The sequence below is a fragment of the Nelumbo lutea genome, chromosome 2 (genome assembly GCF_056320005.1).
Source record: "Nelumbo lutea isolate HS-2025 chromosome 2, American lotus-T2T, whole genome shotgun sequence".
Taxonomy (NCBI): Eukaryota; Viridiplantae; Streptophyta; class Magnoliopsida; order Proteales; family Nelumbonaceae; genus Nelumbo; species Nelumbo lutea.
This window is the reverse complement of record NC_142685.1, coordinates 52,529,263-52,601,351: the sequence shown is the minus strand read 5'-3', so window position 1 is coordinate 52,601,351 and position 72,089 is coordinate 52,529,263. Positions and strand designations below refer to the sequence as shown.

The 72,089-nt window shown below is 40.8% G+C and overlaps 3 protein-coding genes across 6 annotated transcripts; 2 read left to right on the top strand and 1 right to left on the bottom strand.

Moving 5' to 3' along the window:
* The first annotated feature begins 3,208 nt into the window (after positions 1-3,208).
* EMB1513 (copper ion transmembrane transporter) lies at positions 3,209-12,460 on the top strand. Of its 4 annotated transcripts, none has more exons than XM_088973540.1 (2): positions 3,209-4,707; positions 11,078-11,311. In XM_088973540.1, the coding sequence occupies exon 1, from the start codon at positions 3,426-3,428 to the stop codon at positions 4,614-4,616; it is 1,191 nt and encodes a 396-aa protein (XP_088829666.1). In that variant the 5' UTR covers positions 3,209-3,425; the 3' UTR covers positions 4,617-4,707; positions 11,078-11,311. The 4 variants fall into 4 exon arrangements, with proteins under 4 accessions (XP_088829666.1, XP_088829665.1, XP_088829663.1 ...); XM_088973539.1 differs by lacking the exon at positions 11,078-11,311 and adding an exon at positions 12,243-12,460 and having other exon boundaries at positions 3,213-4,707; XM_088973537.1 differs by lacking the exon at positions 11,078-11,311 and adding an exon at positions 12,243-12,460 and having other exon boundaries at positions 3,222-4,685.
* A 9,282-nt stretch (positions 12,461-21,742) lies between these two features.
* LOC148870683 (protein NRT1/ PTR FAMILY 5.6-like) lies at positions 21,743-25,794 on the top strand. Its single transcript, XM_088968484.1, has 4 exons — positions 21,743-21,978; positions 23,350-23,567; positions 23,979-24,523; positions 24,614-25,794. Exons 1-4 carry the CDS (start codon positions 21,843-21,845, stop codon positions 25,482-25,484), a joined length of 1,770 nt encoding a protein of 589 aa, XP_088824610.1. The 5' UTR covers positions 21,743-21,842; the 3' UTR covers positions 25,485-25,794.
* Positions 25,795-52,439: 26,645 nt separating this feature from the next.
* Positions 52,440-55,586, bottom strand: LOC148870682 (glyoxal oxidase-related protein). The gene has a single exon (XM_088969545.1). It carries the CDS (start codon positions 54,237-54,239, stop codon positions 52,629-52,631), a length of 1,611 nt encoding a protein of 536 aa, XP_088825671.1. The 5' UTR covers positions 54,240-55,586; the 3' UTR covers positions 52,440-52,628.
* Between the last annotated feature and the right edge of the window lie 16,503 nt (positions 55,587-72,089).

Genomic DNA, 72,089 nt, shown 5'->3' with positions numbered 1-72,089 from the left:
AAATTTACCACACACTTGACAAGTAACAGATGGTCTGTTGAAACCACCTCTGCTTGATCTTCCTCCTCGCCTACTAGAGTTCATACCTCCTTTGGCACCTCGAATATTCATACCTCCTCTTCCTGCAAATGGAGGTCTGCTGCTAGGATTATTTGAATTATTCTTGACTTGCAATTGTGCAACATTAGCTATGAGAGTTTCCATTGATTTGTGTTTCTCAATTCTGAATTCTTGTGCAAGAAGAATTGATTCAATATCACTTATAGTATATGGATCCAGCCAAGATGTAACTGATGTTATGAAAGGATCAAAATACTTTGAGAATCCATCAAATATAGTTTCAATATGATCACTCGAAGAGATCGGATTCCCGATCGCAGCCAAAGCATCAACAATACCTTTAATTTTCAACAAGTACTCATTAACAGACAACAAACCTTTCTTTGTATTCCATAATTGCGTCTTCAATTGCTTGATTTCAGCGCGAGTCTGAGGCGCAAAGAAGATTTCAATTTGCTCCCAAGCTTCCCAAGATGTCTCACAACCAACAACTCTAGTCAACATATTCTTGGACATTGACGAAAGCATCCAAGACAACAGCAATTGATTTTGTTGATCCCATTCTATAAACTCTTCACTGATTCTACCTTGATCTTCATCTTCTTGCGTCTGAAACTTTTTTGGAACTGAAGAACTATCCAAGAACTATCCAAGTAAAGGTCTTCATCTCAACCTTTTGATTGCTCGGTGTTAAAGCAAGCATGGTGCTCGACGACACCATATCTCCACTAACAGAAGGAGAGTGGCTCTGATACCATGAAAAACATAAAGAACATTCAAGATAGAAGGAATGAGCAGAGAGTTCTAAACAAACATATGACGGGAGAATTCATTTCATTACATTTATGAGAGAGAGGTCACTATATTTATAGATACAAATACAATTGGATGCAACTAACTTATGGAGGGAATCTTGTAACTAACTCTTAACAGACTTCTATCTAACTAATTCTGTTAACACCATCTAATTTAAAATTTTAAATAATAGGCAGAGAGGATGAAATCGGGAAAGAAAGAAGAAATGTCAAACATTAACGTGTGCAGATTAATTTGCCAGGCTTGTTGGTTGGTTTACTAATACTAAGAGAAGATAGAAACCAGATAACCTCTAAATAATGGATCCTCACAGTTATGCCATGGAACCATTCTTATCGTTTGAGAATTCACATCTACTGTGTTAGACCCAATTGGCCATGGCAAGCCCATTTAAATTGTTTCTGAAGACTTTATCAATTTACTATAAGACAAGTGTAGGATGTTTGTAAATATGAGATAAGAGTAGTGTCAATTTAGTATCCAAACTTTCAAATGTGTCATTGCAGTACCCAAACTTTTAAAACGTGTCAAGTTGGTCCCTACTGTAATGACATGTGCAACCTAAATTTTTTTTTAAATGTCAAAACTAACTTTCAAAAGAAGACATTGTTCATTTTCTTCTACCTTGAGACTGAATCGGTTGAGGTGTTCGAGATTCTAGAGTAATGAAGACAATGTTCATTGTCTACTACCTTTAGGCCAAACGTCACTCTTTTCATTCCCCACCTCACTCTTGTTTCCTATTACAGTGGTTTTTGGTTTCAGTTCATAACAAGATCATGGACAGCCAACGTAGCTCTCCTCTTGGTCGAGATCCCATTACAGTTGCAAAGTAGCAGAAACCATGAAACACCCGTTACAAAAGAAAAAGGGAGAAACAAGAAGGAAACTATCTAGCTAGTTTTGATAGAATCAAGTCAGGAAAGGAACAGATGAAGGAAATGCAACTGGAACTTGCCCAAAAAAAGCTAATGGGTTATTGACATTTCTCTCTCTAGATTGATTTACAATAGGGTTCTTCTCTTTTCTATATATTGCGGAATCTGATTCTGTTAAAGGGTGTGGGGAAGAAGACATTGCTAGCTAATTGGCAATGTTTTGCTCAATGCCTTAGTTTCTAGCCCATTTGATTTTTCTTGGAAATTGGAACTGCAAAGGGGAAAGCATCTTTTTCTTGTCTATACGTTACTGTTCTAGCCGAAGGCAAGGCATATGTGACGTATCTCCCTTCGTATGAGATAAATTCTCTAACAGGAAGCGACACTCTCCTCCCTTCCAAGTCCCATGAGAACTATGCCCACGTTTATTGCAGCCAGAACATCTCATCCTCTGCATATTATTATGCAGGGAGAGATGTTTCCAATTCATGGGAGATAGTGTATTGTGGGTAGGTGTGGGCAGAGTTCTCGTGGGCAGGAGATCCGGAGTCTCTCCTTCCCCTCCTCTGCTTGACCATTCCTTCACCACCTCCATTACCCCACCTGCTCTCCTGCACCACCAGGATTATCAATGCCATCTGTGATTTCTATCTTGAATGAATGAGATTTTCTTCATGGTTGCCAATAAAAACAATATTTGTTCATTTTTGTATTTCTATCGTCGACATGAATATCTGAATCCATAACGAATTTGATACCTGAATCCATAACGAACTTGATACCGGAGGTGGTTATCGTTGACGTGAATACCTGTTTTAGATGATAGATGAGGGACATTTTTGTCCTTTAAAGTGATACTTGACGTTCATTAATGATTTTGGATCAATTTAACTCTTTTTGAAAGTTGGGATACTGCAATGACACGTTTGAAAGTTCGGATACTGAATTAATGCTATTCCCAATGTTCATGTACTAGAGTTAAAATTTCCCTAAGCATAGAATAAAATATTAAGTAGTATCATGGTAGTAGGTTTGATTGAGCTTGGTCTGAGCTCAGAGTACACAAAATGGAGATATTCAGGTTGTGCTTGGTCTGGATCTGAATCTTACAACTTCGGCTTGACTTAAATTCAGGTTGTGCTTGGGTGGAAGCATTTTGTGGAATTGGGATATGCTCGCCTCACACCACTTTACAGACACATCCCACTATGTATTGAGAACGTCCAATTCCATGTGAGGCGCCCTTGTGTGGAGCATATCCAATTCCACAAAAAGATTCCATCCAAGCGCAACCTGAATTTAAGTCAAGCCGAAGTTATCAGATTCAGATCCAGATCCAGGCCCAGCCCAGAGCCTGAAAATCGAAGGCTTAACTCGTTCGAATAACTTCGAATTGGGCTTTGGCTCGGTGGGCTGCATTTTAGACATAATGCTCGGAGATAATTGTCAGGCCCGAGAGAAATCCTTCCCACTTCCCACAATTGTCACTTCTCTTCAACTTGTGTTAGCGATCTTGCGCGCGATTTGCTCCTCTCGTTGCAGACTTCGTTTGTGGCTGTATTTGAGTCTTTAAGGTTTTGATCTCCGGCAGACTGCAGACATTTAGGGCTTAAAATTTTCATTGGTCTTGCCTCATCCAGTGAGACCGACTACTCGAGTAGGGCAAAGAAAATGTTGATTATTCAAATGTCTCCACCGGTTGCAGCACCTCCTCGAAACCACCTGTCGTCTCTTAGGGTTTTAACTGGTTCAGATCAACAATGTCTTCTTTTGAGGATTTCTCAGCTTTCAATTCACACGGTTGCCTTTCCCCCGAGACAGACAATTATCCGAATGGGTGGCGGTCCTCGAACGTACCCCGGTGGGGTATCGAAATGGCAGTGGAAACGAATGCAAGCGAAAAAGGCGAAGCAACTCCTGAAGGCTCGACTCTGCCGGGAGCGCCAGATATACGAAATGCGTAAGCGGGCGGAGTTGAGAGCGGCAGTTTCGGAGCTCGAGCGGCCGTGGGAAGTCGTCGAGAGGGCTCCAACGTTATTCTCTGTTAGTGCCGACGAACAATTGAAGGTTTTAGCTGATAGGTTCCAGAAGCCCGGTGGGTTCGACCTGTGGACGGAGAAGGATGGACCGCAGCTGTTTCAGACTCCTGATGGACTCCCTTCTGCGAGATTTTTCCCCAAGGGTGTTGTTCACAGCATCAAACCATATGGGAGCATTGCGGGTTCGTCTGGTTCTAGAAGTTTGTATGCTGCGGAGGATGAAAAGGACTCGAATTTGTCGGGTTCTGTTGTAGAAGCTCGAACTGGAGGGTTTACAGTGAGAGGAGGAAATGGGTCCAGGAAATCAAAGAGGTTATCTAAACAGAGAGGCCGAGGTGGTCTTGACAGTGAAGGGGCGGTCCGTAGCAAAGATTTAGCTTCAAGGAAAGATGATAGTTTAGTGGATAATTTTTCGTACGTGAAGCATTCAGTGCTTCAAATTAGTTCGGAAGCAAGGGAGGTAATTAGAGAAGCATCAAGTAATGGAGATGGAAGGCAGCAGTCAGGGAATATCAATGGAGGCAGAGCTGGAAAGGGTTCTTCTCATGGAATCTTGAGTAAGGGAAATAGACAAAATATTGGTTATAGGGACTTTTATAGGTCGAATTCAGGAGAAACTGCATTCTGCACCGACAGAAGAGGAAGGATTCCTTTAGCAAGCAGTGGCAGATATAAGATAGGTGGTCAGCAGTTTAGTTCTGAAAAGACTTCAAGAAAATCTAAAGCTTCTTATACTGAAGAAGTCTACAATATGAGTTTACAACAAGATGGAAGTTATGGATTGCAAACCAACAGCCAGAGAATCAATGATAATGAGAAATGAAGAAATTATTTAGTTGACAGTAGCTGGTTCAGTAGCAGTTAAGCTAGTTACATATCTGGAGACTGCCAGGTGAGCCTCAAATGCCATATAGGTAATGAATTCGAACTTAATCTTGTAAAGTTTTAATCAAATATATTTATCATGATGATCCTTGGCAACTGATCTTTAATGATCAGGGAGAGGAGTAATGTGCATAAATAAGAAATTAGCTGATTTATTCATTAAAAAAGAATTAGCTAATTTTGTATGAAATCACCCAATGATCGTGAGATTTTTATAACTAAGGTATGTGGGAGATTAATTCCATTCAAAGATATTTCAACTCTTCATTGCCCATAATACAAGGTGTATGATTGTAACTTAAATTTCAAACTGGGAGTGGAAGAAACCAATTTAATATATAAATTGATTTTGAAGCCATCATGTGTTGTAGTTGAGTTGTGTTAACTTTTTTTTTTTTGTGTTTTCATTGCAATAAAAACAGGAATGTATGCATGTATCAACTGTTTTAAGAACTAGGACTGTCAAGTCTCAATTAATTGGACACTGGAATCTATCTGATTTTGGATTCAGTTTTCCAGATATGGATCTACATAATCAGATTAATCCAGATCCATCCCAATCCGAGCTGATTATATTTTTATGAGTATATAGATTTTTTTTTTTTTTTTATAATAAAGTAGAAAAATCATTAAAGAAAGATGGATCAAGTACAGATTCAGGTAATAAGAAATCACCAAAATAAGAAAGCAAAAGAACTGAATCACCACCTGCTGAAAAAAGCAAATCCAACTGCACTTACTCTATGTCTCCCTCCCCAAGGCATCATCTTTATACTCCACATTCAAGCTCCTTGATAAAGTAGACATTATAATGATGAAACAAGCTAACTTGTTCATTTTCTGGGCTCAAAGTGAATTTGGGGAAGAGTGTTCTATTTCCAGTGGGCCAAGTTGACTGTTTGGACGAGTTGGCTGAGGTTCTTGCCTGCCAAGTGGATCATCTCCCTTGGAAATACCTAGGGCTCCCTCTTGGGGCCAAGTGTACCTCGAGTGCTATCTGGGAGCCAGTGATAGAAAGGATGGAAAGGAAACTAGCCTCCTGGAAAGATAAGTATCTTTCCTCGGGGGGGGGGGGTAGAGTTACTCCTAAAAAGTACTCTCTCAAGCCTACCCACCTATTTATTATTGCTCTTTCCCATATCCCTTCCAAAATAGCAAAGAAGCTGGAGTCCCTTCAGAGAACTTTTCTGTGGAGAGATTGGGAGGAAGAAAGAAAAGTCCATCTTGTTAAGTGGGATCAGGTTTGCCTCCCTGTGGAGGATGGAGGCTTGGAAATAAGGAAGTTGAAGGTTTTTAACTCCTCTTCACAGCAAATGGCTTTGGAGGTTTGGTGTTGCTTGGTGGAAGACCCTTATTGCATCTAAATATGGGGTGGACTGGGGTAATTGGAAATCTTTGGATCCTTTTCAGAGCTGGGGGTGCTCCCTTTGGAAAGGAATTATGAAATTCTTTTCAGCTTTCTCTGATGGCCTAGCTCTCAAGTTTGGTAGGGGAGATAGGTTGAAGTTTTGGAAGGACTCCTGGTGTTTAGATTTCCCCCTGGCTGAAGCCTTTCCTCTGCTCTTTCAATGTGCCTTCTGTCCTGAGGCACAGTGGCTGATTCCTATGATGTGGTTGGGGACTCAATCTCCTGGTGCCCCCTCTTAAGACAAAAGCTTTTTGATTGGGAGATGGATCAGCTGTTGGACCTTCTGCAACTGTTACAGAGGCAATGTTGTTTTTTTCTTCTAAATCCTTGGCCTCAAAATTGAGTAGAACAAATATTTCTGATTTCCCAAGTAAGCAGGTGTGGAATCTTGTAAGCCCATCTAAACATAATTTTCTTGTTTGGGTGCATTCATAAAAAAAAAATTCTTGTTTGGGTGATGGCACTAAATAAGTGCTTGTTGAGAACGAACTTGGTTAGGAGAGGGGTTCAGATTTCAGATCTTAACTGTGGCCTTTGTGGGCTCTTGCCAGAGACAGTTGATCACCTTGGCATCCATTGTTTGATCTCTGCAAGAGTTTGGGTGCACTTTCTCAAGGCGGCTGGGGTTTGCTGGGTCATGCATGGTTCTGTCAAGGACCTTTTATACTGCTGGAGATTACCCTGGCCTGAAGAAAAACGGTAATCTGATCTGGAGAACCATTCCTGTGGCTGTTTTAGTGACTTTATGGACTTAAAGAAACAACAGGGTTTTCTGCAACAAAGTGACAAATCTGGAGGACTTAATTCAGACTGCAGTGTCTAAACTTGCTTCTGGGATGTCTGTTTCCCCTGAGTTTAAATCTCAGAATCTGTTTCAGCTGCTTTGTAGTCAATCTATTTGGAGTTTGTAATATGTCTTCTTCCTGTTTGTGGGGCTCTAGGAAGTTGTTGTAACATTTTCATCTTTCACCGATAAAACTTTTGTACCTTACCCTCTCAAAAAAAAAAAAACATATTAGCTTCTTTATTATCACTTTCTTATCTGTTAGGGTTTAGTCAACACATTTAAACCCTCAAAATCTGACCAATAAGTAAGGAAGACCTTGAAATTTTGTCCAATCAACACACTTTTATTCTTCCATCGTTTCTTTTCTTCTTTTTCTATGATAGTGATGATGCACCTTTCGGCAGCTCCCGGCCGGTAGGTGACTCGGATGCCTGGCTGAATGGTGACGAGCTGGAGAGGTGGCTCTGATGCAACCTGCAAGGACATAGTGTCAGAGTGCCTGGGTCGCTTTACCCTGGGTGGGCACTCCGATGCTTAAGTTAGCAAATAAGAGATTTTAAGATAGCTAAATGTGAGAGAGCTGGAGAGCTGCGAGAACTAAATTGCACATCTCTTCCCTAGAGTTGGAGGTAAGGCCTTTATATAGACATTGTTTGGCGCGAGCATCACGCAACACGTCCGGGATCTCCAGGAGGACGTGCCTAACTGCTTCGAAATCCTCGGAGGTAGTCATGCACGTAGGCCAATCTTTGCGCCTTACCCGGTTTCTCCCAAAACATTTGGTGTGAGAGTTGACTTCCAAGAGACCCGTGAGTGATGGGATATGCATGCAGAAATCGACGGCGAGCACGTCGCGTAGGTCGCCACCTGGACCTCAATCAGGTCAGCAAGCCCTTGAGGGAGGTCGCTCCCCACGTCGAGGTCGTTTCAGCCGATACTGACGAGGTACCACAGGTCGGCCCTGGACGAGGTGCCGCTAGCCGTCTTGAGTCATGGACGAGGTCGCTGGCTAGGATTCTACTAGGTTAGGGGTGGAGGCAGGTCGCCAGGTCGGCGCTAGAGGCAGGTTGCCAAGTCGGCGGTGGAGGCAGGTCGCTAGGTTGGCAACAGTGGCAAGTCGCCAGGTCGGCGACAGTGCCGGGTCGCTAGCTGGGACTCCATCATTTTGGCTAAGGCAAATTGTCGCCTAGGTGGTTTTGGGTGTCACCCAGTTGTTCAGAGATGCCATGTGTCATGATGTTAGTGGAGGGCCAAATCTGCCCTCATCAATTCCCCCCCACTCCCGAGCTGAGATCAGCTTAGCGAAGGGAGTAGATTTGTGCTTCGTTGTAGGTCCTTAGGCCTGTTGCTAACATATTTTGAGGTCGGCTTAGGAGTCCTTGATGCTGAAGGCAGTTTGGCTTCCCCTTGTGATATGTGCGTCGATGTTGAAATTTAAATAGCGGGTTGGTGCCATGACTGTGCTATATCAGTCCTTTAAGGTGCTGGTCGTCTACTCCTATGATAAGCCACACGGAGCTCAACCTGCGGGGGTAGCTTTACAAACTGCAAGTTGCCAGCTTGCATGGGAACCTTGAAAGGCTTAACCCACAAGGGTGATTGTAGTCTGTTGGCCGCCGACTCTTGCGGGAGCCACAAAGGGCTCAACCTGTAGGGGCGACCTCGCAAACAGGGTTGACAAGGCTCGTCTAGGCTGATTACGTGTGTCACCAGGTCGGCGGAAGCAGGTCGCCAATTCGGAGGCAAGTCTCTGGGTCGCCAGGTCGTCAGAATTTTGATAGTCTAGTTTTGCTCTGAGCACTTCAGCCTACAAACACCTCGTCACCACGGTAGGACTGACCTACGAGGGCGGCTCCACAACCTGCAAGCCATCAACTCCCACGTAAAGCATGGAGAGCTCGATCTGCGATGCAACGTCACAGTTTGTTGGCTATCAACTCCCACGGGAACCACAGAGGGCTCAACCTGTGGGGTGGCCTCACATTCTATTGGTCGTCAACTCTCGCAAAGAGCACGTAGAGCTCGACATATGGGGGTGGTCTCACAGTTAGGGAGATTCTGTCAGGGCAAGACTGCGAGAACTCATATGGGCTAATCATTTTGCTTCTGCCCCCTCTAGGGGGTTCTTTCAATCAAGTGTTGTTGTTGTTGCTTAAAGATGTTATTACTTGAGGCTTAGAGAATCAGGTGAGAAAATAGCCTTTTGTAGCGTTTCCCACAAACAACGCCAATTGATGATGCGCCTTTCGGCAGCTCCCGGCTGGCAGGTGACTCGGATGCTTGGCTGAATGGTGACGAGCTGGAGAGGTGGCTCTGATGTCTAGCTAAGTGGTGACGAGCTCGAGAGGTGGCTCTGATGCGACCTGCAAGGACACAGTGTTAGAGTGCCTGGGTCGCTTTACCCGGAGCGGGCACTCCGATGCTTAAGTTAGCGAATCGGCGATTTTAAGATATCTAAATGTGAGAGAGTTGGAGAGTTGCGTGAACTAAATTGTGCATCTCTTCCCTGTTTTGGAGGTAAGGCCTTTATATAGGCATTGTTTGGCGTGAGCATCACACAACACGTTCAGGATCTCCGGGAGGACGTGCCTAACTGCTCCGAAGTCCTCGGAGGTAGTCGTGCACGTAGGCCAATCTTTGCGCCTTACTCGGTTTCTCCCAAAACATTCGGTGTGAGAGTTGACTTTCGAGAGACCCGAGAATGATGGGATGCATGCAAAAATCGATGGTGAGCACGTCTCGTAGGTTGCCACTTGGACCTTAATCAGGTCGGCAAGCCCTCGAGGGAGGTCGCTCCCTACGTCGAGGTCGCTTAAGCCGATACTGACGAGGTACCACAGATCGGCCCTGGACGAGGTGCTGTTAGCCGCCTTGAGTCGTGGACGAGGTTGCTGGCTAGGTTTCTACTAGGTTGGGGGTGGAGGCAGGTGGCCAGGTTGGCGCTAGAGGCAGGTCGCCAAGTCAGCGGTAGAGGCAGGTCGCCAGGTCGGCACCAGAGGCAGGTCGCCACCAGAGGCAGGTCGCCAGGTCGGCGCGTGCCAGGTCGCTAGCTGGGACTCCATCATTTTGGCTGAGGCAAGTTATCGCCTAGGTGGTTCTAGGTCTCACCCAGTTGTTCCGAGATGCCATGTGTCATGATGTTAGTGGAGGATCAAATCTGCCCTCATTAGATAGAAATAGGGGCTCAGCCCCTATTTTTTTTCCCTAAATTTTCTTTTCTTTCTTGCTTGTCTTCTCACGAACATGTTGTTTGTTATGTTTTAATATAAAGTTTATACTTTTTAATGAAGATTATAGATAATTACTAGTGAAAGATGGTTGCCGATTGCTATGGAATCTAGGGTATTACCCTAGGAATCATGGTTTTTATTTAGAAAACTCCAACACCTAAGCAATTAGGCGACAAGGCACCCCCTGTCACCTAGTTGGTGTCTTGAAAACTATGCTGTTGAAGTTCCCCTAATTACTCTATTGACCAATGGACTTTCCAACCCAAGAGGTTCCCATCCACCTCCAAAGATGAGAGCCCTGCATATTTACCGCATACCATCAGAATCTACTCCCCTCCCTTACCTTCATAACCATTCTCTTTTCTTTTTCCAATGTAATCTCCCAACTAAACTTTCTTCATACTGCATGTTATACTCTCTATATTGGATTTTGGAACTTCTACTTCTTTCTCTTCTAATACCAAGAACATTTTCTGGGAAATTCTTCACCTCCTAGGAAGAACAAACCAATTTTTTTTTTGCTAATCTTTACTTCTTTATGGTCGAATTGGTTCAAGTTATATTTTGATGGTTTAAGTCTCATGAAAATAATTTTTAATTGGTTTATCAAGACTGCGAATATCTGAATGTGTTTGGGCTCTGATTATTCAGATTCAAATCATATCTGAGTAGAGCCAGGATCTTTTAAGTCAAATTAACACTACTGGCAATGGTGCCCCATCAAAAATTATGTAAATTTAGAGCTTCTTTCTTTTTTTTTCGTTGATGGAAATCAATTTCCTGGATATAGCTTGGCATGGCATCAAGTATGAAATTTGCACTAGAAATCGAAGTATTTGACATGCACCCTTGTACAGATAAGTGGGTATCATAGTTGGAAATGGTATATCATGCTGTGCAGTGAATACTTCTAATTGGAGATGCAATTTATCCTTTACTTTCTCAATTTCTTGGTATACTTCCAAACTTGTCAGGTAAAAGAAAGAGGTGCATTGGTGTCATCCCAAAGAGGGAGAGATGCACTATCCTTAGATCAGAGTTGCAGAAACTTTTTTTCTTTGGTGATGATCTGGGAGTTAGCAACTCTTTATTGATCCAAGGAATGTAAAAGTAGCTTTTATTGAAGATAGAACTGTACTAAAATGTAATGGTAGAGACATGTACAATGAGAATCTATACAATAGTGAAATTCAAGCAGTCCTAGAAAAGAAGTTAAAAATATGTAAAAATAGTAATGTTTTTGCACAGAGAGTCATAAGAAAAAAAGGATCAGGGTTCTACGTCCCTGTAACCCTTTAGGATAGAGAGTTGTCAATGCACAAGACCATCTTTCTATGTACTAGATTGGTGAGGCTGCTTTTATTGTTGAAAATCTGGGCACTTCTCTTTGCCCATATTGACTACATGATAGCAAGGTATAATCTTTAAGCCTACTAGACTCGCCATTGCTGCAACATGTCCTTGATAGGTAGTTAGGTACACCAAGTCACCCCAAATAAGCCTAGTAAATGGGCCCAAGGGAGTGTGTTGGACTTGCAGTTAATAAACCAATGGCTAATTGATTCATCTATATTATCATTAGAGAAGAGACGGCTTGAAGCTATTACTATTCCTATTTTCACTGGCTTCTTTTACCCTAGATTACTACCCATAACTACAATCTTGGATCAGAGTAGAATGCTAAATCAATTCACGAGGAAAATTCTAGTGCATGTTTGTAAAAAGATGGTTAGGATAAGTAGAACAAGAGGAGATTGTGAGATAGTGCCGGTTGCAGGTAGAAGCAGAATTGTGGAAAATTGTTAACTAAGGGTAAGCTCATCTGCTTTTATTTTATGATGTGGTCCTAACCCTTGAAGCATAGTGAATTGTAGACTAATTAGTTTGATAGAGTTGGCAAAACAGGGTTTGTGGTGGCTCATATCCTTAGGCATGTGCATAATTTAAGGGAGCTCAAATTTGTCAATCTTCTTATAGAACTTTGACTTTGAATGGTGAACAGAGGAGGTTCTGGATACGAAATGAAAGATAATATGGTTTCCCCCATCCATCTCATTTTTCAGTTTAGTTTTAATTGTCTTCCATGTGGACCTTGTTTAGTTATTTCGGCCCTCGGCCGTTTACAGCCTTCTCTTTCAGTTTCAGGAGTGGATCATGTTTTAAAATTGCAGAAACCCTGAATGATCCTATCATTGCTTTTGCACCGGGATTTTTAGACAATATCTTTGGCTATCCAAGGTTTTAAGTAGATACATATTCGACATTATTTTAAGTATCAAGATTTTTAGACATTATTTTTTGTACCATTACAGTATTGATATACGCAATTTTATTCTTTGGCTATCCAATGTTACTGATATGTGGCACAAGTGGAATTGTTAAAACTTTAACTTCGTTTCACTCAAGGATTAAGGCATTGATATCGGGTATCGACAGATTTGATGCAAATATGAATACAGATACGTTTTGGAAACACATGGATATGGACGAAAGATATGAAAACATATAGATATGCTAGAAAAATAATACAAATTTCATAAATACATCAATTACAGTAACTTTAAAAAGTCCAAATAACCACAAATAAAACATAAATGCATAAAAATGTATATTTTAATGATAATGAAATATATTACTAATATAACAAGATAACATAAATATCATACAATTTTGTTGATAATGTATTAATCGAAAGTCCAAGACTCATTATATAGTTTTTACAAAATTAAACATGCACAAAATCATAATTATGTTAAATTTTATTTATAAGTCCAAGACACAAAATATATGCAATTATTATATTTTAATTACTATAGCAATTATTTTTTAATTTTACTTTTTAACATTAATTAAAAAAGTCAAATAAATATTAAAATTTAAAATGTTTGATAATATCAAAATTATTTCATATGAAATTTATAATTTTCCTAAGATACATATATTACTACTATTTTTACTTTAATCTTAATTAAAAATAAATCAAAATTATTAAAATTTCTAAGATACATATCATATGAAATTGATAATTTTTAATTACTAAAGTAACGATTCTATTATTAACATTTTTATTTCTATAATTTTTTTAAAATAACAAGTAATTTTTTATATAAATTTAAATTAGTGGATTTGACAAATTTAATTTAATATTATATTCTTGAATATTTTGTAATTTTTTATTTTATAAATAATAAATATGCTATATTTTAGTCTATCAATGAATAATTTATAAAAAAAATATGTTAAAATTTTAAGATACATATAATGTACAAATTTATGAATTTTAAGTACTAAAATAATTATTCAATTATTAATATTTTTATTTGTCCCACATTGTAGGTTAAAGTGTCCTATCTACGCTCTAACCCCTCTACGACTATACCTACCCTATTCTCTTGGTGGAGAAACCAGACATTCCTGAGGCCCGAAGGCATCCAAACTACACATTACATTAGTGTTTTAATAGTGTAGGCAGCCAAGCCCTGAAACTACTTTTAATCTCCATTACCTAACCCATTAGAGCAAGTGGGCTTCGGTGGACATTAGCGAGCTGGTGGATATTTCTTTGATTCACTCTTCGAAGGTTTATTACACCATAAAAGAGAGGACCAATAATTAAGTGGTATTAATCAAAATTCGGGGGAGGGGGGGGGGAGGTGCTTTGATTTCTCCCTTTATGGACGACTGGGCCTTAACTTTACTATGAAGGTAAATGATTTTCTCGTAAATGGGTAAGAATGAATAATATTAGTGTTTGGTTTTAAAATTTTCGTCATGAGTCTCATTCTTTTTAGAACAAAGAATTAGCTTATAGCACAAAAATTGAAGTACCCTGTAGCATGAAAAATAATCATGCCCCATTTTGCTCATTTTCATTCTTTAGAGAAATTCTATATTGGCAATTGTAAACTGCCGGCTTAGGTCTATAAAACTGTTATAGATGTTTATTGGCAGGCTGCCATGGAAACTTATGCCGATAAACATTGACCATCAGCCATCCACTAGTAAACATGTACGCTGACGGTTTTGGAATCCTAGGCTGACAGTTTGACTGAGGGCACAGTTTTTTTGTAGAACGAAAATGAGCAACATATGACACTTGTCAGTCTGAAAAAAAAAATTCATATTTAAAGAAAAAAGTGTTTGGTTCATAGCAATATTTTTTCATTCTACGCCCCACATGTACATCTCAGTGTGCATTGGGAACATCTCCCAAAGTTGCCAGTGGGAGATGTTTCCAATACATGGTTAGGATATGCTGTGGGGTGCAGATGTGAATTCCATTTTGACCCAATCTCGTTCATTTTAAAATTTCATCTTGATTAAGAATGAATGAAAAAAGAATGAAAATTGAACCGAACATGACTTAAGCGACTCATTGGTGCTCTTCCATATTCGGCCCTCATAGATTGAGGCTGGGGTGAGGATCAAGGCTTTGGTTGTTTTATATGCCCTGCTTTCGTACTGGCTGCATTCAAAGTTTGACCAGGTTTGCAACAGAAGTTTTTTTACCTACATCATGGTTTGCAACACGATGCATACAGAAAACAGGCGTTTCAATTCATGATAGGTTACCAACCCACTGTGTATGATTTGATTGTCTTCAGCCAATCCCGACTCAAGATGGAATCCATCTACACTATGGTTTTGGGTGAGAAATTCAAACCCAATTGGCATGGTTTCAGTATTCTCATTGGTTCCTGGACTCATTTCCACAATTTGGACATTAGATTAAGACCCAAATCGCATGGAGAATAGTCAAAACCATGATCCACACCCAGTTCAACTATGTTCGTACCTATTAAAATTAGATGCCATAAAAGTCAGCGTGGACCAGAAGAATTTAGCCCATGTGATTTTAATGAGTTTAATTAGATGGTTCCAACTTCCAAAGCTACAGAGAAGCCCATTTGATGGTGGGTCCTTATCCTCTGAAGATGAGAGACATCGAAAGTTATGAAGGCCCCACCATGAACCAGCTAAAATCATGAGGGAAAAAGATTGTTAGTTGAAGTAGTAAAAAGGTAACAACATTGAAGAGTAGTAGTAACAACACTCAACACATTTTCTGTTCTTGGACCTTTCCTTTGATATTCTTACTTAATGCCTGATAACAAAAGCATGGAACCATATAAGATTGCTACTTATTAATTTACTAGTAATATTTCTGTCAGTTAATTAATTGTAGATTTTATCATCTGAAAATTGGGTTCGTCATTTGCCAATGGGCCTTCAGACCCATGCAGCAGGGTGTTCAATTAAGATGCTTACTGGGTTGGGCTTTGGATATTGTCAATTGATCAATTCCCCTCTCTGATTTTGTAAACTTGCAACCCACCGTGGACATGGTTCATCCAGAAACGTTCATTATCCACCCGAAACTCCCCTTGCCCTTGGTTCGCAAATCAAATTGATTCAAGTCCCAGCATGTGTTCATCCAAATCACCAATTAAGTCGATTGGAATGGTGCTACATACGTAACGATCCACTGAAGATAATGGCCCACAAATCCACCCATTTGTTGGCTTAATTAAAAATGAATTACATGTGATCAAAGTCTAAAACATGTACAAGAAGCAAAATATGAAGGGTAGGAGGAGAGGGAGGATTTGGGGAAACGTAAGATTCCAAAGCGAAAAAATCTTAACGAAATATATTGGCCACTTGGGCACGGCAGTCGGCAGCGGCTAACAAAAACGGAGTCCAAAGTCCAAATTGGAGAATGAAAGCTCACCTAACAACTAACTAGTTCAAGTCGTAATCCTATTAAAGTTGTTTAAAGCATATTATGTGACATGCGATTTACATGATACCCTCCTTTCCTTCACTACTTTTGAATACATGCTCTCACTGGAAGCCTTACAATATTAATATTACCAACTTTAATATGCAAAACACAGTTTATTTACATTTCGCACATAATAAGGCAGTGGAAAAGGAGAAGTAACATATTTCATGATGAACAAAGGATTTTGCCATCACAAATCTCGTGGTAAATCTTATAGGATGATTCCTTGCTACAAGTCAATAAAAGTAAAAAACTAATAAAATTAACAAGGAGGCACGACACGTCCATTACCATAATAAGTTCTTTCTTTTTATGGAAAGAAGTCCATTACCATAAGATGCATGGTTATTCACATTGGCAACCACACATTCAATTTGCTTTCTTTTTGGTTGAAGAAAACACTTTTTTTTTTTTTTTTTTTTTTCTGTTGCCAAGATATACAAATAACCAAACAACCAAACAAAACCCATATGGTATTGTTCACATTTTCTTGGACATATTTATGATGGCGTAATGAAGAGTGCTCAGGCCACCATGAAAAGTTGTGGCTTCCATTAGTCACAGCCATTACAGCCTCTATTGATAGGTCCTATCTCTCCAAAACTACATGAGGCTAGGAACTGAGCTTACATTGTTATCAAATTGTAGTTTATGATTAAGGTTTGAAGTCAATACTTGGAGATTTTCTTTCACGGCGTTTGGGTTGAATTTTGCTGCATCTATTTCCATCTATTCTTTATATTCCCCACCCAAAAAACAAAATAAAATACTCTATCTATTTAAAGCACAGTTGTCCTCGTCAGCTTACTTCATATTTCTTTCTAACCCGGCCCCTTAGGAATTTGTTATGTTTTGAATAAAAAAAAAAATCAAAATGGGTCTATTTAAATTCACTGACAATCAGAGAGACCCATTTGATGCACATGCTGATGTTAGAAAGATGTCCAAGTTTAACTCTAGGAACTGAATTCATTGAGGAAAATAAACGTACCTAGTCCCATTTCCCATGTCTGATTTTATTAAATAGCTACATGCTTGAGTACACTCAGTTTCCTAGTAAAAGGAAAATGAATTAATTGTGGTTGAATTTAAATAATTCCTCTTAAAAAAATCAAAATGCCCCATGTTCGATTTTTTAATATTTAATTCAAATAATCCAAAAAAAATCTAAGGGCATTGAAAAACTGTGAAGCAGGTTGAGGCGGACAACTGTATTTTAATTTAGGGAAAAGTATACTACAGCGTACTTGTGGAATTCTGAAATTACAGTCCCTATAGTCTATTGTATCAATCCACTGTCAGAATTCATCCCACTGTACAGTATAATAGACTAAGAATTCTAAAGTGGCTGAATCCCTTTAATTTATGATTAAGGAAATGGTTGACCAAGGAATTAAACACGTGGATTAATTAGCTCCGGTATCAAAAAATGGCCCACTAACCATAGCAATGAGTGTCGCTTTTTTTTTTCTGATTTAATTTTCAAAGAAATCAAGTTGGAATGGACCTGTGACCCATTATCAAATGAGTGCTTAAAAAACAACATTATCACAGTTAATAATATATAGTTTCCACCTATTCTCACCTCAAGTACCTAGATACCACATGTATAGTACTTACATGCACCGCGCTTAAATTAATTATGGTAAGTATGAATCGTACTGAGAGAATGTTGGATCTAGATTGACAGCTCCAGATCGATACCCTTTTTCACTGAATCAAGTGAAAATGTTGATGAATTTGTGCCAAGTATAAACGATAATGCGTCACTGAGAAAGAGAGACAGAATAGATAAAAGTTGTGGAATAAGCACTTACTTAATTGGAGATACCAACTTCCTTTACAACAATCAAAGCAAAGGAACAAGCATTTGGGTGCTTGTAATGCTCGGGAACCGGGATTCCTCTGGCCTTATAGCTAGGGTTCGATTTGCCTGCTTAATGGTGATTCAGCCCTTAGCTTAGGCCTCCCAATTCCCACACCATTTTAGGTGGGAATGGCCGGCGTCAAACCATCAATCAATGGCGATCATAATTACGATTGGACACACCATGCACCCTTGATCTTTTCCGATAAATGATGTAGAATCAAGTTTATGGGTTTGGTGCAGCTCAGCTTGCCACTTTTCAATCTTTCAGCTCAGCTGTACCTTATTAATTCCTCATCAGTTTCCTCACATGTAATAATAAAGATCATATAAAACGCAGCTTCACTCTTTATTTTTGGGATCCAAAGTTTCAGCAGTGACGACCCAGATTCATACGGGATTCAAAAGCAAAAGATGGACGCTCTATACTCCCTTGCCTTGTTTTAGCAAGGTCGATCGCCACATGGATAGACTGTTCCTAAAATTATAATTATTCAGGGTGTTGATCTAGGCACTCCCAACTGTGATACAAATTAAAGGGAAAAAAAAAAAAAATCTTCTGCTTTAAAAGATAATAACACCTCTTTTTAACAATAAATAAATAATACAAAAGGGAATCTTCTAACATTCTTTTATATATAAAATAAACTAGATTACAAAGAGAATGAACCAACAAGTCTGATGGAGAGAAACACCAAATTAGCAATAACAAACATCATCGGAAGATTTTTCTTTTTGAGCCAAAGTAAGCACGTTAGAGTAACTTTTGTGTTGCATTTCCATTTAGCCCCCATCTAAGTGAGATATAGGCGTTATTTAATTGGATTTATTAAAGTATAAACAACATTATCGCCCTATGGAGCAAAAAAATATATACATATATAACTATTTATACCACCATTCACCTCCGGTTACATGAAAATTACTTTTAGAAACACCTTTTAAATGTTTTTTCTACAACCACCACTACAAATATCTTATTATCTGGTGCTTAATGGCATCTTATGTATATAATAAAGGTAAATTAATTACAGACTAGTATTCTATACTTTGGGATTAATCTCACTTTAGTACTCAAACTTCAAAATATGTCATTGGAGTATCTAAGCTGTTGGAAATTGCCAATTTAATATCTATCGTTAGCAATTCATTAGCTATCTGTATACATAACGACATGTACAACTTAAATTTGAAAATACAAGAACTACCCTTTTTAGTATTTTTTAAACCCTTTTACCTTGATCTTCTTCCCTGAAGAAATGTTAGGGCATAAAATGATCAAATAATAATTCTCAATCATAGTGAAAAAGGGATTTAAACACGGCTATTTTGGCCATTTCAAAATTATACTTCTGTTACCTATTCAAAACTCGAAGGTATTTATGCTATTTCCCATGCCATCTAAAATAGATTAATGATTTTGAACTAAATGGATAATTTTTAAGAGTTTCAAGTGTCATAATAGCAGGTTTTGAAAAGCTGGTAGTATAGTAAAAATAGTCTCAAAATACAAGATATTAATCTGCAATTTAACTATATAATAAAAAAAAATAAAAAATATGCATTTTATTCTGTGCAAGAGGACCGCCCTAGACATTTTAAAATTTCAAAGCTCTAAAACAAATGGAAAGGATGCAACCTAGTACCGAGCACTGTCTGCAATTACAGGTGACGTGGGATGAAGGCTGGGAGCAACCTTTTCGCAAGAACCAAGGCGTCTTTAATGGTTTTCATTCATAGCTGATGGTGGTGGTAGTGGATAGGTTATAGTCAATAGTGAAGTTCAATTTATGCTTTAAGAAGCATTACATATTTGCATATTGGCCGGCATAGCTGGTCTATCATGTGTCCACTATGATCAACTTATCCTGCCTAAAACAAAGTCCAACTTAATCATCCACGCAAAAATTTACAACATAAAAACATGTGCACCCTCTCACTGACTAAGCACTAACTCCACTGCATACATATAGCTAGAAAGAAAATAGTAAATGCAAGCATTAAACTCGTGATCGAAACATAACTCTTTGATTGACACAAAGTGTTGCCACCCACCACCCACCACCACCGGTAAATTAATGGATCCCAAATAAGAGATCACCATGGCCAGAACTCACCATATATATATATATTTTCCGATTATTTCAGCCATGCATTTCCTCATGCATGTTTATCTCAAAGCAAGGTTTACAAGACAACCATTAACGCCAAGTCCAAAATAAAAGGATCAAATACATACAAATCATCTAATCATCCTTTAATCAACTTGATGTTTGGTATGTGGACATCGTCCTACTTGAGGCACCCTTATAAGGAGACATATGGCCCAAAAGGGTTTGTGCATTTGAGTCATCTTATGCACAGCCAGCGCAGCTATTGATAATTCAAACAGCTTTTTCTGGGACCCTTATACATGAGCCACATGGGTGGTTTGTAGGTGACAGTGTTTAGACCATATATACATATCACAAGAGAGAAATACTACTATTATCAAGGTTTAAAGTATTGGCTTGTATCGGTATATTTTTTTAAGTTTTATTTGTTTTTTTTAATCGGTTCAGAGGGGTCGGTTTAAGGCCTGGCTACCCTCTGAACCATGGCCTAACTCAATACAATCCTTGGAAGGGTGTATCAAAAAGCCATTAGCACAATACATATCCATAGATATGAACCGATACGTATCAATACTTTGAACCTTCCTACTATTACTATTACTCATACACCTTTATACAAAACACATGCCACAGTATCTCCTGCAACTAAAATCTCTGTACATTCTTTGAAAGTATATGCGTCTAATTGCGCATTGATAACATCTCCCTGTGAATTTAACAAACATATATTAAAGTTTTTTACTTGCGGGACATCCAGGCTAACAATACACAGTATCACCAAGTATCAACAACATTATCATCGAAGAATTATCAAAATTACATGCTGCGTGCTTTGATAAATAACAATTAATGATTCCCCCTCAAGCACCCGAGAAGAAAAATAAAGAAAAGAACTTTTGATAAATTACAAAGCGTCACCCTGTACTTTGAGCGTAGTGATACTTATTTATAGAATTTTCATTTGTGATAAAGACCCACCATGAACTTATAGATTCCAACACTTTGCCGCACCATTAGCATTCTATCCAATAATTTCAAAAAATATTTTTATACGATTGTTATGTATGCATTTAAACATTTCTAATACCCCAAATTGTCCTTGTATCATTTCATGAGACAATTTTGTTGAAAATTGATAAAATACAACAAAAAATGTAAAATAAAACAAAAGTAGGAAATTGTATAAAATATAGGAAATACAACAAAAACAAAGAAAATTAAAAGAGGAAAATACAATAGAAAAACATAAAATTACAGAAAATACAATAAAGTAAAAAACGAAAATACAAAGAAAAACACTAGATTTGCAATAATAAAACAAAACTAAAAATACAGCAAAAGATACAATGCTTCGACATGCTCGTTTTTGTTATTTTGATATTTTCTTTGCTCATCCTGTGGAATTTTGAATGAACATTTTAGTAAGTGTGGCAATCTGTAATTTATCCAAGAACTTTTTTTTTTTTCCGTGATATTCACGGAAGGTTTTAGCCTGTATGAAGTATGAACGCACAAAGAGGGAAACACGCACATTGTGTGTTGTTGCTGTCAGTTACACCATTTTCACTTATTTCAAATGCTTCAAGCTGATTATGTAGTAATGTCTAAATATGGATACGATCATCTTTTGACCTTGGACCATGAAAAGAACCCCCTATCACCCAAGTTGGCAAAGAATACAATTCCTCACTACCCTGAATGGTGACTGACATCTGGCCTAAGTGGAAGAAAACAAAGTTTTCTCTGTCACAATCATGGCCGAGCCAATTTTCTCTCAGTACTCTAAACTAAAATTCCACCCTGATACAAAGGGAAACTTGCATTGACCAAATAAAGGTATTCCTCCTATATAAGCAGTACGAATCCATCCCCCATCTAGCCATCCTCTTAATACGGTCTCTGCCTTTCCCTTTCAGCTTAGGTTAGTGAGAATACTGTCTCTGTTACCTGGGTCGTAAGAGATAGATAATAGAATGGAGAAAAGAAGAGCAGGAGAGTCTGAAGAAGTCGATGAGGAGAAATGGGTTTACGATTCGTCTGTGGATCACAAGGGAAGAATTCCTCTCCGAGCTTCAACTGGTGTTTGGAAAGCTTCTCTGTTTATTATAGGTAAGGGTTGGTATAATCAACAACTCATCATCATATGGAAATGGATTCACCCACTAACATTTGGTTGAATATGCTTTCAGTTTCACTGCTTACTTAAACTATTCTAACCAGAATAGTTGGACTAATAAGCAGCCACTAGCCTTTCTTCTTCTCTGCAGAATAGTTGGACTAAGCAGCCATGAATATATGTCTTCATTAAGATTTCTTTTTTTTTTGTCCTTAGTTGAACTCATAGTAAGCAGCCATTAATGGAATGCTTTTAAGATTTTCATTGCATTTGGACCCATACCTCATCATCCAAAATCGAGGGCAATTACATAAAAGAGATTCAAATTTTATTTTTTGTTAACATTCCTAGAATAGATCTGATTTATATGTTAAATTTCTGAACTCAGTTGCAATGGAAACCAAATGAGCTCTCTCCATTTTTTACTTTTTGAATTCCAGATGCTCCATTTGCGTTACTGTTACTGCTATAACTTAGGGGTACAAGGTGTAAACACCTGAAAGTAGGGTCGGGATTTGTACTAAAAATTGATGTCTACAAAACCTAGGCTGAGCGATGCGATAGAAAAAGCTTTTGTAGCTTAACCCAAAATTGTCGGAACTCACAACCCTTTGCTGGCCAAGGTACTGGTAATGATGAACTACTTAGTTATATGAGTACAGATCTAGTACTAAAGGCTTTATAGCGAAAGACTGAAAATTTTGTTGTAGTCCTATTTATTTCAAACCCATCTCTAACTATTTCCTGAATCGATGCTTGTTCCGTAGGTTAGCTCCTTTGATCTCATTGTTCTCTAGACTTCTGAGAGAGAGAGAGAGAGGTTTCCACCACCAACCCCACCACGAAAACCTACTATCGTTTCCAAGATCTTATTCGGTTATTCCCCACATTGTAGGTATCTCCTCTTCTTTCGAAAGGGAGGAATGTTAATTTTATATACAACCACAAGTGGGCAAGGAAAAGCACTGATTCTGTCTGATGGATCAGTGGGCCATCCTAAAGAATGGCAAACCTTAGTCCTACACTACTTTTAGAATTAAAAGGCCTAAATAACCATGTTTACTGCTCGGACTCTGGTAATTGGATTACATCATTTTCCGCTAACTCAGTTTGGAAGGAGTACAAATACAAATATGTAGAGTGTATTTTTGTATGTATTTAGTATTTGTACTCCTTCCAAACTAAGCATAATAGAACTGATACTGAACGAGTTCCTGAATGAGATGTATCTAATTCGTTTGGCCAACACTGTCAACATAATCCTTGGCTTCTTTTTTGTCTAAATCAAGTTTTGCAATCTGTAACTATTTCTAAATCTAAATATTAAACTTTGTTAATTGGTCCTTTTTATTTTTCTGGGCTAGCCATTGAGTTCAGTGAGAGGTTGAGCTACTTTGGAATTGCTACAAATCTCATCATATACCTCACCAAGGTGCTTCATCAAGATCTCGAAACGGCAGCAAAGAACGTAAATTACTGGTCGGGTGTGACAACCCTGATGCCTTTGATAGGAGGATTCATCGCAGATGCGTACATGGGGAGATTCTCCACTGTATTGGTTTCATCCTTCATATATCTCTTTGTAAGTTCATCTCCTTTACTCCTTCACATGCCGTATTAATTAACTGCCTAGAGATCAAAGCAGCATTTCCAAGAGAGAATTGGGATTGGAGCGAGGTTGACCCGGTTGGTTGATCGCCCAGTTGGTTCAAGCCAGTCCAACTGGCAGACTGACTAGGCAACCTAGGTGATGAAAGTTGACCTTTAATTTAAACGCACAAAAAAGAAGAACAAAAGTTAGGGGAGGGAGATCCCCTTCATTGTCAATTGGTTCTCTTTGACTTAGTTGGTCGGTTCAAATCGGACTTTTTCATGGTTTACCCTTTCTGGTGATTAGTAAAGTTGGGCTTATTTGGGTGTTCCGGCCATGGTGTTTATTTTATGACTCTAGTCTATTTCAGTGGTTTAAAGTGTCTATCGATGCTGGAAACAGGGCCTGATCCTTTTGACAATGTCGGAGCTCATACCGAGCTTGAAGGCCTGCAACGCAGATCCATGTGGTAATCCGAAAAGGCTTCATGAAGTGATCTTTTTCATCTCCATGTACATGATCTCTGTGGGAACTGGAGGTCACAAGCCTTCACTCGAGAGCTTTGGAGCTGACCAGTTTGATGATGATCATTCAGAAGAAAGAAAAAAGAAGATGTCCTACTTCAATTGGTGGAACTCTGCTCTTTGCTTCGGTCTCGTTCTCGGTGTAACTCTGATCGTTTACGTACAAGACAACGTTAGCTGGGCTAGTGCAGATATTATTCTCACTGTGATCATGGCGATTACAATTGTAGTCTTCTACGTTGGAAGGCCGTTTTACCGATATAGGGTGCCCGAAGGGAGCCCCTTAACACCCATGTTGCAGGTACTTGTAGCAGCCATAAGCAAGAGAAGTCTTCCTTATCCTTCCAATCCTTCTGAATTGTACGAGATTCCGAAGTCGGAGAAAACTCAAGAAAGGCTTCTTTTCCATACCGATAAGCTTAGGTAAGTAAATGGATTTCCATCAACAGCAGTCTGTGTTATCCAGAAAGCAAGCATCTCTGCTGATTGCATCTCTGTTATTTGGATTCACAGATTTCTTGACAAAGCTGCAATCGTTGAAGATGGTAACAGGACCACATTAACTCAGAACCAGCAACCTAATTCATGGAAACTATCCACAGTTACCAAAGTAGAGGAAGTGAAGTTAGTGGTCAACATGATCCCAATTTGGTTGGCCACCTTGACATTCGGAATAGGCGTGGCACAGGCCTCAACATTTTTCATTAAACAAGCAAGTAGCATGAACAGAAAGATTGGTCATGGCTTTGAGATCCCTCCAGCTTCAATCTACTCTCTGGCTGCTATAGGAATGATCGTTTCTGTGACTGTCTATGACAAGATACTGGAACCTGCACTGAGAAAGGCTACAGGCAACGAGAGAGGGATTAAGATACTACAGAGGATCGGCATCGGAATGGCGTTTTCGTGTGTAGCCATGGTTGCTGCCGCCTTGGTTGAGAGGAGGAGGCTAGAAATTGTACAAGGAGGAACCGGTGGTGGGATGTCAATGAGCGTCTTCTGGCTAACCCCGCAGTTCGTGATTATTGGCATAGGAGATGGGTTTACTCTGGTTGGCTTGCAAGAGTACTTCTATGACCAAGTTCCTGATTCTATGCGAAGTCTTGGAATAGCATTCTACCTGAGTGTGATCGGAGCTGGAAACTTCCTCAGTAGTCTACTGATAACTGTGGTTGATATTTTGACGGAAAAGAAGGGAAGAAGTTGGTTTGCTAAGGATTTAAACCACAGCCGCTTGGACAATTTTTACTGGTTGCTTGTAGTCATGCAAGCAGTGAACTTGTGCGTCTATGTCTTCATAGCTAGAAGGTATTCTTACAAAAACGTAAAGAGAAGGGTGGCTGTCGTTGATTGTTACGAGGGTGATGTGTCAGTTTCAGTTTAGACTATGCATGAGATGAGATGAAATTTATTACTACTAATTGGTGTAGCCGATCGATGCATGGTTACGTTGTCTCTTGCCACTCTCATCATCATCCTACATGTGTTGGTTATTGCTAGCTAGGGATCGAAAACTAGTATATATATATATATATATGTATTGCTTGTCTTTTTTAATTAGTAGATAATTAAATAATATAGCTAATTGTACGTAGGTAGCTCTTGAAAGAACAGTTAGTTAGAAGCATTAATTGTAATCGTATTCCATTAGATCGATGTACCAGAAATTAAAGCAATACAAGTTTCTTCTCTTCTGATCGGCGATCTCTTCTGGAATTCTTGGCCTCCTGGGTGTAGTTGATATTTTTCTCTTATGGGATCTCTGTTTGTGTTTGTTATCCCATAAATAATAAAGGCGAAGAGGGGAGTAACCCTCTTGCCCTCTTGGGCCGGGCCTTCTAATTAATTAAGTTCTGGTCATGCATTATGCTACTACGTACACGTGGAAGATATGGAGGGGTTAGGGGGGTAGTTAACTTAAGATATCCAACCCATACCCATTAGATTAAAGTAATAAATTAACCAGGTCATTTTACTTGGTGGGCCGGGGGTGCAGTGGATTCAAATTCGAAGATGTACTTTTTCCGATCGAGATCCATATCTGATTCGATTATTGGGATATCTGGATGATGAGTGATGACCCAAGATAACGACATCCCTAAAGCCATTAATAATTGGGTTGGGATGAATTGATTAGCTAGCTGAAGCCTGAAGCTAACTGCCGACGAAATTTAATTAAGCCCAAAACCCAAAACAAAGAGCAGGTTCACCGGGGATTCAGATGTTAGCAGTCAAAGAATTAATCGTCATCCTAATCTCCACCAAGTACATGCATCATCTTAAAGTACAGAAAAATAGAAGGAATTTCTTTATTGCTTTTCTCCCTTTAACTTTGGTGCTGCCAAGTTTGCAACAGGAGATTGCTTCAAAAGGCGCAAAAGTAATATAAAGTAGTGGTTCTCCGTTAGCAGTGGAGAAGACTAGTACTTGTGATGATCCCATGCACAACAGCGTTACTCCAATTAACTGAAATTTATTGGATTGCGTGCACGGATATCCTTAATTTTGGGATTCATCTTGTACCATTATTGTTGCTCAACCCTTTCATTATTCCTAACGTTTCGATTCTTCTGCAGACCTTTTCTCGCTCTCCAGTCAGCATATATAGGACTTTGATTCAACGATGAGCTAGCTACTCATTTGAAATGAAGGGATACCATAAAATTTTGAGGGATCGCACGTACTACAGTACCCCATAGCTCAGCCGTGTTGACACTAATTCCATTATAGACTAAAGTATTCCTTCAAAAAGAGGGTCCCCTTACTGCTTACTGCTTAGCCAAAATAAACAAATAATTATGAACATAAGAATCATCCAAAGTCATTATACCTGAACTATATATATATATATATATATATATATATATATGGATCCAACGTAATTGACACGCACCATGGAACATCTACGGCAAATATAGGTACCTCCTTCGACCATTAAGCCAAGGTTTAATTGTACCAAGGACCAGGAGAAATGTTTTGGTTTCAGTTGTATTCGAAGAAAAATGTTACAGAGACTACCCTTCCTTTAAAGGTCAGTCTCTTCATCAGCACTGTTCTTCAAAGACAAATTAAATGGCTTTCCTCTAAAATCTTGAGTGCTAAATTAGATTTGAGCTTAGGGTGAAAAAAGCAAAATTTGGGCTTAAGAAGCAAACAAAGCTCGTGGCTTTGCACCTCGACTTCCTTTTTTATGCTTTCTATTCCAGCTCAAAGCCAGGAATCTTCACAGTACTAATTAATTGTTGGAGAGGAACTCTGCAAATAGGATATCTGTTAGTAAAATGTCAAGGTGGTTGATAAACTGTGATAAAATTCTGTTTTGGATTCATAATTGGATGACAACAAATGCAGAAGTGAGCTAGCTCTCTCCCTCTCATTTGTGTATGTGTTAGCTAGAGGCAACAGAACTGATCATCAGGATATGGCCAGCCCATCATATTCTCACAGATATTGTAGAAAAGGTTGGAGCTGATAAGTTACTAATTGCCAATCAAGAGCATATGCTTTGGAAGGTAAAAGGTTCTCCATATATATGGTAAATTTACAATGAAATAAGCAAAATGACTAAACTCGGAAACAAAACTAGCTAGGTTAATTTCCAGTGGTTTCAGAAAGAATTAAGGGGAAAAAATTAAAAAGAAAGAAAGAAAGATTCCAAATCCAATAGGCTTTTCAGTAAAGATATGTATTCGAATTAAAACTTTGTTGAATTAATATCGGTTTGATGTTTAGAACTTGTGGAGAGCATATGTAAAGAGGATAAGGCTGGTATTGCAGAGTGCAGTTCATCTGGACTCTGAAAAAAGAAAGATGAGACTTTCTTATCTGGACCATGTGGACCTAAGACCGTATATGATATGTTTCCCAAACAAGGAACCAAGGAATATAGTTGAAATTCATTGAAAGGTTTGGAATAGCTACCTACTGTTGAAATTGAAAGTAAAGCAAATGACCGGCCACTACTACTTAAAGTAGTGAACAGTTTAACACATCAATCAATCAGGACTCAGGAGCATCATGGGAGTGAGTATGGAGTCAGCAGATTCCGAACTCATCATCACTGACTGACTGGTGTGCACGACTGCATCCGGGAGCTGAGGGGAGGCGGAGGCCCCATTTAACATTAAACATGGATTCCCCCCTTATCATCTAGAAACATCATCATTGATGTCAACTGTGCCACAAGTTCAGTATCCGAGATACGGAAACCAAGCTCAAGCCCAAGCCCAACCACAAGTTCAGTATCCCACAAATTCAATGGGATGGGATATGGAATGCCTCCTACTCTCTACCTAAAATCGCCCGAGCAATCTTATCGGAAGATTTATCATTTATGGGGTCGCACTAGCACTACCCCCAGCCCCCAGTCCAGACAAATATAGCTAGTGCTCTGTGTCCTTCCTCCCCTGTTGGCTGTTGTACCGAGAAGCACCAAATTGCATTTCGTGCGCCGTGTTGGACTGGACATGACTCCCACACAAGTCAGAACGTCGAGCGAGGGCCGAGGGGCTTCTCTGTGCAACTGCAACCCAAGAAAGCGAGGTTGGCGCTTTGTAGGGTTCTCATGAAAAACCGGAAAACCGAAAAATTGAATTGAACTGCAAAATGTGATTAACCGAACCAGTTGGTTTGGTTTCGGTTTGGAATTTTTAAAAAACCAAATCGGTTCGATTTTCGGTTAACCTATAAAAAAATCGACGATTAACTGAATCGACCGGTATATATATTTATATGTATATTTTATATATATTTTTAATATATGTCACATATTTCTTATGTATTTTATATAAATATATATTCATTATATAGAAATATATACTTATATTATATTTATAATGATCTATTTACAAATATATTATATATTTTTAAAATATTTATAATATATTATATATCATTTATTATTTATAATATAATATTATAAATATATTTATATAATATATATATATATTATAAATATAAAAACCAAAAAATTGAAGAATCGAAGAACCAAACCGATCAAAAACCAAAACCGACAAACCGATTAACTAGTGATACCTGTTCGATTTTGATTTAACAAAATGAAAAAACCGATACCACCGATTCGATTTACAAAAATGGGCTATGGTTCCATTAACGAACCGTAGACACCCCTAGGCCTTGCTAGGATGATAGGAATAAGGAAATTTTGGGCGGAGAGGGGAATAAGCCGTAAGCTTGACTACCCAGTTCCGTGGTTGTGCTTGAACAAGTTCCTGACTTTGTGGATGCATGGAGACATGGAGTAGGCCCCTCCCCAATCCCCAATCCCCATCTGGTCACGAATCTACATGCACGAATTCTTGCTCCAGCTCATTCCGCCATGGAGACCTAGAACAAGCCTATACCAGGAGCTCAGAACCTAGCCCCAACCTGCTCCGCATTCTTGTCTGAGCCAGAGCTAGCATTTTCATTTGGGTTGGACTATCTTGGTTTGAATAATTTTACCAATTAGCTCCAATTGGCCTGCCTAACCCAATAATCCCTTTTTGGAAAATGTCAATTTGAACTGGAATTATATTAGAACCTTGAGTTGGTGATTGACATGGTTTTAAACAAAACCAATGGGTGGACTTGTTTCACACAAAATTCCGTCCAGAATTTTATGTATAATATTAAAAATAAAAAATTAAACTATAACGAAAAAAAAAAACAAACCAAGAATCCAAAATACCAAAAATTCCCTACTTTAAAACATCGAGCGAGATCACAAAAAACAAAGGTGGTTATCAATTATCAGGACTCTATGATACTTGCTAAGTCAAAATATGGCCTATTGACGCAGCGTGGAAGCAATGGAAACCGGAGTTAGCTATGCAAACACCGAGCGATCGCTAGCTTCTAGTGAAAAACACCAAATTCTCTAGGAGAGAGAAAAGGTGGCGAAAACTCAAAGAAGACAACTTGAAGAAATTCTGAAAATATGAAGTATGAATTGATGAATAATTCTGAGAAAATAACAGTATTTATAATACATTTGGAAATTGTAAAAGAATTAGGATATAACAACTAGGATTGATCCAAATAGCTAATCTGATATGATCGAACTCTTCTTGGTTTGATCCAAATAGCTAATCTGATATGATCGAACTCTTCTTGGTTTGATCTCCATCGTCCGATGCATGCATCTAGGAAGTCTTTGGAAATCTTGATAAATCTAGGAGTCTTGCTGGAACTTGATGATCTTGATAAAGTCTTGATAATTCTTGGAATCTTGAGTTCTTGCTTATCTTGAATTCTTGGATCCCTTGCTTATCTTGAATTCTTGGATCTGAGTTAGACTTATCCTTATCCTAGGAGTTGCCGCCCCTAGGGTTGAGACGGGCCTTGTGATGGGCCTCCATCATTCTCCCCCACTTGTAGAGAACACAACCCCGATTCGTGACTAGGATAGGCAAGTGTTATTTCTGGCAGGTACCGGTGAAGGTCAGCAACGTTGAAGGTCTTGGATATACCCATATGATCTGGTAGGTCCACTACATAGTTATTATCATTAATCTTCTTCACGATCTTATATGGGCCATACTTCCGATGCTTCAACTTGTTGTAAGTACCTACGGGAATTCTTTCCTTCCTTAAAAAGACCATGACCTCATCACCTACATCAAACACTTGAGGTCGGTGGTGCTTGTCTGCAGCCATCTTGTACTTGACGTTGGATTGCTCAAGCTTCTGCTTCACGGCCTCTTGGACGAACTGGATTTGTTCTGCCATCTGTTCTGCCGAGATATTGGCACTAGGTACTCTGGGTAGCTTCACTAAATCTAGTGCATGGTTAGGGACCTTCATGTATACGGTGGAGAAAGGGGATCTGCCTATAAAACTGTGCACTGCATTGTTATAGGCGAACTCGGCCTGGGCTATGGTGAAGTCCCACTGTTTTGGCCTCTCCTGACATATGCTGCGAATTAAATTCCCTAAGGTTTGGTTTACTACTTCTATCTGTCCATCTGCGGATGGGCTGTGTTGCTGAAATTAAGTTATGAATCAAACAACCTCTACAGGGTCATCCAAAAGTGACTGAGGAACCGTGTGTCACGATTTGGTGTGATGGTCTTGGGTACCCCATGCAAGCGGACAATCTCCCTGAAAAACAATTTGGCTGTAGCGGATGCATCTGCTGTTTTCTTGCATGGGAGGAAGTGAGCAATTTTTGAGAATCTATCAACCACCACGAAGACGGAGTCCATGTTCCTCTGGGTCTTTGGCAAGCCTAGCACAAAATCCATGGACAAATCTTCCCATATAGCAGTAGGAACGAGTAGGGGCATGTAGAGACCTGTGTTCTGGGTCTGTCCCTTAGCTGTCTGACAAATATAACACCTGCTTACAATGGTGGACACGTCCTATCTTAACTTCGGCCAGTAATATCGACCCTTAACTGCTTCTACTATTTTATCCCTTCCCAGGTGTCCTGCTAATCCACCCCATGCAAATCCCTGATGATCTTTTCGTGGAGGGAGGTGCAAGGGATACACAGTTGTTCCCCTTTCATAAGGAACCCATCATAAATAAAGAAGTCCTCTGCTGACTGCTTATTCACACATTTCTCTCATACTTGTTGGAAGTCTTCATCCTGGGTATATAAGTCTTTTAGGCACTCAAAACCCACAATCTCAACACTGAGGGTCTTGATGAGAGCTACACTCCTATTAAGTGCATCAGCCACTTTATTTTGCTGTCATGTCTTATACACAATTTTATATGGGAATTTGTCTAGGAAGGCAGATCATCTAGCATGCAAATAACTTCTTAATTGTTTTTGCCCACTAAGATATTTTAGGGTCTGATGGTTAGTGTAGAGAACAAATTCTTTTGTAATTAAATAATGTTCCCAAGTCTTCAGGGCTCTAACCACAACATAAAATTCATTGTCATAAGTAGACAACTTTCTCCTGGTTTCACATAATTTTTCACTGAAGAAAGCAATGGGTCTCTTTTTTGGGGACAATACAGCCTGTACGCCAACTCCACTAGCATCACATTCAACTTCAAATAATTTATTAAAATCTGGTAAGGCAAGAACAGGAGCAGTACATAGCTTTTCTTTTATGAGAGCAAAACTCTGTTATTGTTCTTCTCCCCATTGAAATTTTCCTTTTTTCAAACATTCAGTAATGGGAGCCATGATACTACTAAAATTCTTAATAAAGCACCTATAGAAGGTTGTTAACCCATGAAAACGCCTAACATCTGTGACAGTGGATGGGGTCGGCCACTCCCTAATGGCTTTCACCTTTTCTAAATCTACTTTTATACCATCATTGCTTATAATAAATCCCATGAATAATAAATTATCACTCATAAAGATGCATTTCTTCAAATTAGCATATAATTTATTTTCCCTCAATGTTTTCAGGACCTCCCTAATTTGTTCCACATGCTCAGTGATAGATTTGCTGTATATTAAAATATCATCAAAATAGACTACCACAAATTTACCAATAAAGGGGCGCAATACCTGGTTCATCAGCCTCATGAATGTGCTGGGTGCATTGGTTAGTCCAAAGGGCATGACTAACAACTCGAACAAGCCACGTGAACAAGCCATCTCTAGTCTTGACGACAGTCTTCCATTCATCTCTGGGACGGATCCTGATCTAATGGTATCCACTCCTAAGATCAATCTTTGAGAAAACTATAGCTCCATTAAGCTGGTCCAGCATGTCGTCCAACCTGGGAATAGGAAATTTGTACCCAATGGTGATCTTGTTAATGGCCCTGCTGTCGACACACATTCTCCAACTGCCATCCTTCTTAGGTGTTAATAAGGCAGGTACTATGCAAGGACTCATGCTGATTTGAATGTGTCCATTTTTCAATAATTCTTCTACCTTTTCCCTTAATATTTCATTCTCCTTAGGACTCATCCTATAATGTGGGAGGTTAGGTAAACTAGCACTAGAACAAAATCAATATGGTGTTGTATATCCCTCAAGGGAGGGAGTTCATTTGGTAACTCCTCTGGAACTACATCATTGAATTCATCCAGTAGTTTTCTACTAGAATTTTATTTTCATCATTAATATCTTCTCTTTTTACTACTAACAAATGGATTTCATGAGTATCCTTACATTCTTTAACAAATTCAGCATGATGATGGGTGACAGTAAGGAAATTCTTCTCATGTGCCTTTGGAGCACTTGTAATATATATATTTTTTTTGCTATGGGTAACAAAGTATAACGTGTACCATCTTTTTCAAGTTGATAGGTATTCTTCCTACCCATGTGCCTTGCATCTGTATCAAACTGCCAAAGCCTCCTTAGCAAAATATGGCAAGCATCCGTATCAACAATATCACAATATACTTCGTCATGGTACTTACCAATTGAAAAAGGTACCTTGTAGCGCTCTTCCACCCATATGCCACCTCCTTCCTTGATCCACCCAATTGTGTATATGTGGGGATGTTTTTCAGGAATCAGTTGTAATTGTTGAATGATATCCCTACAAATAATGTTTTCTTAACTACCACTATCAATAATTAAATTAAATAATTTTCCCTTGACAGTTCATCTGGTACGAAATAATCTATGCCTTTGAGAAGTATCTTTATTTTTCTGGGACAACATTAATTTTCTTACAACACAAGTATACTCCTCATATTCATATGGACCCTCTTCATCCTCCCTATTACGTCCACAGTATACATCCTCCTCAATATCTTCCTCCTCCTCCTTTTCTACCATATTAACTGTCTTCCTCCTGGGACAGTCATTGGATCTATATCCAACCTCATTACATTTAAAACATTTAATAGGAGTAGTCTTTGCATAAGGGTTACTGGGTTTAGGAGGGTTGGATGGATTACCTCGAGTATGTCCTCCTGTAGTAGCTTTACTGGCGTTACTTGTGCTTGCCGGGTGAGAGGGTTGTACATCTAGGACTGATTTGTTCTTGTCAACAGTGACTGGTATGTTGTCGCTCCCGCTGTACCGGCGGTAATTATCACTACATGCTTGTCTTGGAACATTAATTTTGCTTTCAAGGCCAAGTTTCTTGCTTCCTGCACACTAAGAACCATTTGTACACCAATTTTGTCCCTGATGGACAGTCTTAACCCGCTCAGATAACGGGTTGCCTGCTGGTTATCACTTTCAGACAACTGGTTTCTTTCTGCTAATCTTAAAAATTCTGATGTGTACTCATTAACACTACGTGAACCCTGCGTACACCGCTGCGAAGATTCAAACATATATTGTTCATAGTCAGGAGGTAAAAATCTACCTCTGGTTAATTGTTTCATGCACCTCCAGATTCGAACAGAACCCATTCCTTCTCTAATCCGGGTTTCTCTCTGGCATTCCCACCAAACAAATGCGCCTCTCTTTAATCGGAAAGCCACCAGTTTTACCCTTCGTTCCTCTGGTATCTCCATGTGCTCAAAGAATCTATCAACTTCTGTGATCCAATTTAGAAGTCCCTCTATGCCAAGATCTCCACTAAAAGTAGGAATATCTACCTTAAGTTTAAATTCATCATTATTCCTATGGGGATTGAAATTACCTTGATTATGCTAATTTCTGTCATTTCTGTCATTGACGGGAAGAACTGGAGCACCACCAAATTCGAAATAATCATCACTGTCGTCGTCAAGAACTGGACATCGGGACACAATAGCGATGGGTGGTCTGTCGTGGTCGTCTCCTTCGATCTGTTGTGGATTTTCCCGGTTCTGTGGACAACCTCCCATAAAAAGGTTCGTAGTTGCTTAGTCACCTCTGCCAACTGCTGTTCGATGTTACGTGTGGCCGTGCACTGTTCTTCAATCACTCTCCAAACAGCTGGGAACCCCTTATCTCCGTCACGGGGTGGGTTGCGACTACTACCGTCTTGGTTGGCTATCTGACTGGGCGAACTCCCTGCTCTGATACCACCTGACACAGCATGGAAGCAATGGAAATCGGAGCTGGCTATGCAAGCACCTGGTGATCGCTAGCTTCTAACAAAGAACACTGAATTCTCTAGGAGAGAGAAAAGGTGGCGAAAACTCAAAGAAGACAACTTGAAGAAATTCTGAAAATATGAAGTATGAATTGATGAATAATTCTGGGAAAATAGCAGTACTTATAATACATTTGGAAATTGTAAAAGAATTAGGAAATAACAACTAGGATTGATCCAAATAGCTAATCTGATATGATCGAACTCTTCTTGGTTTGATCCAAATAGCTAATCTGATATGATCGAACTCTTCTTGGTTTGATCCAAATAGTTAATCTGATATGATCGAACTTTTCTTGGTTTGATCTCCACCATCCGATGCATGCATCTAGGAAGTCTTTGAAAATCTTGATAAATCTAGGAGTCTTGCTGGAACTTGATGATCTTGATAAAGTCTTGTTAATTCTTGGAATCTTGAGTTCTTGAATTCTTGGATCCCTTGCTTATCTTGAATTCTTGGATCTGAGTTAGACTTATCCTTATCTTAGGAGCTGCTGCCCCTAGGGTTGAGATGGGCCTTGTGATGGGCCTCCATCACCTATCCAAGTTAGGCCTACCATAGAGAATTAGCAGTGCAAAATGGATTTCATCTCCATCAACAAATCCTTGAACATAGCTCGAACTGAGCAGTGGGTAGCTTTTTTTCTTTTCTTTTTTCCTTTTTTGTTTTGTATCTATTACCTTTGTTTAGCATTGGATTTTGTTTTTGAGTATCATAAATAAAATAAATATAAAAAAAAAGCAGAGCCTTTATCCAAGTTTGTTTGGCTAAATGAGTTTGACAGAGCATAGGATGAGCTTGGCCTGGCTTGAATTCATTTGAGTTAGATATTATGAAGTATTTTATACAAATAGTAGGTAATAATGATATGGTTTTTTTTTTACTTTTTATTTTATTTTTTAGGATAAATTTCTTAAACTATCCTCATTGTTTAGTTAATTAACTAATTATATCCTTACTGTCTTGCACTACCTTATTGTTTCTGACAATTGGCTAAAATCTTCAATTCCGTTAACCTTCTGTCATAAACCATTCACGTGTGATATCAGTAACCATTATATTTTTCAAAAATCTTGAACCTACCCTTTTATAATGAAAAATGCCCTTATCGGTTTGAACAACCATTCTGTTAGAAATCTCCTAGAATATTCCTGGTTAAGAATGTAGAACAAAATGAGAGATCAGAGGTCGAACATGCCCTGTATCTGGTTATCACCCTATATTTTCCGATCGCCCTTTCAGACCTGCAAGGATTCAATACCGTAGAATATCAAACCTTTAGCTACGATTCTGAAACCATTGGTGGAACCCGATTTCACACCCAGAACAGCTGTGAGTACAATAGCGAGAAAATGAAATCTGCCTCAGAAGAAGCACGAATTCACAAACTTATTCTATTGGGAATTTAGAATTAAGTAAATAAATTTTCAAGTTCAATACTTACATTTTATAAAAGAAAAAGAGGAAAAAGGGGCGAAGCCCTCTGTTTTCTACTTTTTTACCCTGGAGAATAAAGGAGGAGGCCGCCTCCCATTTTCTTCAACGCAGAAGAAGCACGAATTCACACCAAGACACTCTTTGGAGCCTTGGACTCTCTCTCTCTCTCTCTCTCGGGTCCTAGTTGGCCAACTTCGGAGTTAGGCGAAATGAATATCTAGAAAGAAAATGCATGCCAAGACAGACGAGTCTCGCCCCATCTTCTCCGACTAGATCCCCTCGGAGGCCTGTCTACTACGTGCAAAGCCTATCACGAGATTCCCATGATGGCGAGAAGACAACATCTTTCCATTCTACGTCGGTACCCAGCCCCATGGGTTCATCCCCTCACTCCCACTCCTTTGTCCTTTGTCGGTTGCCATTCTCATGAGTCCTCCAGCAGCCGTTCAGGTGAAATCCCAGCTTACCTTTCGGGTGAAATCCCAACTACCTCGCAGCCCCATGGGCTCATCCCCTCACTCCCACTCCTTTGTCCTTTGTCGGTTGCCATTCTCACGAGTCTTCCAGCAGCCGTTCAGGTAAAATCCCAGCTTACCTTTCGGGTGAAATCCCAACTACCTCACAGCTGCTATTTTCGAGGAGCACACTATATAGTTTTTCTTTGTCTTTTTAGAGGTATTATTTAAAATCAAAAAGTTGTATGATTGCACATTAAGAGATAAGAGGAAATGAACAACCATTTTTTTTCTTAGTGTTAAAGGATTCCTCTTAATAGATAAGAGTTAAGAAGAATTGTTCGCATCTTGGCAAAGCTTATGACAAACAACCAAAGTTGATAGGAAAAGTGTGCAAAGTGTAACCTTGTTCGTGGGAGTCTAAAAATATACAAGTGAGACAAGACAAATAAAATAAGGGCTAAAGAAAGGAAAGCACCCCAGTGAGAGTCGGATTTGTAGCAGCATGGGTGTGATTTATGGTGAAATAAGAGGACACAGGAAATTTTTCAACTTGCTCCAATCGGGTTTCTTCTCAAATGGAGCTACTATTAGAGAAGGAATCAGATTTGCAAAATTTTTTAGATGCAAGAAGCTGCCCCTTTTAATTTGTCAAGAACATGAAAGCAATCTTAGGTGTGAGACCGTAAGGGAATAATGGGATCCACAAAACCATGGATGCCCTCCAAAAGAGCTCCAGTACTCTCATCTTTCTTTTCTGTTGGTCGGTGTCATTCTAACAAAAATCTCCTAGAGTATTCATGATTAAGAAGAGGGGTAATATAAAGAAACCCTAGAAATCGGAAACCGTAGACAGTGATGCTTTCTCGAATAGAGGACTTTGCAAATCGTAATGAGTCAGAAAGATATCATAGAGGTGCTCTTAATGAGCAAATAAAGCACACACACATGAACTATCAGAGGCGGAGACCGAGATGGAGATGAAAACGGGAGCAACAATTTGCTTAATATCTCCTTGGTTGAGTTTAGTTTTAAAAAATTTAGGAAAAGTGGAAGGCAAATTTGACATTTTTTTTCCGTTAGCACTAGGTGCCGATGTCAATTAGCAAAAAAAAAAAAATAGGGACAGTGCAAGACAAAGTTAAATTGTAAAGGTAGTTTAAGAAATTTGCCTTTCATTTTATTGAACTAGTAAATATGCATGTGGTAATCAACAACAACAACAACAACAACAAAAAATAATAATAATAATAAAATGAACTAGTGCTTGCTTAGTCCCACAGAGCACGATGAACACTAGACTGATACTACACAAACGCTTGCGATCAGCCTATAGTCAATCTTCCCTCTACGAAGGACCAACAGCGCATCGCAGGTCTGCGATGAACCTATAGTACATTGCAGATCTACGTTGAAGCCACAATCCATCGCACACTCGCAATAAACTCTCAAGCGTTATGACATCCCAATTCATTAAAGACTGAACCCAAGTGTCTCCCACATGTGCAACTTCGAAGGAACAAATGCGACAAGACGCCACGTAAGCCTAATAAGGCTTTGCTCATCAGTCGGTGGCATCACTAGCGCCACATCAATTAAGTGAGGCGCACAAAGGGAAGTAGCACACGTGGACCATGGGGATCTCCACGTTAAAGGAAAGCAAACCCTTGGAGAGATTCCCATAGGAACACGTGGCGAAACCCTAGCAGCGCCCTTAATGATTGGCATCAAATCCAATACTCCCTTTCCTAGCAGAAAACAAACACCTTTAACTCATTCCTTTCAGGACCTCGGGATCTCTCCCATAAATAGAGATCCTTCTCATAATGAAAATCACTTAGTCAACGAGCATCTTTATCATTGATTCCCAACTCTATCATTCTTGCTTGACGCCCTAGCATCAAATTCAATCCCCTTTGCACACGCTCTTTCTCTGTCTTTCAAAGGGACTGCCTCCTTAATTTAGCCACCACATCACCTACAATAATAAGTTCAATGTTTTTATATTACCCTTTGTAACAAAGATAGGTAATTAAAGCATGGAGTATTGATGTATTTATTGTCTTTCAACCTTATGAACCTATCTCCAAATCTTTTTATTTGTAGTTTATATAAATGTTTTCAACTTGTTGTTGAATGGGTCAATAAGATTGATTGACCTATCATTAGCACAAATGTTTTAATATGTTTCAATTCAAACCATATTGTTGCAAAAAAAAAAGTAAAAAATGTTAATTCGGTCAACAACCAAATGAACCTTATTGGTTGAATTATTGACTTATTTGACCAAGTGGATAGGCCACGGACAAGATATTAATTTTTTTCTTTCTATTTTGCATTTTATCTATTTCCATCATTAATGATAATTTTCATGACTAGGGATGCAAACGGATTGGATAGGACTCGAATCAGGGTATATTCGAATCAAATCCAATATTGTTCATGTTGGATACGATCCAATCCAAAGATCCAATCACATCTGCTAGGACTCGATCTGAATTCGAATCCTATCGAATCTTTGGATCTGATTTGATTTGACTTATTTTCTTTAAAAATTAATAAATTATTAAAAGAAAATAAAATATACCAATTTAAAAATAATATATTTAGAAGTAAACTGTCCACCACCACGAATCTATTGGATGGGATTTGTTGTTGAGTAGACTGTCTCCTTTCCAGTATCTTTGCTTGAGTTGGTAGGCCCATAGTGAATCCTCTGAATTTATTAACTTCCAGATTTGTTGGAGAATAAAGCTTTATTAAAGGGCTCCATGAGCTTTAGGCCGAGTCCCCCCTCCTTGGGTTTGTAGATTTGGCTCCATTTTATGTTGTGGCCTTCATTTTTTTCTGTGCTGCCATGCCACCAGAAATTTCTTTGCATTCGGTCTAGTTTTTTGTAGACTATTGAGGGTAGGAGAGTCTGTAGCATGGTGTACATGGATAGGCTTTGAGAGACTACTTTGTGGAGGGTTAACCATCCTACTTGGGAAAGGTGTTTGGCTTGCCAGATGTCTAGCTTCTTGCTTACCTTGTCTATTACTTCATTAGTTGCTACTGTTTTAGTACTGCCATCCGACAACTTGGCTCCTAGGTACCTTGAGTGGAATGGCATTGGTTTCATGTCTACTAGTCGGCTAAGAAGCTTTTGATGTACCCTGTGGGTATTTTTGCTGAATAGAATTCAAGATTTGCTCTTGTTGAAGTGTTGACCCGATAGCTTTTCAAATGTGATGAGGGTGCTCTTTATGTTTAGCAAGGTTTCTGAGGTAGCTCTATTAAGAATAATGCAGTTAACAACAAATAAGAGATGGTGAATTGGAGCTGAATCTTTGGAAATTTGGATTACTTTGATATTCCCATCTTGTTCACCTTTGTGAAGTTGGGCTGATAGAACCTGCATTCCTAAGATGAACAAACAAGGTGAGAGTGGGCCTCCTTGCCGAAGACCCCTTTTTGTTACAAAGTGTTCATGGATGTTGCCATTGAGCTTGATGGAATAGGAAGTTGTGGATATGCATTGCCATGTCATTTCACACCACTCCTCTAGGAATCCCATTTCCTCATTACTTGGATCAAAAATTGCCAACCCATTCTATCGAAGGCTTTGGCCATATCAATTTTGAGTACTGCCCATTTCTTCTTGGCTAGGATGATGTTGTCTATTATACTTCAACCCTCAATAAAGGCTGCTTGGTTATTGTCAATTAGGCCATTTAGTATTGGTTTGAGCCTATTTTTCATTACTTTTGCAATGATTTTGTACATTGTGGTACAAAGGCTTATGGGTTTATAGTGTTCTGTTGTTTCTGGGCTAGTTCTTTTAGGGATAAAAGAAAGGAGGGTATGATTGATTTGTTTTAGGAGTTTTTTGCTAGGAAAGAAATTTTGTACCATAGCAGTGATGTCATTCCCTACAGTGCTCCAGTAGTATTGGAAGAAGTAGGCAGTGAAACGATCTGAGCCAAGGGCTTTGTGTGTGTTCATTTGAAATAGAAATGTTTTAACTTCTTTTGGGGTAGGTGTGGTGATGAGAGAGACCTTTCTATCCTCATGGATCTGGTTTAGGGGGAGGTCTTCAATCCAATCTTGGTTGAAGTCTCCATCTACTCCACTTACCTCCAGGATTTGGAGTTTGAGAGCTTTTACAATTTGATTGGGATTCAAAACCCATTCTCCTTGCCTATTTCTTATCCAATCCAATCCATTCCACATGCGCCTATAATTTGTTGTTTGGTGGAAGAATTTAGTGTTTCTATCCCCTTGTTGCAGCCACAATTCCCTTGACTTTAGTCTCTAGAGTTGCTCTTCATATTTCAGCTAGTTATTATATTGGGCCTCTAGTTCATTGATCCTGCTGCTTGAGTGTTTACTTTCCTCAAAAAGTTCAGCTTCTATCTTTTTTAGAGTGGTGGTGATTTCCCCAACGGTTGTTTTGTTCCAAAGCCTTAACTCCTTTTCAATTGCTTTTAGCTTGGCTGCTATTCTGTATGCTCTTGAGCCTCTAGTTTACTTCCTCCACTGTTCTTGAATGATTCGATTGCATCATTTATGTTCTGCCCACATTGGAAGAAAGTGAAAGGGTTTTTTCCCCTCATGGTAGGGGGGATGTAGTGAGTATGAGAGGGTTGTGATCTGAATTTATTGCAGGCAAAGCAAGGAGTTTGGCATTTTGAAACCAGTCTAGCCACTATGGACTTACATAGGCTCTGTCAAGCCTTTCATGGACTTTTCTCCTCCTTGATTGTTTTTTTGCCCATGTGAAAAAAGGGCTAGAGCACCCTAGGTCTAGGAGCCTGAAGTGTTCTATGAAATTCTGCAAGGGTTTTGAGGTGTGAACTCTGTTGCTTGTGCCCTCATAATCCAAGATGCAGGTAATGTCATTAAAGTCTCCAATTACTATCCACGGTGTATTTAGTAGATAGACTTTGGATGTGATTAGGGAGTTTCAGTAGCTCTCTTTGTCTCCTCTACTAGGATAACGGTAGAGAAGTAAGATATACCAACTGTGGTTTTGGGGGTTTGATTCGACTCTCAGCTCTATATGCTCAGCTCTATATGTCTTTGGGAGGAGTCAATTACTTTGATGGCAGTGTTATCATTCTAACCACAAAGCAGTCCACCACCGAGTCCCCTGGCACCAATGCTATAAGAGTTGTAGTAGTGTAGTTTTCTGTAGAGGGTTTTAAATTCCTGCTCATTCATTTTGGTTTTGGATAAGAAGATAATGTCTGAACTCCAAACTGAAATCCAGTTCCTTAGAGTCCAATGAGTTTCTTTTCCTTCCCCCCCCCCTCTATATGCTCAGCTCTATATGTCTTTGGGAGGAGTCAATTACTTTGATGGCAGTGTTATCATTCTAACCACAAAGCAGTCCACCACCGAGTCCCCTGGCACCAATGCTATAAGAGTTGTAGTAGTGTAGTTTTCTGTAGAGGGTTTTAAATTCCTGCTCATTCATTTTGGTTTCGGATAAGAAAATAATGTCTGAACTCCAAACTGAAATCCAGTTCCTTAGAGTCCAATGAGTTTCTTTTCCTCCCCCCCCCCCCCCCCTTATGTTCCAGGCCAAGATTCTCATATTGTTACTTATTGAAAGAAGATGCAAGTCCGAATAGTAAAATAGGATGTAATAGTAAGGTTTTAGTATAAGTAAAATGGATAGAATTATCGCATAGGAGTCGAGTACCTTGACTAGTACATATGTAATGGGAGTGGCTTGCTGCTATTGCTTGCTTTAGGCAAGGTCCCAGTTCTCGATCCATGTGGCATCATCCAACATGTGGAGCGGTTCAAGCTGTCATGGGTTTTGCTCGCTTTGAGGTTCCTATGGTTAGGCCGGGGTAGCAAGGACCGAATTTTCTTTCCTGAGAGTGGCTATCCAGCTTTGGATGTAAGCCACACAGGTCATCAATTGTTCTTCATTCTTCCCGATGTTGCTTGGATCATTATTAACAAAAGTCAGGGTAGAATTCATCATTGCAACTTTATAACGCGAGTGATCACCAGTTTTGGGCATTAATAATTAATTTTGAATCCAAATTGGATTCGGTACCTTGGATTTGGCTAGTGATCACCGCCATGCTGGGTACAGATTCCAAGGCCCAATTTTCCCTCTTCTTCATCTAAATCGGGGACTAAGTCAACTCAGCACGCTTTCGCTTTGACAGATCACCTCCTTTGACTGGTCTGATCTCCTGCTTCTGAGATGTTGTGTTTTCTTGCTGATTGCTCTGGCCCTCTAGTGCTTCTAGGAGCCTTGGCCTTTTCTCTAGGTGTTCATCTTCCGAACCTTCATCTGAACCAAGGTTCAAAATATCGATATGCCCGATATGCTGGTAGGGGTGTATCGGGTATTTTGATACTTGTTTTTTTATTTTTTTTTATTTTTTTTTCAAAACTGGTTCAGGGGATCCGGTCTAGGACCCCTCCATCCCCTGAACTGGTCAGACCCTCGATACACCCACTGTAGGGGCGTATTGGAAGGGTCCCGTAATTATATTTTGAACCTTGATCTGAACTGGAATCTCTCCGGACTATCTGCGATTGTCTTCATGCAGTTGGTGTAACTTGGTAAGCCGGAATTTTAAGTGGCTTTTCTGGTTTAAATTTCGCTCTTAACCAATTTCCTAGTGCTTCTATCAAACGGTTCTCCAATTCCGTAAGAATCTCTTCATGGGGAATACCTTGCGAGATTTGCCTGCATTTCCTCCATTGATGACCTACTAGGCCATAGAAAGTGCAAAGACAAGTGATACCTTCATATGTGAAGCGGATCCATGTTGGACTTCCTATGTGCTTGAGCAAGAATCCTTGGAAGATAGGTTTCCGCAAGTCAACCTCTACCCGAATGTGGATCATCCTTAGTCAAGAGGGTTTTCCTAGGGTTATGGGACTAGGGTTGTCTAACACTCTTCTAGCTGCACTGGCGATAATTTTACCTATTAGCTCCAATTGGCCTGCCTCACCCAATAATCCCTTTTTGGAAAATGTCAATTTGTACTGGAATTAGAACCTTGAGTTGGCGATTGACATGGGTTTAAGTGTTGGTTGAAATTTGTGAATCAATACATAGCGATATACAAGCAAAAATATTAAACAAAACCAATGGGTGGACTTGTTCGCACAAAATTTTGTCCAGAATTTTATGTATAATATTCAAAATAAAAATTTAAACTGTAACAAAAAAAAAAAAAAAAAGCTAACCAAGTGTCCAAAATACTAAAAATTCCCAACTTTAAAACATCGAGTGAGATCACAAGAAAAGCCTTAACCTACAGAAAAAACAAAGGTGGTTATCAATTATCAGGACTCTATGATACTTGCCACCTATCCAAGTTAGGGCTACCGTAGAGAATTAGCAATGCAAAATGAATTTCATCTCCATCAACAAATTCTTTAACAGTGCTCGAACTGAGCAGTGGTAGTTTTCTTTCTTTTCTTTTTTCCTTTTTTGTTTTGTATCCATTACCGTTGTTTAGCTTTGGATTTTGCTTTTGAGTATCAAAAATAAAATAAATATAAAAAAAAAAATAGTGCTCGAGCCTCAATCCAAGTTTGTTTGGCTAAATGAGTTTGACGGAGCACAGAATGGCTTGGTCTGTCTTGAATTCATTGCAGTTAGATATTACCAAGTATTTTATACAAATATTAGGCAATAATGATAGGGCTTTTTGGTTACTTTTTATTTTATATTTTAGGAAATTTTTCTTAAATTACCCTTATGGTTTAGTTAATTGACTAACTTTACCCTTACTGTTTAACTATTGTCTTGCACTACCTTATTGTTTCTGACAACTGCCTAAAACCTTCCTTCCCATTAACATTTTATCATAAACCATTCACATGTGACATCACGTAATCGTGATATTTTTCAAAAATCTTGTACTTACCCTTTTGTAACGAAAAATGCCCTTATCGGTTTGAGCAACCATCCTATCAGAAATCTCCTAGAATATTTCTGGTTAAGAACCTAGAAAAAAATGAGGGATCAGTGATCGAACATGCCCTATATCTGGTTACCACCTCCTCACACCAAGACTCTCTCTCTCTCTCTCTCTCTCTCTCTCTCTCTCTCTCTCTCAAGTCCTAGTTAGCCAACTTTAGAGTTGGGCGAAGTGAATATCTAGAAAGAAAATACATGCCAAGACAGACTAAGAGGTGACGAGTCTCACCCCCATCTTCTCTTACTAGATCCCCTCGGAGGCTTGTCTACTACGTGCAAAGCCCATCACGAGATTCCCACGAAGGCGAGAAGACAACAGCATCTTTCCATTCAACATCCATACCCGACCCCATGGGTTCACCCCCTCACTCCCACTCCTTTGTCGGTCGCCATTCTCGTGAGTCCTCCAGCAGCCATTTAGGTGAAATCCGAACTGCCTCGCAGATGCTATTTCTCGGGAGCATGCCATGGAGGAGCAAGCAAATAAACAACACCTAATTAAAAGTCTATTCATTTGCTATGAAGTCTGACATTTGAAAGCGCAATAATTACATTAAGAGATATACTGGTATTGGTGAACTTTTTTTTCCTCTGAACTCTAAATGTAAAGAATGTTGTTTTGAATTCTGAACTCTGAATTCTGAAAATTATCAAATATCTATTTCGACCCCGTAAATAGAGCTTTTGTTTGTCTTTTTAGGGGTATCATTGGAAAACAAAAAGTTGTATAATTGCACTTTAGGAGATAAGAGATAAGAGAAAATGAACAACCATTTTTCTCTTAAAGTTAAAAGATTCCTCTTAAGAGATAAGAGTTAAGAGGATATGAACATGCCCTGATTGTTTGTCTCCTGGAAAACCTTCTGACAAACAATTGAAGCTGATAGGAAAAGTGTGCAAAGTGTCACCTTGTCCGTGGGGGTCTAAAAAGATACAAGTGAAACAAGAAAAATAAAACAAGGGCTACAGAGAAGGGGCCACCCCAGTGAGAGTCAGATTTGTAGCAGCATGGGTGTGATTTATGGTGAAAGAAGAGAACACAGGAAAATTTTCAACTTGCTACCATCCGGTTTCTTCTCAAATGGAGCTACTATTAGAGAAGGAATCAGATTTGCAAAAGTTTTTAGATGCAAGAAGCTGCCCCTTTTAACCTGTCAAGAACATGAAAGCAACCTTATGTGTGAGACTGTAAAGGAATACTGGGGTCCAAGAAACCAAGGATGCCCTCCAAAAGAGCTCCTTGTCATTGCAATGGTACTATCATCTTTGCTTTCTGTTGGTCGGTATCACTCTGACAAATATCTCCTAGAATATTCCCAATTAAGAAGAGGGGGGAATATAAAGAACCCTAAAGGGTGATGCTTCCCCGAACGGAGGACCCCGCAAATGGTGATGAGTTAGAAAGAAACCGTAGAGGCACTCTTAATGAGCAAATAAAACACACACACATGCACCATAAAAAACAGAGACCAAGACCGAGATGGAGATCAAAATGAGAGCAACAATCTACCTCATATTTTCTTGGTTGCGTTTATTTTAAAAATTTTAGGAATAGTGGAAGGCAATTTTGACATTTCATTTTTTCCATTAGCACTTAGCGCTGATATCAATTATCAAAAACAATAGATATAGTGTAAGACAATAGCTAAATAGTAAAGGTAGTTTAAGAAATTTTCCCTTTATTTTATTGAACTAGTAAATATACACATGGTAATCAACAACAACAACACTAATAATAATTTCAATGTTTTTATATAACCCTTTGTAACAAAGATAGGTAATTAAACCATGGAGTAGTGGTGTATTTATTGCCTTTCAACCTTATGAACCTATCTCCAAATCTTTTTACTTATAGTTTATATCAATGTTTTCAACTTATTGTTGAATGGGTCAATAAGATATATTTATTCACCAATCATTAAGACAAAATTTTTAATATGTTTCAATTCAAACCATGTTGTTGTAAAAAAAAAAAAGAAAAAAAAGAAAGAAAAAAAAACGTTGAGTTGGTCAACAACCAAATGAACCTTATTGGTTGAATTATTGACCTATTTGACCAAGTGGATAGGCCATGGACAAGATATTAATTTTTGTTTCTTTCTATTTTACATTTTATCTATTCCCATCACTAATGATAATGTTCATCATTAAGGATGCAAACGGATTGGATAGGATTCGAATCCGATTTGATATTGTTCATGTCGGATACGATCCGGTCCAAAGATTTGATCGGATTTTATAAAACTCGATCTGAATTTGAATCCTATCAGATCTTTGGATCTGATTTGATCTGACTTGTTTTCTTTAAAAATTAATAAATTATTAAAATAAAAATAAAATATACCGATTTAAATCAAGAAAAAACAAAAAATACAAGTATTTTTAATTATTTTCATCATATATATATATATATATGTTTTTTATAAAAAATAAATAATATAACAAATTTATAAAATACAATATAAATAATATATTTAAAAGTAAATAATAGAAAATATATGTACTATATATATTTATCTTTATATTTATAAATATATAACACATCGGATCGGATAGGGGGTGATCCAAATTCAATCAAATAGGATCGAATCTCAGATCGGGTCAGATCATGATCCGATCCATTTGCATCCCTATTCATCACACATATTTTGTTTAATGTCAATTAAATCAATGCTCTAGCTTTCTAAAAGGTTTACAATATATTTTATATTTTTAATTTATGGCATTGCAAATTGACTTATTTAATTAAAAGAGAAATGCAAATTCAAATGATTTTCAAAACATTGCATTTTTATCAATGTTTTTTACCCTAGCAACCAATCAGAGTATTAGTTAACCTGTAACCTAACTAGGATTTTGAGCCCTTTTACCACCAAACTACTAGTTAAAAAATTGTTGAATCAATCAAAAACAAAGTGACCTAGCTAGTTGAACCATTTGAGCAATACCCAAATGTTTTCTACAAAATTTCTATAGTTTCTCACATTATGATGTAATTGTGATATCATGAGTTGATCCATTTGAGCTAGAAGATTGGACCTTGACCGCAACCTAGAGAATAAAACAGCTTTGTTTTTGAATTCGTTTTAAACTTTGTATTTTTTTAGTCAATAATAAAACTGATTATTATTAATATAAATATCATAGATGTGTCAAAATTTTCATATTATTTGTAGTTTCTTACAAATCTTTGTACTTTTTTTTTGTAAAAAAAATTATTTAACTATGGAATCATGCTTTGATTTTTTGAGTCACCACTTGACAGGAACAAAGTTTTATTTTTAAAGAAATTTTAAAATTTTTATAACAATACTATCATTAATAAAAAAAAATACTTCTTATTTATCACATTTGTTTTTGTTCAATGTAACAAATATATAATATTAGAGATGTGTTAAAAAGTTTATAGCTTTTATTTATTTTTAAAGTTTTAATATTTAATTGTGGTACCATTGGTTACCTGTTTAACCCAAATGGTTATACTATTTACCTACCACCTAAAAGAAGTTGTCTCATTTATAGGCCAATTTTAATTTAAAAGTAAAGTTTTTATACTATTGAAATTAGGGGAAATTTACTAAAATCATCCCCCTATAATTTCATGTAGTAAGACCTACCATAGCTTACATATTACTAAAATACCCCATCTAATTTGCAATAGGCCCATGAATTTATTATTGGTGTAAAACCTCATCATTGGTTCCATAGCCCGTTGAACAACTAAAGCGTTCAATTAATCCGAATTTTTAATCGACCCTAATTCACCACGCTTGTCTGAGATTGAACTTAGCTATTGAAATGGAAGTCTGAGCTGAGCGAGTAAAAGTCATATTCAACTCAACTTGTCCACAATAAATCCTGATTTCGTCTACACCATCCTTTTAACACTTGAACATCTTTCCACAAATGTAAATATATAAATACAAAGATATTCCCAATATACGACTGTAAGTGTTGTAACCACAGTGTGAAAATGAGGAACCTTACATGGTTATATTTGTTAGACAACGTCTGCCGTTAGCTCGAATCTTATTGATGTATATATATATTTATTGTAAATGAATAAAAGTACATTATTGTCCCATGTTATCATTGGTATGTTTCTATGGTTTTAACCCCTTAAACTGGACAATTATGAGATTCGTGTTAGTTTAAAATGTTCTTAGCCGTTGGATAAACTTGGGGAGTTTATCCTACCAAGGCTAACACTGATGTGTTGTCAAAGAAGTTAGATCAACTTGTCTTAGCTGCTAGGGTTAAACCCGAAGAACATGTAGTGTGTGTTTGATTGAAACATTGAACCTGAACCATTTTTCAGTTATTCCCTAGACCTTGGAGATTGATGGAAAAAACTGGAAAGTTACACAACCCCTAGACTTGATTATGGTACTGCATTGGATGTCGAATTTGGTTGTCTTTGATATGCCAATCAGTGAGATCCTTTGTGGGTCAAAATCTAGGTATGTTGGGGCAGTCTAAGAATTCACTTAAGTGGGTGATCATACTGATAGGATCGGCCCCTTTGTCGAACAAAGTGAATGATTGGGACTATAACCACTCTGATGGAAACCTAAACTACCGGTATATATAATGTTTTAAGAAAAGTGTTTGCAAAAGGTTTTAATAGTGTGACATTGCACCTGAAGTATTGAGTAGTGTTTGATCATTATGGGCTGAGAGGTTAACTGTAAGAGACCATTAAGGGTTGATTACCTGATGGGCTATATCTTACTTAATTCCATTATCCTTGGATCTTCATAGGATGGTTGGATTCAATGATCATTTAATTGTAAATGTTGGGTCCATTTGAGCCAATAGTGATGAGCTCAGGGGTTCACTACATTTGGTAGTGAATTCGGCCATGCCTTTTCATAGAGAATAGGCCAAACCCATGTGGACTTATGTGAGGTCATTGTGGGGTCTCACGCTATACAAATCTAACCTCAATAAGCCATCAACACTCTTGGGTCGTTAGCCACTTAAGTAATGGGCCTAAAGCCCATGATTAATATGATTAATCAATATGTCACATGACAACTTAAGCTATCATGTGACATGAGCGAATCTGGGTTTGGATATAAGTATGGAGCACCCATTCTCTTAACAGGATAAGACATATCTCTTGATAGAGTCCAGATCCGAATAAAAATTTGGATAAACCTCCTAATTCGATTAGGAGAGGTGCTCCATAAAGGATAAAATGAGAGATTGAACTGCTTCATATTACTCTGCATTTCAGCTCTCTCTCTCTCTCTCTCTCTTCTCCTCTTGCTGCCCAAGAAACCCTAGTTCGATCTTAGTATTTGGGACTGATCTTGATCAGTTCTTTCTCTGATTTTTGCATGAAAAATACAGAGAAAAAGCATGCTCACCTCCCTAGATCAATCCAAGGTGTTGGATTGCAATTTTGCTGAAAACTGCGTTACTGAACCGATTTCACTTCAAGTTGCACCATCTTCAATGGAAGTTGGATTTGGGATTTGATTTGGGCATGAACTACCACCTTGGGAGCTACATTTGTGAAATCCATATCAAATATACATCTCCCTCTTGTTTGGTTTCAAATCTGGTCCGATTTTAGTGCAAAATCGATCCTAGAGAAATGCATTATTTCTAAAAGAATGAATGCGATTCCCAAAAGGTTAAGGAAACATTTTTGAAATTTTGCCCAGCCATCTTGCATGATTAGACCATCCATATGATGGATTCTCATCTTCCTTCATATATTTGTGCCACTATATGGATGAAAGGGTTACGTAATCCAAACATGATTAAATGTGCCAACGATCCATGAGTTTTGATCTTTAGGCTCAGTTTGGAATAGACCTATTCATGGGTTGGCCCAGGTCGGGATTTGCCTCTTTATTAACGGAAAATCTATAGGCTCGAAGTCAGACCTAGATCTTGAGCCTAAGTCCAACCCTTATATAAAGCCCGAAGCCCGAGCTTGAGCCCGAAGACTAACCTGTACACAAAATGTCTTATTTTCAGTGTAATTTTATAAACTAATATTATATTAATTTAGTAATAATTTAATAAATTAATAAACTAATTTGTATTTCCTAATAGTAAATTAATATTTATTAATTATTTAAGAAATAAATATATATTATATATTTATTATATATAATATAAATGTTTGTTTATTATATGTAATAATATTAGGTCGGGCTCGATCCTGGGTTGAGCTTATTTGAGAAACCCCGAGCCTGGCCTGAAAAATGACTTGGCCTGGTATTTAAAGCCCAAGCCTAAGCCCACAGGCCTAAAGTTTTCGTCCAAGCCCGAAAAATAATGAGCGGGCCGTCTGGCTACCCGACCCCTGAATAGGTATAGTTTGGAAAGAGTAGAAATATAAATATGTACAATATAAATATATATAAAATACAAAGTTTTGCACTCTACATATTTGCATTTATACTTTTTCCAAACCGAGTCTTTAAGATTGATTTTTTTCAAAAGAAACTACAGCTATATTTATTTCAGGGAAAATTCTTGATCAATCCCCTATATCAAACTTTAAAATGCGACAATCCAATATCAAACTTTTAAAATGCGATAATCTAAAACCTAAACTTTCAAGATGTAACAATCTAATACCTTGCGTTAACCAGTCCGTTAATAAGCCGTTAAATAACAAAATGTAAAATATGAATACCATTTAATTCTCTTCTATTAAAAAAAACACTCCCGAATCATATCCTCTTCTACTAAAAAAATAAAAAATGAGACAGAAACTTTATTATTTGAGCCTGATGAAGACGTTCGATCCATGTACTAGGCCTGTTACCTTTTTGCAGGAAAGTTATGATCTGCTCGGTGTCCCTCTATAAACTGATACTCTGTTGCTTGGCGAGGAGCTGCTTGGGCGCTTGAGCCCAGCCATGAAGGCTCTTTCAGCATCATTGGGATTGATGGACCAACAAGGGATTCCTTTGGAGATGATTCCATACCATTGTGCTCGTTGGATCAAGAAAGAGCATCCTGAGTTTCCTGTCAAAGGATGATGCTACATTGGAGAGGGATGAGCGATGCCTCGAGAAATGGGATGTGCCTAGGCCATGCGAATTCAAATCAGCCACCCACAATGTCCCATATCATCATCTTTTATATTATTATCGAAAGATAATACACGGCGGAAATGTGCTGTGAGACGTTGTGGGGGCAATTTTCAGGGGCTGATTTGATCTCGTGGCATGCGGAACCAATGGAGTTTCGAATCTAAGAGCACTTTACGTTTCAGTGGTGCATCTGTAACATCTTCGTAACAATAAATTTTTATTCATGTACGATGTTCTCAATGCACGGATTTAACGTGCTGTGAGATCGGTGTGAGGCGCGCTTAATTAGAGCAGATCCGACCTCGAACCAATGCCGATCTTTGGTCCTTGACTAATCCTCCCAGTCCGAGTCCCAAACTCGCTGGTTACGACAGTATCAGTGTGTATTCGAACTCTCAGGGACCGTTGATTATGAGGAATGATAAACAGTAGTAAGACGTCTCATTTTCGTCCATCCTTTTCAGTCTCTCTCAAACTCACGTACCGACGAAGACCATATTAATTCTATACTTTTAAATAAATAATTACACCTTTCGGCGTTATTTGACGCCATTATTGTACTTACATCGACGGATGTAATACCGTGGCACATGATATGCTTACATGCCATTTGGCTGCGAATTTTTAAAAGAAAAAATATTATAAATTATAAACGTTAATGATAAGGAAGCTAAGGCGACAACTGTATCCACCTTGCGACACTTGGCACGCCCTGATTGACCGCATACGCCATGTAGTACCCCGGCGGAGCAACCTTAGCGCCTGGTGGACCCGTGCAGCTTATCCTGTACCGTCCTCCTGATTCAGGGATGGCAGACGAAACCGTTAACTTTACCAATCTCTGCCCTTGCGAGAATGAGTGGGTCGCGAAAGGGGCGCTGGCGAAGTTCACTTCCACCTTCTCCACCACCGGCAACGAAACCGATATCACCACCTCGAACGCAGCTCCGTAACGTATCCTCTTCGGAGAGTCCTCAATGACGGGTCGCAGATTCGCGCGATCTTGTGATAGATACTCCGGCGAGAATGCTTCTAGCCGCAGCTCTGTCGGAAATTGTCCTTCGAACTTGTAGAAGTAGTGCGGATTGCTTCCCGCCACCAATACTCTACCGTCCGGCAGCAGATTCGCCGTTGAATGATACATCCTCGGCACTGTCCCGGGGTTCAAAGTCATGAAACGTAAACCGACCGGTTGATCCGGCCGATAAAGAACCGGGTACAAGCACGGGTTGGAGGCCATCTCAAACCCTTGAGTTCCGGCTTGAGCTCCGTTGATGATCAACACATCTCCGGTCGGAAGCATCACCATGTCGCCCATGATCCGCCCGAACGGCATGTCTTCCATCTCCCAACCCGGTTCGGGGTCCGTCGCTACAATGCGCCCGCAGCTACCATGCGCCGGAGTGTCCGTGCTCCGCTCGATAAATGCGCCGTACTGGGCGCCACCGCAAACAACGATCACGGCGGTCGAGTAATCCCCTTGGAGTGCGAGCATCGCTGAGGATCCAGCCGATGGATAATTACGTGGGCCCCCATCCAACGGCGGATAGTCTCGCACGATACTGTTGGTGACGTAATCGTACAAAACGGCCTTGTTATTGGCGAAGATGAAGAGGTGACCGTTGGGGAGAAGGTGAACGTAAGGGTAGAGGTTGTCCATCTGGTTATCCTCCACGTCAGCAAGGAACGGTAACACCACGGCGCCGTACTTCTTGGGCGGATAGAATTCAACGCTACTGGCGGCTCGACCACCGACGATAATGATCGAACCGTCCGGTAATATCTGGTTAGTGGAGTACCACCTGCCGGCAGCCAGCTCAACGTCGTCAAGTTCTTCCCAGTCGCAGAGCTTATCGGGTTCGCAGGGCGCGAACTTTCGGATTTTCTTCAAGCCGTCGAGGTCGCCCCCAGTTTGTAAGAGGGTACCGTCGGGGAGGAACTGGCCGGACGAGCACCAGGTGTCGGTGAGGATCATCAAGGGTCGGATTTGGTTGGTGGCAGGGTCAAAGAGAACGGAGTGGGCGTAACAGTCGTGTTTGAGGACCCTGTCCTTGTGGTCAAAGCGACAGTGGCCCTTGCGGAGCATTCTCCGTGATGGGCCGATGTTGGTGCGGTCGAGGAGGACGACGGTGCCATAATGGGTAACGGCCGTGTGCATGGACGCTATGCCAACGTTTGGGACAAGGAGCTCCCATGTTCCAGGGAGACCGCCGTGAGTTACGACCTGTAATGAAGTCCAAGCAAGGAAGAGAAGCCATCTTGAACACCAAGAAGACCTCATTGAAAAGAGGCAAAGAGCCAACGAGAGAGAGAACGAGAGAGAGAGAGAGAGAGAGAGAGAGAGACTACTGGTCAGTGATTCTCATTTCTCAGGTCTTTGTCGTTGTTATAAGTTTATAGTAGGCTAGCAGCAGAAAGCAGTAGTAGAGTTAGAGTAGTAATCTCGCTAAGTGCACACTTAGAAGAGAATAACTAAAGCTTTTTGACACGTGATGGCGCGTCTGAAATGTGACAGTCGAGGACGAGGGGACTCTGGTTTTGTAGAAGGCGAGTGACGTAAATGGAAATGAATGGGGGCCCATTAGAGCAGCACGCTCATCCTTACTTAGTGGGCCTCACCATGTGAGCCATGTCCCGGTGTCCCCACGCTCTAATATCTTCGGCGAGTGAGCGTTCGACATTGAATTGTTTACCATACATAGACTGATGGTAGACGTGGTGACTTTGGCACTTTGTAACCTGGCACTTCTTCTTGGGACTTACAGCACAGCGGAACCACTGCGAAACAGCTGCTCTCTGATCGTCTCTCACCAATAACCATGCAGGAGGTTGCTAGGGGAGTCACCCCTCCCCCCCCCCCCCCTTTCTTTTTCTTCTCTCTCTCAGTTTCCGGGGAGGCTCTCTCTCCAAAACTCTCGAGATTTTTGTTTCCTCTTTCTTTACGTTTAATTTCTTTTGTTGCGATGTTCGTTTGCTCTTTGTTTCGTTTGTTCTCTGTTCGTTTGTCCGTTGAGTTTCTCTTTTCGTTCTGTTCGTTTGTCCTTTATTCGTTCTGTTCGTTTTGTTCTTTATTTGTTCTCCTTTTATTCTCCCCTATTCCCTTCTTATCTCCCCAGGTTCCCATTTGTCAGTCTGTTCGGTCTTTATGCGGGCGTTTTGATTGGGAGTTTCTTTTCTAAAATCCTTTCTGCATTAACCACCGGTGGAAGCTGCCATTTGCATTGCCGTTCCCAGCATTTTGGAAGGTAGCTTTAGTTCTCCGGCGTTCAGGACGGCAATAACAGTTCTTCCCGTCTTATAGATTTGGAAACCTGCCCTATCAGTAATGTTTGTCAGTTATGGAGGTTTGAAGATGTATTTATCCACTTTTGTTGGTGATTTTAAGTCATTTTGCTTCGATTGTAGGTTGTGGAAGTTCTTTAAGATTCTCCTACTCCATCTTTTGATTTTGTTCTTCTTGAGATTTGTCTTTGCACTTTAATTGGCCTTTTGTTTTTTTTTTGAGATTTGTCTTTACACTTTAATTAGCATTATTGGTATCTCTTTGTATCGATCTCTTGAATGAATGAAATATTTTAAGACTTAAAAAAAAAGAATTTAATTGAATGGACCGGCCATGGCCCATTATATGCAAGTCGTCGGCCTAATCTAACCTGTATATGTTGGTATAATTTGGGCAATTCAAGCTCCAAACGATACGGCATGGCAGTACATCACTTGCCTTTGCCTATGTTGGGACGGGGAAAGTTGGTGGTAAGTGGTAACTAGTAAATTAGGGAATAGCTCTATGTAAAGAGGACGGACCGGACCCGGTTCTCTGTAGTTCATCTCCATTGACTGAAAAGTACCAGTCGTCAGCGAGCGACGAGGGTAAGGTAACTACAAATTGTCGGTGTGGATGATGGCAAAGGCTTGTTTGGCTCTTCATAATTTGTGAAAGACAAAAAAGAAAAGCTTACCGGCATGGAAGCTTGATTTAAGCATGCCTCACGTTGAGACAATGAAATGAAATGAAACCTACCTTACCATTGGATGGGTCCCCTCCGTATTGGAAGATTTATGTGAGTGAGCCAAACATACATTTACAGCCTTAACCTTGTGGTGTGTTATATTTGGATAAAAGAAAGCTTCATACAACTTTTACGAACCTCTGGAAAGTAAAGTATGATATCAGGTCGCAAACACTCATCCAACGATATGCTAGGCCTATCCATAAACGCCGAATTGAACACATACTTTATTTCTTTAGTGGGACCTGTTATCCACCGTGGGTACCTTTTTTTTTCCACTGACCGGAGAAAGAAGGAAAAGTGAACTGTGAAGTCCATTTACAGGCCTCAATATTCTTGATTTGTCACACAGATACGCCAAAATCTATTAACAAAACTGAATCGGGATATATTCCTCACACCGACTTCACAGTCAATAACGCCAAAATCTATTAACAAAACTGAATTGGGATATAGTTTTCACACCGACTTCACAGTCAATAAAACTAACAATCCATTTGGTTGCTGAGAAGAAGAGATGGGATGAGAAGGGATGGGATGGGAAAGGATGGGATGAGAAGGGAAATTTTATTTTCTCATTCTGGTGTTTCATTGCTGAGAAAGGAAAATTGCCGTTCATCATCTTCCTTCAAATTCAAACCAGTGGTGTGGATGAGGTGAGTTCCAATCTCCCCCTCGTTAGTAAAAGAAGAATGCCCAAAAAAACTAAGATGCTAAAACTGAGATCCATACATCGATGAAGTTATTGATGAAAGGTGATTTGGACCGACCTAGTAAAGAGGGGACACGTGGACATGACCTGACCAAGAGATGACAACTCAGCCTAACATGACCAGTTTGCAGTAGACTGAACTCGGATATTGAACCACCTGGGGATAAGGTGACCTTGGGACACCTCGGACGAGACCACCTCAGTACCAGATCACTTCGATCCCAAAGCACTTCGGAATTCAATTCAGTTCAGAACCTAAAAGCATCAGCTCGGGGATACCAACTCCAGACTACTATGTGGTGACCCCGGAAATTCCTCCAACGGATTCCGAATTGCCCGGGATCACTGTGCGTAATAGCTAGCAATATCTCCGCCCTGCCCGATTTAGGCGGAATTGATAAGCCTTATCAGTTGACGATGTTATCCCTTAATTAACGAAGAAACGGATCTCATCGTGATGAAGATCCCAGAACCGATCCGCAAAACCCGCGAGGACTCAGCTCTCTACATTCTTTGCTCTCTAGCTCTCTACATTCTTAAGCTATTTCAGCTCGCAACTATTATACTAACTTAAGCATCGGAGCGACCTCGCTGGGCTAGCCACCTCGGGTTCTCTAATTGTCTTCTTGCAGATCAACCTAGTCAATCGTCCTACTGGAAGCCAGGTCACCTCCAGCAGAGAGCAACTAGATCGCGCTACATCATTTGGCGCCGTCTGTGGGAAACGCTACAGAAAGCCTTTTCCACCAACAGTAACAAACTCGAACCCATGTCATCTTCCAGCAACGCCAGACAAAACACTGAAATGAACGTCTCCGGTGGGCAACCTCAGTTCCCGTCTGTCTGCATCGGTCAGTTCACCACATTGCTTACTACAACTGAGGTCCCAACGTTGACCATGCCTCAAGTGACTATACAGGTAAACGCGCCACTCTCCCCTATAGTTGGTGTGACCTTCGCAGAACCGTCAATGGTTCCCCCTAGAGTCGAACAAGCCCAGTTTGATGACCCAGTACACTACGTGCGGGCCATTCAAGTCCAAAAGCAATAGGTCTAGCAGTTCCAGCACTATCAGCAACAAATCTTCCATCAGTTCTACCAGCAACAGTACCAGCAACAACTCCCTCCGTTGCAGCAAAATCAGCAGTCGGTCCCACCCCGACACTTAGTAGTACAGCCGCATCATCATCGTCTACAGAACACTCGCTCCTCCCGCTGAGGTGAGACTCCCCAAGTTCCACATCCTTTTGGGAGCCAAGTCTTGCCCCACTATAACAAGCGTTCTCTTCGCCGCGACTTCAAGTGCCAATCACCATGCCTACAGCCGCCACTCCAACGTCCAAGTGTGTGCCATGGGTGGACTATGCATGTACTTTTGTATGGGGGATTGCCAATGGCACTATTGTAATACTGTAGTATTCTTTTTCACCTTTTTGATGTTTCTTATTGTCACTCCCCCAAAAGCTTAACGTACTCTTTGAGGGGAGGTAGGTAGTCGAGTGAGTTCATAAGCGTGTAAAGGTTAAGCACGATATCCCCTCAACACTGTATTGTGTGCTTGTGCTTGCCACTGATTATTGCAATACAAATAGCCTTTTGCTAATTCGCGTTCCATTTTGTTGCCTTTTGTGTGTTTGCTTTGTTGCGTAGGCTTACTCGCCCCTTTCGAGTGCTGAATGGGGCCCCAACAATTATCCCCGTGACAGTTGGTATCAGAGCAGGAGCTCCTCTTAAGCCATTCGACCCGTGACGTGAGTGACAACATGAAGCACAACAAGGACATCGTGGTGGAGATCGAGCACGGACTCTCCACAGCCCATGAGGCCGATGACGTGCCCGCCGATGACATCGGCAAGGACAAGGAACCGAAGCCTAGCAAACGTGAGAAATCTTCCAACAAGAATGCAGTTGTTGAGTTGCGCATGCTACGTTGTGAAGCCACCGTACGTGAGATGCGAGACTCGATAGACGAGCTGCATCAAAACATGGAAGCCATGGACAACACACTGGTCGAGATTGAAGGTCACTTGAGTGGAGTCGTGGACGAGGTCCGAGACGTAATCAATGGCACGCTCAAGCAAATTTGCAGCACTACGCGCCAACAAGAAGCAAGCTCCTCCAACTCGCAAGTCCAAGACAGGCTTGATAATTTTCAAGCCCAGCTCGATGAGATGAAGAACGAGTGGGCAACGTGGAGAAGAAGCACCTCCACATTAATGGTCGTCCAGGCCCAGCTAGATGAAATGAAAGCGGAGTGGGCCTCAATGAAGTCCGCCGCATGTTCCTCCTCCGACACCCAAGCTCAATTAGAGGAGCTCAAAGCAGAATGTGCAATCCTGAAGAGGGCCATCGCTAATCCAACCAACACTTCCTTTACATACTCCCTCCCACATCAAGATTAGGGAGCCAACCCCCTATTCGGGAACCCGATGCAAGAGAGCTTGACAACTTCCTATGGCAAATGGAACAGTACCTTACCGCCGCCAATGTGACTGATGAAATGACTCAGGTACGTACCGCTACTATGTATTTGACTGATGTCGCTATGTTGTGGTGGCGCAGAAGGTGTGTTGATATAGAACGTGGTACTTGTGTTATCTGTACCTGGGCTAACTTTAAAAGAGAGCTGAAGAGATAGTTTTACCCAGAGAATGTGGAATACCTCGCTTGTCGCAAGATGAAGACTCTCAAGCACGGCGACTCCCTCCACGACTATGTCAAAGAGTTTTCAGCCCTCATATTAGAAGTCACCAATATGTCAGACAATGACTTATTGTTCAACTTCATGGATGGTCTAAAGCCCTGGGCCGAGCTCGAGCTCCAACGATGCAATGTTCAGGACCTTGCCTCCGCCATGGCCGTGGTCGAACAACTTAGTGAACAAAGATTGTCGGATGACGAAGGAAGCAGACCAACCAGCCCGCGTACCACACATTTGAGTGGGGGAGATTGACAACCCAGTCCCCCGAAAGAGAAGCCACCCTTCAACCACAAACCAGTCGAGCACCACAAGGGAAGAAGCCACAAGGAAGTAAAAGCTACTACAACAACAGATATCAAGGGAGACCAAGCCATCCTCTCATTTGCTACATTTGTGGGGAGGTGCACTTCACTAGGAATTGCCCAAAGCGAGCAAAGCTGAATGCCCTCATTGCCAAGCTAAGTGATGATGAGCAGAGTGATAGGGAGCGGAGTACCCAGGCGCCAAGAGTGGGCGCCCTCCAACTTTTCAATGCCATGAAGAAGAAAGGGGCTACCTCTAAACAGCCCTCCTCAGTCAAAAGAGGACTGAGGTATGTTGATGTAACCATTGGCGGGAGGCCAACTAGGGCCCTAGTTGACACAGGGGCCACTCACAACTTCATATCCATTGCAGAGGCCAAGAGACTAAACTTGGCCATTTCCAAAGAGCCTGGCTGGCTCAAAGCAGTTAATACAGGTGCCAAACCTATTGAAGGCATGGCCCGCCGAGTAAGACTACAACTCGGTACCTGGGATGGAGAGATTGACCTCTCTGTCGTCCACATAGATGATTTCAATATAGTCCTTGGAATGGACTTCATGATACAGGCCAAAGCTGCACCGGCGCCTCACCTCGACACCCTGATGATCTTGGACGAGCAATCACCTTGCATGGTTAACATGATCGGCACCGCCAGCACCAAGAAGAAGCACGTCTCTGCCTTACAACTCCAACACCACCCTCCACCATTGTTGGCCGAGAGATCTACAAATACCACCATTGCAACAGGAAGTGATCGCAGCAACTCTAGGAAGAAGTCAGCGTCAGTGCCAGTGCCGCCACAACAACAACAGTGGAAGCCATCGTTGCAGCAGAAGCCACACACATCCACAACTGGTGGGCCCAACAGAAGACCCAAGGCCGCATCAAACTTTGCCCACGCCTACTACCACAACCATCGGGGAGAGTGAGTGCCACCCGAGCCATCTAGGGACCTCATTCACATCATCCCTCAAGATAAAGTCCGTAGAAGCCTTGTGAGTCACCCTTGGGGAGAAATGCATGGGAACCAATACCCTAACAATCCAAAATACCATTTTGACCCAGCCTTTGCCACCAACTTTCCTACCACCATCAGGAACAAGACAAAATCCTACCTTGAAGCAGCCAACCAGGGACATAACTTAGGGTCTGGCCATAGATTTTCCCACCATCAAGAACATCCACTAGCAATCTACCCAACCTACTATCAGGGCCTTGGAAGAAACCCGGTTTGTAGAGCAGTCGAAGAACCTTCTTTCACCAACAAGTTCAAGCCTCAAACAGAAGATAGTCTTCAAGGACGAAGACTGAAATGAGAGGGGGAGACTGTAACAAGTGTTCTCTTCGTCGCGCCTTCAAGTGCCAATCACAATGCCTATAGCCACCACTCCAGCGTCCAAGTGTGTGCCATGGGTGGACTATGCATGTACTTTTGTATGGGGGATTGCCAATGGCACTATTGTAATACTGTAGTATTCTTTTTCACCTTTTTGATGTTTCTTATTGTCACTCCCCCAAAAGCTTAACGTACTCTTTGAGGGGAGGTAGGTAGTCGAGTGAGTTCATAAGCATGTAAAGGTTAAGCACGAGATCCCCTCGACACTGTATTGTGTGCTTGTGCTTGCCACTAATTATTGCAATACAAATAGCCTTTTGCTAATTCGCGTTCCATCTTGTTGCTTTTTTGTGTGTGTTTGCTTTGTTGCATAGGCTTACTCGCCCCTTTCGAGTGCCGCACGGGGCCCCAACAATTATCCCCGTGACACCGCGGCAAGAGGGATGGACAGGTCACTCCGCTCTCTTCAGAGGGCAACGGTGGAAGCAGATCAGGAGATACTCAACCTGCCAGGGCTATCTTACCTCAGCCCTTGCATCAAGAAGGTTTGCTCACAGGAAACCAGTTCGGAATTCTGGCCGCGAACTCAAGGCGAGGCCCTTTCATCCATGGCAGTCAGCCTCAGTATCCAGAGCCACTCCGTGCTAAACTAGTTCCCGACCACATAGAGGTCAGCAGCACCAATGCGGAGATGATCAAAAAGCAATAGCGAAAGTGTCACAATGCACATAGAACCACAGCTCATAATAGTCAGATCACCAGGCCCAGCTAGCCAGAGCAAGTTAAGTGTAAAGAGGAGGCAAGCTCAACAGCTACAAAGACCGCTCCCCTCTTCTCTGGGTCATCCCCTCTGTCCTCCTCTGAGCTCCTGGCAACCTCGATGCCGAAGGACTTTAAAATGCCACCTCTCGACAACTATGATGGATCCTTCGATCCAAATGACCATGTGGACTCCTTCTACTCCCAGATGCACCTAGCTAGGGCTAACGAGTCCTGCATGTGCGTAGCCTTCTCCACCACGTTTAAAGGAGTAGCTCGCACATGGTACCGGAACCTCGCGCCAGGAACAATTAGAAGTTGGGTGCAGTTCGTAGAAATGTTCACCTCGCATAGCAATAAGTGCCCGAGGTCCCAAGAAAGCCTCTTCAATGTAGTCCAAAGAGAAGGGGAGTCTATCAGAAGCTATATTAAATGCTTCAATGACACTTGTTTACAGATCCCCGATCTAGATCCAGTTGCTTACAGATCACCGACCAGTTCATCGGGACTGAGGAAGAAATGAACCAGAAGACTGAAAATCCAATAGAAAAGAGAAAAAGAGAAGGTGACAACACAAGTAATGGCGGCAATAAATGAAGAAAAAGCAAGTTCCTGACCATGGGAGGAAACAAGTCTGGAAGCCGATCTCCTTCGCGATCTCATAAGTCAAGTCGACGTTCCCAAACTCCGCCAGTTGAAAGGACGAGCTATACATCCCTCAACGCAAAGTGAGGAGAAATTCTTATGGCGATCAAAGACTCCTCCTACGTGAAGTGGCCACCTCGGTTGAGGGGAGATCCTGCCACTAGAAACAGAAATGTCTATTGTCACTTCCACAAAGACCATGGACAAAATACCGAAAATTGTAGAAATCTCTGCAACGAGATTGAAGAACTTATCTGTCGCAGATATTTAAAAAACTTTATACAAAAAGAAAACAGGAACCCAACAGATCGCCAAACAGATCAGCAGGGGGAGCAAAGAAGAAATGCTCCTGAGTCCAACAGCAGACAAGGCAGTTGCTAGAAGAAAGGCCGATCCGCTGAGTAATCAACATGATTACTGGCGGATCCATTATCGCAGGCTGCACCTTGGCAGTAGGTCGAGCATCAATTCGCGAACTAGAGAATGAGGAGCAGAACCCACCGAAGAGACCCAGGCTCGAAGATCCCATCTACTTCACAGAAGATGATGTGCGTGGGATCCAATATCCTCACAATGATGCCCTGGTAATAAAGCTAAGGATAAATGACTTTGAAGTCAAATGTGTCCTAGTGGATTCGGGTAGTTTGGCCAATATTCTGTTCAAGAACGCCTATAACAAGCTCCAGCTCCAAGAAAGTGATCTCAAGCCAACAGATACACCCTTGGTAGGCTTTAGGGGTGAAGAGGTCAGATCGCTAGGGCGAGTCTCAATACCTGTAGAGGTCAGCACATGGCCCAACATTGTAAGGTTCGAGCACACTTTCCTAGTGGTCGTGACTCCATCCCCGTACAACGTCATAGTAGGTTAGCCCATTACGCATGCCCTATATGCAGTAGTATCCATCTACTACTTGGCGATGAAGTTCCCTACGGACTATGGAGTAGGGGTTGTGCGAGGCGACCAACTCGAGTATCGCAAATGCTACATTGCCACCCTCAAGGGGAAAGCCAAGCTAGCGGTTGATATCGAGCTCGAGCGACCTGCGGAGTATGCTGAGGAGTGAGCTTCACCAACAAAAGAGACAGTTCACATCTCGGTCTCAACAGAAGATCCAGCTAAGACTCTCCAGATCGATGCTTCGATCGAGGAACCGCTCTGCTCTCAACTGGTAAGTTTTTTATTTAAAAATTTAGATGTATTTGCATGATCTGCGACAGAAATGCCCGGTATAGATTCCAAAGTCCTAACTCATAAGCTAAACACTGATCCCTCAGTCAGGCCCGTTCGACAGAAAAAATGCAACCTCGCCTCGAAGGTCCATTAGGGAGGTCCATTACCCGAGGTGGGTAGCTAACCGAGTTCTGGTAAAAAAGGCCAACAGTAAATGGTGCATGTGCATTGATTATACTAACTTGAATCGAGCCTGCCCAAAGGATTGTTTCCCGCTGCCCAAGATCGACCACCTAGTGGACCCAACCTTAGGGCATGAGTTGCTGAGCTTTCTGGATGCGTACTCGGGATACAACCAGATTAGAATGGACCCTGCCGATAAAGAAAAAATGGCCTTCATAACCGAGCTAGGACTATATTGTTATAAGGTTATGCCCTTCGGACTAAAGAATGTCGGGGTGACCTTTCAAAGGCTTGTAAATAGAATTTTTTTAGTCGTTGATCAGCAAAAAAATTGAATGCTATGTAGATGACAGGGTCGTTAAGACCGAACTTTCAAATTTTCTATTAAATTTTTTGCAAAGTGTCTTTGAAATTTTGCATAAATTTAACATGAAATTAAACCCCAATAAGTGTGTCATTGGTGTCACCTCGGGTAAGTTCCTGGGCTATATAGTCAACCGACGTGGCACCGAACCAACCCCAAGAAAATAAAAGTCATCTTAGATATGAGACCACCTCGCAAAATAAAGGAGATTCAGAGACTGAATGGCAGGATAGCCACTCTGAACCGCTTCATGTTCAAGTCGGAAAATCATTGCCTAACTTTCTTTAAGGCCATAAAGAAAAGCAAGGACTTCGAATGAACCGCAGAATGTCAACTCGCCTTCAACAAGCTGAAGACATACCTAGTTAGTATCCTGGTTCTGACCCGACCCGAGGAGGGAGATTTTTAAAGTTGTACCTCTCCGCGAATGATGAGGTATTCAGCTCGGTACTAATAAAAGAGGTAGATCGGGTCCAACGAGCCATCTACTATGTCAGCAAGGTTTTGCAGAATGCCGAAACAAGTAACCAGAGATCGAGAAGCTAGCGTATGCACTAGTCATAGCAGCTCGGAAGCTTTGACCCTACTTCCAAGCCCACACCATCATCGTCCTCAACAACAAGCCTCTGAGGCAATTCCCGCTCAAGCCTGAGGTCTCTGCCAGACTAACAAAATGGGCCATCGAACTCAGTGAGTACGACATCCGGTACGACCTTGGATGGCGATTAAGGCCTAAGCCTTAGCCGATTTCGTAGCAGAATGTACATTCAGCACCGCAACCCCCGAACTGGCCGAGCTCGGGCATACAGAGGAAGCATCAACCAGCGCGACACCAATCTTGGTTCGAGCATGTCTGACATGGGATGAGGAGCCTTGGATCCTCCATGTTGATGGCTCGTCAAACCAGCAAGGAAGCAGAGCGGGCATAATTCTGTATGGTCCAAGCGGGGTAAAACTGGAATACATGCTCCGGTTTGGATTCTTTGCATCCAACAACAAAGCAAAGTATGAGGTATTAATAGCCGGGCTCACCTTAGCGAAAGAAGTAAAGGCTAAACATCTCATTATCTGCAACGACTCCCAGCTCATGGTCAACCAGATCAACGGCGAGTTTGAAGCCCGCGACCCCACCATAGCTGCTTATTTGGCCAAGGTCAGAGAGGTTCTACGCGGCTTCCTATCTTACTTCATTAGGAAAATCCTGAGATCCGAGAACGTTGAGGCTAACGCCTTGTCCCGGTTGGCCTGCACAAGCAGTAACACAATGAGAACAGTGTACATACAAGACCTGCCTCGACCTAGCATTCTCAGGGGGGGGCGGGGAGGAGGCAGGAGAGATCATTCCTGTAGTACAAGAAGAGTCAAGCTGGATTGACCCACTCGTAAGCTATCTGCTTCACGGGACCCTCCCTGAAAATCGCAATGCAGCCCGAAGGGTAGAGCGCCAGTCAGATAAATACGTCGTTATAGACAGACAGTTGTACCGAAGATCTTTCACGCTCCCCTACTTGCGCTGCTTGCGACCCTTAGAGGCTAAGCTCATTCTCCGCGACACCCATGTGGGCTTGTGTGGCGGACACTTGGGAGGCAGGGCTCTCGCTCAAAAGGCACTGCGGCAGGGGTACTACTGGCCCACAATAAAGGCAGATGCACTTGAGATCGTCAAGAAGTGCAATAAGAGTCAAAGACATGCCAACATCCAACACCGACCTGCTGCCGAACTCAAATACATCACCAACCCATGGCCCTTCACACAGTGGGGGATTGGCATTCTTGGCTCATTCCCACCAACGACAGGATAGAGGAGATTCCTGGTGGTAGCAGTGGATTACTTCACGAAGTGGGTGGAAGTGGAGGAATATAGTATGTTGCTTCGGGCTACCTTGGGTACTCATCTCCGACAACGGAAAGCAGTTCGAAGATATCAAGTTACAGAATTGGTGTGCCGAGATGGGGATACAACAGAACTTCACCACAGACTCTAGGCAAATGGGCAAGCAGAAGTCACCAACAGAGCCATACTCCGTGGACTGAAGGCTCACATAGCCCAAGCCAAAGGACTGTGAGTAGACGAATTGCCTAGTGTGCTATGGGCCTACCAGATTGCCGTCAAGACCGCCACGGGTGAGACCCCCTTCAACCTCACCTATGGCACGGAAGCGGTGATACCAACAGAGATCGAGGTGCCAACACTACGCTTGGAGGATTACAATAAGGAAATAAACGACGACAAGCTCCGTACCAACCTCAACTTGGTGAAAGAAGTACGGGACCTAGCATACATTCAGATTACAACCTACCAGCAAAGGGTGGCTCGGTACTATAACGCCCGGGTCAAGAAATGACACTTCCGTGTCGACAACCTAGTTCCTAGGAAAGTTATGGTACCTGAGCCCGATGTCAGTAAGCTCGGACCGAACTAGGAATGTCTATACCGAGTAAGACGGGTACTCGGGGAAGGTACGTAAAAGCTTGAGACCTTGGAAGGAAAACAAGTACCTCGAGCGTGGAGGGGGGGAGACCTTCCCCGATTCCTTCTCGACCATATCGATCACTGGAGGTTGCACAGCGGATGGCTGCTCAGGCTCATGGACGGTAGCCTATGGAGACTCGATGCGAGCTCTTTTGAAAGCTCGCTTCTTCTTCCCCTTCATTCTACCAAGGAGTTCGTTCGCAGGGAGTGGTTGCTATAACAAAAGCAAAACGTTAGAAACTGTATCGAAATAAAACAAAGGCAGCACAAAAGTAACGACCTACCAGGACTCAGACCGGCCTGCACGAGCTTGTCTTCGATCGCATAGTCCACGAACTTGAGACTGAGCTCCGCCCAAGACTGGAGCACTTCCCTTGTCTTCAAGTCTAGCCTGACACCGGTATCTTGTATGGACGCCCTCTAGTGGGTCGAGAAAGGCCACCCCTTAGTTTTATGGACCAAAAAGTATCCCCTTTTCCAGGTCAGGACCTTGTTTGGGAGTTTGTGCAAGAGCTTGTAGCCCGGACGTGGAGACAAGTAGTAAGTCCGTTTGTGCTCGGGTAGAACACAGGAGGAGTTCTTCTTTATTGTAAGGATAGAAGAAAAAATATCAAGATCAAGGGGCAGGTTATAGTCGTGGAAGAGCGAGATGGTTCCTACTATGTTGCGGATGGAGTTCGGGTGCAACTGATCTATGGTAATATTGAAAAGTTTAATGACTTCGACGATCAGGGGGTGAAGTGTAAGACGAAGACCAGCTGCGAGCTACTCCTCGAAGATCGCGATCTTGTTGTGACCATGCTCCCATGGAAAGTTACCTATCGGAAGACTATAAACAAGGTCGCTCAGAAGCCTATACCGAGCTACTAAGACCTGGAGCCTGTCCACTGTCATCGTCGATGGGCCAAAGTTATTTGGTTGTCGACCTCAGTGCAAGGTGGACGCCAGACCACCAGAGGCCTCTCGCGCCTCCTGAGGTGATTCCACCTTAGGAGAACCGCGGACCGCTTCTTGACCCGAAGTAGCTTCTTCGGTAAGGCAATCTACGACTTGAGCCAGGGTACCCACCTCGGCCCCAGCGGATTCACCGCTCCCATCTAGGAGACTATCAAAGCTAAAACTAGACATGGAAATGACAAACTGAATCAGAAGGGAGAGCTAGGGAAGACTCACCAAAGAGAGATCAAACTGAAACAAGACACCAAATTGGAAGAACCGAGCTTAGGAACTTGAATGCGACTTCAGATCGAAGAATAAAGAATTTGTGGTGAAGCAAATCAATCTCAGGCCCCTTATTTATAACCGCTATGTCCAAAAATCAATGGTCGAGATCGAAGCAATCCAACGGCTCCTAGGAAAACTGGTTGCGTGACCCTCGAGGTTGAAATCAATTTAACGTATTTTTTGACGTCCACAGAGTTTATGGATCGCGTGACGTACACGCGTAAACTAGACGCGACCTAGGTTATTCCTAATTGAGTCGGGCAGCCGAACAGGTCCGACCATCGGTTTGCCCGACAAGCCGCCTAGACCTCGAGCCAAATCTACTTGGACTCGTCATGAACTCCCCGCATCGGGTCAAGACTCCTGGCTCGGGAAGTGGGGGGCAATTGATGAAGGGTGATTTGGCCCGACCTAGTAAGTGGGGGCATGTGGACACAACATGACCAAGAGATGACAACTCATCCTAACACGACCAGTTCATAGTAGACCGAGCTTGGATATTCAACCACCTGGGGATAAGGTGACCTCGGGACACCTCGGACGAGACCACCTCGGTACCAGATCGCAGCAGATCACTTCAATCCCTAAGCACTTTGGCATTCAATTCAGTTCGGAACCTAAAAACATCAGCTTGGGGATACCAACTCTGGACTACTACATGGTGACCCTAGAAATCCCTCCAATGGATTTCGAACCGCCTGGGATCACTCTGCGTAATAGCTAGCATTATCTCCTCCCCACCCGATTCGGGCGGAATTGATAAGCCTTATCAGTTGACGACGTTATCCCTTAACTCACTGGGCTAGCCACCCTGGCTTCTCTGGTCGTCTTCTTGTAGATCAACCTAGCCTGTTGTCCTACTAGAAGTCAGGTCACTTCCAGCAGGGAGCAGCTAGATCGCGCTACATCAGTTCCGTATCGGGAAGTGGATATCATGCTATCCAATAAGGCTAATCGTGTTCGCCCAACCCTGATAGGATGAGGATAAGATTCACAGTCATGTGACATGATCCCAAAGAGCTTGGAGACAACTGACGTACTTCTAGAAATCTGCTATGTGTCACCTCAGTATGTTTGGTTGTCCTGAACTACCTGAACCTCGGCTAGGGCCGACGTGACCTAGCCTTCTGAAGTGGTAGAAAATGCTGAGTCACTATCCAATCATCAGGTTACATTCACATGTCCGTTGTTTATTAAGTCGGGCCAAATCACCCCTTATCAGCAGGTAATGTCAGGTTGGTTTTCGAGACCAGTTGAATAGTTATCCTACAATTAAAATTAGACTTGTTATGTAGTCCCTGATTCATAAACAATTCCATTGAAAAATGGGCAGTGGGTATGGTATCATGATAAATGAATTCATGATTGTTGTTGGAAGAATGCAATAAAACACACTAAGCTAGCTTCAACCCCAACAAGGACTAATTAAGGAATGGCGTCAGGTTTTTTAAAGGTCATCCTATAATCAAACGAAACAGAAAATTCCAAAAGCGAGCACCAGGAATTGGACATCTGAACTGATTGGGCGCGCTTCTGGAAATACTGATCATATCCCAATGAATGTATGTTTTGTACAATTACCTTCATTCATTCAAACCGTCGTTTCTGATCTGATCCCATTTCAGACTAATCCAATTTCCTTTTTTTCTTTTTATTGGTATAACTTTGTCAATTTGGTTTTGAGAGCAAAAGTAGGGGAGCTATTGATGATTTTCTCCCACTAGCTAGCTTGTAATTCTGGAAACATGGGGATTCAACTAGAGGGAATGGAATTTTCATCCTTCCATGGTTTGAGCTTCTGCTTCTGGTTTGCTTGAATCATGCTAGCTGTGGCTTGTGGTTAGCGCCCATCAATGGCCTCCCTTGACGGATGTTAAAAGGAACCCTATTATTCCAAGCATAACTTTAGCATTTGACAAGAGGAGAAGAAGCTTTTAATGATTCCTTTTGAAGAATATTTTATGGATGGATCTAAAAGGTGGCATCTTTTATAGATATTATGGAGAGAGAGAACCACTGAATTTTGCCAAACAACAATCTATATATATTCCATGGATAAAGTTTCAGACAACATGATGTTGTTGGACTTTTTATCAAGTCGTGGAATCAAAGCAGAAGAGACCATGAGTGAGTTGGGAGAAAAAACAATTGCAACCCAGAACAATTGATTCTCATTATCATATTTCAACCGCTACGCTTGAAACTTACAAGTGCACACAGATGGAATTATATCTTTAACATTAACAGGGCTTTTTAACTCTTCAGTGGAGGAGGTTGCCGTGACTTGAGAGCACTCCAAAAATAGACTCAAGGAACAAACAAACCTAAGAAAGTTGAGGGAAATGTAATTCTTAACAACTTCCGGACTCCCGGTCCCCCCCCCCCCCCTCCCTCCCTCTCTCTCTTATTTTTTTATCAAACCAAACACAACCTAACTGTTTCATCAACGATAAGATTGTTAGAGATGGTTTTTTGTCCCCGCCCCCAGTTTTATTGGTTTAGTCCGTTGGTTTGGAGCATTATGATCTCTAGTTACCTGCTTAGCTAGGGGCTGGAGGCTGCCGGCTGCCCAATGATAAGGAATTCTTTTCAATATTTTAGACTACCTTTGGGTTGGGGGTCCAACTTTCTAGAAAATGAGAGGCAGTTTATTGGCATATTGTCATATATAAATACGAAGGATTCAAAAGTATTCCAGAAAAATCACATTTAAAACTCAAATGCGTGCATAAGAAGCATCGGGTTGGACTGGCCCAGCTAGCCCTGAATGTCTGCTATGCTGCTTCACAAGTTGAGCTTAGAAAAGACATGAAAATTTAGAACCATTGGGCCAGCCCAGCCAACTCAGAAAGCTAGCTGGGCCTTTCTCTTCCTCTCTAACAGTTGAGGCCATTCCAAAGCTCCAATCAGATAAAAGACCCCCACACTGTCTCATGAAAAATTAAGGGTGAAAAGTGAGTTACCTTTGCCTGTTGCGACTGTTAGTATTACTACTAGTTATTGATAGTACTCTTAAAATGAAAATATAGGGCTAATAATGAATTAAATAAACGAGTGTGCAAAGAGTGAAAAGAGTAATATCAGTAGTTTTTTTCTTCAAATTAATAATAAAACATTCAAAGTTATAAAAATAAAAAAAACAAGAAAAAGGATCAGATCAGATTGTATAAATAAGAGTGGAAAGAAATGTACGAATTCCCGTTTCATATAAGGTAAATTTCTTAAACTACCCTTATGGTTTATGGTTTAATTAATTAACTAAGTGCATCCTTATTGTTTGAAAATTGACTAACACTATCCCTATTATTTCTAACAATTAACTATGTGACGTTTAAAATTCTTTTAAAACCCAATATTACCCCCTCCACCTTCGACTGGGTCCTTCCCCAATTTCTCTCTCCTCTCCTCTCTCTCTTTCCCCCTCTTTTTCTTCTCTTTCTCCTTCTTCCTCTTCTTCTCCTTCCTCCATCTTCATCTCTGTTTATCGTCTTCTTAACACTGAACAGAAAACTACCACAGACAAAACCCTGTTGGTAGACCGGAATTGTATAGTTCGGCAACCAGGGTGCTTGTAGCTTCTACTCTTCATCGTTGCCTATGTTTTCTGTCCTTCCAAGAAAATCTAATTTTCTTCCTTTTATATACACCAAATTTAACAATGATTTGGCGCCAGAATGTGTTGGTAAGTTGCGACCTTTAAAAGAGGAAATAGAGATTTTGAGAGAGAGAGAGAAAGAGAGAAATGAGAATCTCGCCTAGTTGTGGGCTTCGAGCGAAGCTTGATTCTTTTAGAGTTTTCCTGGATTTCTGTTTACATTTTTTTGCCGTCGGATACCCTGCTTGAATTTCTGGATATATCAGTTTCTTAAAATTTCGTCTTTTTCCCGCTCAGAAGAGATGCTTCACACTTGTAAAACCAATCAGGAGGTCTTTAAATCCTATAAATTTTTTGCATACCCTATAGAAAAAATAACAATATCTCTCGTCTTTGCTTCAGAATTTCACTTCAAAAAAACGGCAGAAAAAAACCAGTCAGGAGCTGTTTAAAATTTCGGTTTCCATTTTTTTCATCCAAGAAATTTTTTGCATCCCATCAAACTTAGTGGTTTTCCTCTTCGCTTCAATACCTCTTGTCTTATGTTCTACATTCTCCAACCAATCCCGATGGCAGAGATTATCTCAATGCGAAGGCGGAGTTAACAACTCTGGTGACTGTACGCAATTTCTTCAGTAATTGTACCCCTCCTTCC

What these genes read in the sequence shown, in the direction of transcription:
- EMB1513 (XM_088973539.1), top strand. Translation starts at nt 3,426, where the DNA reads ATGTTGATTATTCAAATGTCTCCACCGGTTGCAGCACCTCCTCGAAAC.
- LOC148870683 (XM_088968484.1), top strand. Translation starts at nt 21,843, where the DNA reads ATGGAGAAAAGAAGAGCAGGAGAGTCTGAAGAAGTCGATGAGGAGAAA. An exon ending in AGCTTCTCTGTTTATTATAG is followed by an intron (nt 21,979 to 23,349) that starts GTAAGGGTTGGT and finishes TTTCTGGGCTAG; the next exon opens with CCATTGAGTTCAGTGAGAGG. An exon ending in TTCCATACCGATAAGCTTAG is followed by an intron (nt 24,524 to 24,613) that starts GTAAGTAAATGG and finishes TTGGATTCACAG; the next exon opens with ATTTCTTGACAAAGCTGCAA.
- LOC148870682 (XM_088969545.1), bottom strand. Translation starts at nt 54,239, where the DNA reads ATGAGGTCTTCTTGGTGTTCAAGATGGCTTCTCTTCCTTGCTTGGACT.